General features: G+C 46.6%; 4 protein-coding genes across 4 annotated transcripts in view; 2 read left to right on the plus strand and 2 right to left on the minus strand.

Annotated features, from left to right (window-relative positions):
- Nucleotides 1–3990, plus strand: part of LOC103124872 (beta-1,3-galactosyltransferase 5-like) — a 23806-nt gene extending 19816 nt beyond the window's left edge. Inside the window, exon 2 of the mRNA XM_007535631.2 lies at nt 2815–3990. Within this exon, the coding sequence (XP_007535693.1) occupies nt 2815–3741 (927 nt within the window). The 3' untranslated portion in view covers nt 3742–3990. The remainder of the gene's footprint in view (nt 1–2814) is intronic.
- A 17069-nt stretch (nt 3991–21059) lies between these two features.
- LOC103124876 (beta-1,3-galactosyltransferase 5-like) lies at nt 21060–22037 on the plus strand. Its single transcript, XM_007535634.2, has one exon. The coding sequence runs from the start codon at nt 21066–21068 to the stop codon at nt 22035–22037; it is 972 nt and encodes a 323-aa protein (XP_007535696.1). The 5' UTR covers nt 21060–21065.
- An 18881-nt stretch (nt 22038–40918) lies between these two features.
- On the minus strand, nt 40919–43401 carry LOC103124877 (beta-1,3-galactosyltransferase 5-like). Its single transcript, XM_007535635.3, has one exon. The coding sequence runs from the start codon at nt 43399–43401 to the stop codon at nt 42466–42468; it is 936 nt and encodes a 311-aa protein (XP_007535697.2). The 3' UTR covers nt 40919–42465.
- Nucleotides 43402–49427: 6026 nt separating this feature from the next.
- On the minus strand, nt 49428–56464 carry LOC103124873 (beta-1,3-galactosyltransferase 5-like). The gene is made up of 2 exons (XM_007535632.3): nt 56285–56464; nt 49428–51326 (listed from the first exon to the last, which is right to left on the minus strand). Exon 2 carries the CDS (start codon nt 51324–51326, stop codon nt 50415–50417), a length of 912 nt encoding a protein of 303 aa, XP_007535694.1. The 5' UTR covers nt 56285–56464; the 3' UTR covers nt 49428–50414.
- Between the last annotated feature and the right edge of the window lie 14617 nt (nt 56465–71081).

Raw genomic sequence — 71081 nt, forward strand, 5'->3', positions numbered from 1 at the left:
CATGTAGCTGTGAATATCACTTCAGGTTTTGGCCATCTTTCCACCATCTTTGGAGAAGATATCAAGGTCTCTTGGCTTTTGGGAGATTGAAAATAAAAGTTAAAATTAGATAGAAATCAAAGCTACTAACTTTTTCCACTAGGAGAATATGGCTGAGAGATTTTTTTTTTTCCTGGAACTGAACTGAATATTCCTTTAACTCAGTTCCTCTCAGTTTTATAAAGAAAGGGTTCTTTTTTTTTTTGCTCTATAAATGTGTGTGTGTGTGTGTGTGTGGTGTGTTATACTCTGATTCATCTGCTTCTAAGTGAATTTTTTTTTTTGTGATCACTTCTAATAAATCCATTTTTCATGGTGAAATATCTGGTTGCCTTTTTGTTTGAGGTCACCATTCACAGAGAGTCTTTTTTCTTCTCTAAATCTTAGGGATACATCTTAAAATATACAATCTACAGTTCCCGAGAAAATATTCACTAGTATTTTTTATGTTTCTTGTGGGTCTTAGCTAAGAAATGGAGCTATGATATATAGTAATTTCCTCAACCAATTTCTAAATTCTCGAATTACAAGAAGACCTGAAGTCTGCTCTCTCTGGTTTTTGGCCTTAACTTATCCTGACTGATTTTCATTTTGTCCTAATCTCATAGGGGTTAGTGGCCTGATAGAGAAAAACATCACCTCCAGAGACCAGAGTGTCCCAAGAGCCAGCAGCCACTCATCTGAGAAAGAACCGCTGAAACTTTTAGTTCTATCAGAATTCCACAAACAATAATATAACACAGCTCTCTGCACAGCAGCCTGCTGACTGTTGACCTTACCAATCATGGTTCCAATTCTTTTATGGATTTACAATCCAGAGGTCACATGTTCTGCCCTGTTCTATATCTACGGATCAGCCTAGACTTCCAGCAACATGGCTGCTGACTTCCCACTCACCCTATTTTATATTTTATTTTATATTTATACATGACGTGACTTGTCAGTTGTGAGAGATCCCCTCATTTTCAGATACGTTTTTTTCCCATTAATGCCATCAGAATACAAATCTGGAATATATAATAACAATAGTGATAATAACAATATCATCACAATTATTATTTCGCCTTCAGTGTTATCACTGGAGCTGGGTGCCAGCACTACAAATCCACTGCTCTCAGAGGCCATTTTTCCTTTTCCCCCTATTTTATTGGACAAGACAGAGAGAAATTGAGAGGGGAGGGGAAGACAGAGAGGGAGAGAAAGAGAGACACCTACAGACCGGCTTCTTCGCTCATGAAACTTTCCCCCGCAGGTGGGTCCTCCTGGACGGTGATACATGGGCCTAACTAGGCGTGCCGCTAGTCCCAGAAAGCTGGGTTATTATGCCCAGTAACACTCAGATGTGCACTAGTAGCCCTCTTTGCTTTCCCAACTAGTAGATGTTTTCTATATGATTTGGGGTCACTTAGGCCACCACCCCACACTCTATTATCAGATGTGGGTCTCACAATGTAGCCTCCCAGCTGGGCTCCACTGTGGGCCAGAGGGCGGGGTGGAGTCACCGAGGAGACAGTGTCATCTCAGCTTTTCATTTTGTACTTTATTAGCTAATTTTTTTTTTAACGTTAGAGCTTTTTTGAGTAATGGTTTATATTATAGTCTTTTTTTTTGGTCACCACTCCCATCACCAAAGGCCTGTCCCCCCATCCACACACCCATAGGTAACCACTCTAGTTCTCCCGCAGTCTTAGCTACAGGCTCACGTTTTCCACGTTTGTATGTTCAGTTCTCTGTATTCCGTATGTGAGTGAAGCCACCCTGGAGTGTCCTTCCCCTCCTGACTGGCTTCACTGAGCATCATCTTCTCCAGTTCCATCCACCTTATCCCAAAGGACAAAAGATCACCTTTTTTATTGCTGAGTAATAGTCTGCTGAGTATATGTCCCATAGCCTTTTTATCCATTCATCAGTTCAAGGGCATTTTGGCTGTTTCCAAGCTTTTGCTGTTGTGAATAAAATTGCTATGAACATGGGGGTACATATGTCCATTCAGATCAGTGTGATTCTATCTTTTGGGTAAGTGCCTAGGAGTGGGATCGCTGGGTTTGTGTAAGGCTTCTCCACACTCTTGTCCAGTGTGGCTGCTCCGTTTTTCATTCCTATCAGCAGTGCAGTAGAGTTCCCTACCACAGCCCCCCCCCCCACATCCTCTCCAACACTGGTCTTCTCTTGTTTTATTGATGAAGCCCATTCTCACAGGTGTGAGGCAGAATCTCCATGTGGTTTTACTTTGAATTTCTCTGGTGATGAGTGAACTGGAGCATTTCCACATGTGTCTGTGGCCATGTGTATCTCTTCTTTAGCGAACCATCTATTCATATCTTCTGTCCACTTTTTTTTTTTATTGGGTTGTTCTTTTTCTTTTTGTGGAGCGGTAGGAGCTATTTATAAATGTTTGAGTCTCAAGTCTTTCTAAAGGAGGAAGTGGAGGCTCCCAGTGTACTGGTATTCTGATACTCAGTGACAATGTCAGCTACTGGGGCTAAGTAACTAGGGATTCATTATACAACTAGGGGTTTGTTGTCTCTCATGTTTCCTGTTACTGGGACTGGCTCCCCAGAAGCCAGGAGACTGCTTCCTGCCCTGTGACCTTGACCTTCCCCTGGAGCGGAAGGTCTTGGCATGCTTTATACCTCCCTGCTTAACACAGACCCCACTTCTCTGGTGTCAAGGGCTTCAGATCCAGGAGCCAGCAGCCTTAGTCTGTTCCCTGTCTCACCTTCCCGTGTAAAGTGCACCATGGCCTCAAGACCATCATGTTTTTATGTCTTTCAGATGATTTCTGTGAAGACAAGGTTGATGTTTGTTTCCCTGGTGGTCCTGGGAGCCCTTTATTTCTATTTCAGTGAAGATAAACTGAGTCCAATTAAATATAATCTCAACACCGAGAGGAGAGACTTCCTCCAGTTCCCCGAGCTCGACTGCGAGCAGAACCCCCCCTTCCTGCTCCTGCTGGTGACCTCGGCCCAGGACCAGGCGTTGGCTCGCTCTGTCATCAGGGGCACCTGGGGCAGAGAAAGGCTGGTGACAGGGAAACGCATCAAAACGCTCTTCCTCCTGGGGGCCGGCCCCAACAAGAACCTCTCAGGAGAGGTGTCCCAGGAGAGCCGGCAGCACCGAGATATCATCCAGAAGGACTTTGTGGACACGTATAATAACCTGACCCTGAAGACACTGATGGGCATGGAGTGGGTCCACCGCTTCTGTCCCCAGGCGGCTTTCGTGATGAAGACAGACACGGACACCTTTGTGAACGTCTATTACCTGACTGACCTGCTTCTGCAGAAGAACAGGACCGCCCGGTTCTTCACGGGCTTCTTAAAAATGAAGGAGTTTCCCATCAGGAACAAGAACAGCAAGTGGTTTGTGAGCACAGAGGAGTATCCGAGGGATAAATACCCTCCCTTCTGTTCGGGCTCTGGCTACGTCTTCTCCAGCGACATCGCAGGGCTGGTCTACAACGTGTCCCGAAGTGTCGCCTTCCTGAAGCTGGAGGACGTGTTCGTGGGGCTCTGCCTCGAACGGCTGAACATCACACCGCAGCCGCTGCACTCAAAGAACACTTTTTTCCCAGTCACAGTACCCTTCTCCATTTGCCGCTTCAAGAAAATTGTGACTTCCCATTATGTCAGACCTAAAGCCATGCTGCTCTATTGGGAGGCTCTGGAAAGATCTCTGGGAGAAGACTGCCCTGCTGTGTGAGTCACCATGCAATGAGGACATGCTTTGGATACCCACACAAGTATTTAGAGAGTAAATGTGTATTTCTGTCTTTTATATATATATTTTTGGCTGAGCTTGGGTTGTATGCATGCATGACTTCATTGCTCCAGGCCAAGTTTGTCCTTAAGACAGAGAGACAAAGATACCTCAGCACTGAAGCGTATTCGGTCGCCATAGTGCCTCTGTGGTGTCCCTGGGCTCCAGTCTGGCTTGAGTGCGTGGCCATGCATGTTCTCTGCCCGTTCAGCCATATTCTAGTCCAGTGACTGTTTGCAGTAAATGTGGAAAGCTAAATGGCTCTGTGTCAAGGACTCACAACCAGGAAGCGCATGTGTGCTAAGGGCAGAAAGGAATTCAGTAATTCTCTGTAACTAGTCCAAATTTCTATGCAGGTGACATCTTGGAGGAGAATATTCAATGTACTCTCTCTATTTCCCTACAGCGTATAACATACAGGGTCTGTGAACATTTTTTTATTTTCTTATTTTTTTAAATTTCTTTATTGGGCAATTAATGTTTTACATTCGATAGTAAATATGATAGTCAGTACATGCATAACATTTCTCAGTTTTTCATATAACAATACAACCCCCACTAGGTCCTCTGTCATCCTTCTTGGACCTGTATTCTCCCCTCCCCTGCACACCCCAGAGTCTTTTACTTTGGTGCAATACACCAATTCCAGTTCAGGTTCTACTTGTGTTTTCTCTTCTGATCTTGTTTTTCAATTTCTGCCTGAGTGTGAGATCATCCCATCTTCCTCCTTCTGTTTCTGACTGATTTCACTTCACATGAATTTTTCAAGGTCCATCCAAGATGGGCTGAAAACGGTGAAATCACCATGTGCACATTTTTGAGTAGACATGGAAGCTGGATCTAATTTTGAACATTCTTCTTATCCTGATTCAGAGTCCAGGACACATGAGGGGTGATGCTTTGACAGGGAGGAGGCTGCTGGGTAATTCCCACAATAATACTTGGCTCGCACTTTCCAGCAGACCATAAAGTGATGCCACCACAATCAAAGGATTTGCTGAGTATTTGGCACGTTATAACATCCATTTTGTTTATGCCAAATGATTTGAAAAACTGCTACATACACCTTTGAAGCCAAAGATAAAATATCAGAATCTCTGTAAACTGGAATTTCTGTAGAACTGCTATGGATATGAAGCAGTGTTTTGAAAATCATCATTAATATTCTCAGACATACCAGATGATAAAAAGGGGGTTATTAAAAAAGAAACCTTGAGGTTTAAGAAGGCGATTTGGAAATTAACAATATGACAAAATAGCAAGACTTGAAGTAGGTGATGGAAAGTAACCTTGAAGAAATACAGTAAATGGAGCAAAATGAATAGCTCGGGACAGTGAAGAAAACCATCATGAAGGCCAGAGAGACTGGTTTGTGTGCCTGAGGCCCCAGGTTCAGATCTCAGTCACACCATATGTCAGCGTCAGCGTCAAGCAGCGCCCTCATCCCTCTCTCGTGAAATCAGTAAACACATAAAAAAAAAAAATCACAAAAGATAATACAACTAGAAGTCAGTGCGAACCTAAAGTTGCAAGTCCAGAAAAACTGGGGGTGGAGAAGGCAGGGAGATTCCAGCACAGAAATACTTTCACTATGTTTTCTAGAAGGAATGCTACAAATTCCCCATTTTTTTTGGGGGGGATTTCAGGTGGAGAGAGCACCTCAAGTGAGGAAGGTTAACACCTTTCCCTGGACACAGGGAAGATCCTGAATGTTTGCAGGAAGCTTAACGCCCTTCACAGCTGCCTCCGATTTCTTAGCACCAGCAGCTGGGGAGAAATTTTCTCCCAGAAACTGTTATTCCTCACTGAGACTTTCAACTTCACTAAACTATCAAGTATTAAAAGAGGATGAAGCTGACCGTGTGATTTTTGGTCTTGCTTTTATTGATGTGATGAATCACATTGATTGATTTAAGCAGAATGAATCAGCCTTGTATTCCTGGGATAAATCCCACTTGGTCATGATTGACATATAAGGGTGAAATAAAATTGTATTCAAAAAAGAAAGTATTTTCTTTCAAAAACTGAGATTATGTGTTCTTTATACACTAAACAGGACATGTTAGTATACTATCTAATACATGCAATATATTTTTATATCATAGCTAATTCCAAGAATACTTTACTATATAGAAGAGATAAATCATTTTACCTACTACATATGACATACTAATATTGCATGGTGTATGTTTATATATACCATATATGGCATTATATGACATAAATCATGCAATTTTACACAACACATTACTATATAAACATAGATTACATTGATATAATGATCTGTAGTATATAATAGACAATACACTATAGGGTGTATTTTGTTTTACTTATGTTTTCCAGCCATCTTTTATTTGTGATTCATAGTGGTTTACAAGATTATAAGCTTACAGAGCATATGGCCACACCATAGCCACCACCCAAGTTCCGTGACCCCACCTCCCGGAGCTCATCTCCATAGTCCTTACAAAGCCTGAGAGACAGTTTGTTTGCTCTGTCTTCTAGCGGGAGAGAAACACTTAGCAGCTGAGCCAAGCTGAATGCACAGTAGTGCGGTTTCTGCTTGGCGAGCTGAGTCCGCAGAAGGTGAGGGAGACTTTTGACACTAAATGTTTTCAACTAGTGGATAAGCTGAATACTGAATATGCAACCAGATGCAGAATACACTGTGTATATTTTAAACCACAGGATAAGAGGGGTACAATTCCACACAGCTCCCACCACCGAAACTCCGTATCCCCTCCCCTGACAGCTTTCCTGTTCTTTATCCCTCTGGGAGTATGGACCCAGGGTCATTGTGGGGTGCAGAAGGTAGAAGGTCTGGCTTCTGTAATTGCTTCCCCTCTGAACATGGGTGTTGGCAGGTGGATCCATACTCCCAGCCTGTCTCTCTCTTTCCCTAGTGGGGCAGGGCTCTGGTGAAGCGGGGCTCCAGGACACATTGTGGGGGTCGTCTGTCCAGGGAAGTCTGGTTGGCATCCTGCTGGCATCTGGAACCTGGCGGCTGAAAAGAGAGTTAACATACAAAGCCAAACCAATTGTTGAGCAATCATGGACCTAAAGGCTGGAATAGTGCAGATGAAGTGTTGGGGGTCCTCCATTTTGTAGATAGCTAGCAGGCATGTTGTAGTTATATTTCAAAGGGCCTGTGGCTAGACTAGTTTTTTTCTTTTTCTTTTTTTTTTCCTCTGAGCCTGAAATCTGATATGCAGGTGGATCCAAGTTATTGTCTGGGGAGATGATGTCATGGCTAGAAAAGGGACAGAAAGCTGGATCAGGGAAGAGTGTAGCTCCCTAATATGGGGAAGGGGTATAAATATTGTTGACTGTAAACCCCATCGATTTGATGTGATCTGGGGCCCATATTCAGCTTAGGAGCCTGTGTGACCTCTGCATCCCTGTAGATCTGAGCTCACATTCTGTGGTCATGAGTAGGAACGTTCCAAGCTGCCCCAATATCAGGACCCATCTTCCTCAGGTGGAGCATAGAGTCTGTTGTCCAGCCTCCCTTTGGAGGATGGAACATTCTCTGCCGTTATTGATCCAAGTTGAGTGCAAACTTGCCCTTTTCTGACTCCTGATGCTAGCGAGCTGGGGAACATGTGAGCCTAGAGCCCAGTTGTAACGATGGGGAGTATAATGATGGGGCGACCACAGTGGTCCAGAATTATATAGATACCAAGGTAGGTGAGAAAGAGGGGAACACAAGTGGACATTCAAGGAATCTTAGAGGTAGTGAATATCTTCAGTAGCTGACCATATGCATTTTGAGACAGAAAAGCTGCCCAGACAGCGAGTGGTGACCTCAGACAAAGAAGCAACCAGTTGTTCTACAGAAGAAAATGCATTTATTCAGAAACAACCACAAGAAGTAACCTGGTCTATGCCTAACCAATGGTTAAACACACACATTTACAGAACAAATGAGAGAACCTCCTTTTACTGCGTTGCAAGGTCCTGCACCAAGTGAAAAGTCCACTGGAAGCTTAGCTTAGGCCAAGGAGTCATTCTCTCAACTCTGCTCACCACAAATAAAATCTGATGCTTGATGTCAGTCTCCTTTTTCCTTTTATTCTTCAGCCCCTCAAAAATTAGACCTCAAGATTTTCTTCAAAGAAGAGGCAGACTGGCACCTGAGAAAGATATTATTACTAAGAACTAGGGAAATGCAAAGAAAAAGAGATATATATATATATATATATATATATATGTATATATGTATATATATACCCACCTCTCGGTCATTAGAATGACTCATCTTAAAGATAAGAAACAATGAGTGTTTAAGAGGCTTTGTCACAGAGGAAATCCTTGTACATGGACGACTGCTATCCGGCTGCAGGTGTCCTTTGGTGACCGTGATTCTTCTAATCCTGTAGAGTGAGGGGAGGGAGCCTGCTGCCACAGACCTGGAGAAATTACACCTGGGCCCTGTGACTCCGGGAGCTCACCCCCACACCTGGGCTTGTGATTCTGCCATGGTGCCATCTGATGTCGGGACTTGGAACGGCTTATTATCCATTGTCGATGGAGAAGTTGGGTCTAATTTCAGAGTTCAGTTCAGAGGCGATTTCACAGGAAGGAAGCTGAGGCACAAATCCTGACAAGACCTGTGACTATGCTTCCCACAAGGCCATAAAATGCTACCACCCAGAATAAAACAATTAGTTGAGTGTTTAACACATTTTAGTTTATGATTAATGATTAGAAAAAAATGTTTAACCATTTTTTACCTTTCTGTAAAAAGAAAAAAGAAAAATTGTTTAACCACAAATAAATACCTTTGAAGCCAAAGATAAAATGTCTACATCTGTGTAGCTGAGATTTCTGGAGAGCTACGAGAGAGATATGGAGGTGAGGCTGTGCTTGGAAAGCAGCATTAATGTTCTCAGAGATACCAGAAGATAAAAAAAGAAACTATGAAAAAAGTAAACAGAGAATTAAGTAGGCATCTTGGAAATTAACAATCTGAAGGCAAAATAGTAAGACACTCATGTCGGAAGCTATGACCTCCCAGGTTCAATCCTCAGCACCACTTTCAGTGAGACCTGAGCAGGGCTCTGCTTTTTTTTCTTTTCTTTGTTTAAAATTTTTTTATTATATTTATTTATTTCCCCTTTTGTTGCCCTTGTTTTATTGCTATAGTTATTATTATTTGTTGTTGTCATTGTTGGGTAGGACAGAGAGAAATGGAGAGAGGAGGGGAAGACAGAGAGGGGGAGGGAAAGACAGACACCTGCAGACCTGCTTCACCGACTGTGAAGCGACTCCCCTGCAGGTGGGGAGCCGGGGGCTCGAACTGGGAACCTTATGCTGGTCCCTGAGCTTTGCGCCATGTGCTTAACCCCTGCGCTACCACCTGATTCCTTTTTTTCCCCTTTCTTTTCTATCTTTCTCTTTGTATCTCTCTCATTAAGATAAATAAAATATCTAAAAAAATAGAAATATATTAGGTACACCAGACTAACCAACTTGGAATAGTAAAAAATTGAAAGTTATGAGGGCTACAGAGGTTGTATAAAACCAGCACACCTGACTTGCAGGTTTGTGCCCCCATATCCCCACACACCACATGCCAGAGTTGAGCAGTACCCTAACACCACGCGAATGAAAGTAAACTGATCAACTAAGAAAAATAGAAAAGATCATAAAATCAGAAGGCAGTGCAATCCAACAGTTAAAGATCCAGAAAGACAGTGGGACATGGGAAGATAGGGAGACTCTTGTGATGTCTCCTAGAAGGAAATGTATAAAACCCCAAATTTCGTGGGAATTTCGGGTGCTCAGCACACTGGCGAGAGCACCTTGAGGGAGGAAGGTTAACAGCTTTCCCTGGGGCACAGGGAAGGTCCTGAACGTTTGGAGGAAGCTTAGCGCCCCTCACAGCTGCCTGTGAGTTCTCAGCACCAGCAGCTGGGTGAGAAATTGCAAGAACTTTAGCATCCTCAACTATCAAATGTAAAAGGAGAAAAGGAAGTGGGACTCTTAGTATTTAAAAACAGACCTTTCTTCGGGAGTCGGGCTGTAACACAGCGGGATAAGCACATGTGGCGCAAAGCACAAGGACCGGCATAAGGATCCCGGTTCGAGCCCCGGCTCCCCACCTGCAGGGGAGTCGCTTCACAGGCGGTGAAGCAGGTCTGCAGGTGTCTGTCTTTCTCTCCCCCTCTCTGTCTTCCCCTCCTCTCTCCATTTCTCTCTGTCCTAGCCAACAACGATGACATCAATAACAACAACAATAATGGGGTGGGGGTATAGCATAATGGTTATGCAAAGAGACTTTCATGCCTGAGGCTCTCAAGTCCCAGGTTCAGTCCCCCACAACACTATAAGCCAGAGCTGAGCAGTGCTCTGGTAAAAAAACAAAAACAAAACAAACAATAATAACTACAACAATAAAACAACAAGGATAACACAAGGGAATAAATAGATACTAAAAAAAAATCTTTCTTTCTTTCTTTTTTTCTTTCTTTCTTTCTTCCAGGGTTATCACTGGGGCTCGATGCCTGCACTCCAAATCCACTTATCCTGGCAGCCATATTTCCCCCCTTTTGTTATGCTCGTGGGGAGGGGCCGCAGGGGCCACGTGCAGGGTCTGTCCCGCGGGGAGGGGGCCGCAGGGCCACGTGCAGGGTCTGTCCCGCGGGGAGGGGGCCGCAGGGCCACGTGCAGGGTCTGTCCCGCGGGGAGGGGGGCCGCAGGGGTCACGTGCAGGGTCTGTCCCGCGGGGAGGGGGCCGCAGGGGTCACGTGCAGGGTCTGTCCCGCGGGGAGGGGGGCCGCAGGGTCACGTGCAGGGTCTGTCCCGCGGGGAGGGGGCCGCAGGGTCACGTGCAGGGTCTGTCCCGCGGGGAGGGGGCCGCAGGGGTCACGTGCAGGGCCTGTCCGCGGGGAGGGGACGCAGGTCACGTGCAGGGTCACGTGCAGGGCCTGTCCGCGGGGCCACCCCTGGGCCCATGACACCCCGACAGACGTGGTCCCGGCAGCCGATGGGTGTCACCTGCAAGGTCGGGGCCCCGGGACGCCCGCCGCGGCTTCTGCCTGTCGCTTGGCCCCCGGTGCTGAGGCCTCTGTAGCGGCTGCGCCTTGGCCTCCGCGGCCCACGTGCTCCCTGGGCGCCGCCATCTTGACTGAGAGACCCGGATGCAGCCAAGATGGCGCAAGAGGGTGGGAGGGCAGCGCAGTTGTTTCGAAAACCGAGACCTGGTCAGCCAGCACCCAGGGTCTGGGCGTCTGGTGTCGGAGCTGCGCAGACACAGGTAAAACACTCGGACGAATAAGCAACAGAAACTGTTTGGGGAGGGAAACAAAGATGGCGCCGCCCCTGCGGGAGCAGCCACGTGACTGGCACCAGCCAATGGGCTGTGGACTGCGTGTCAGCTGACCTGGGTGCACCTGCCGGGGCCCTGTGGGTGCCCGGGGCCCTCCCCTCTCTGCTGTGGCAGGGGCTCAGAGACCATACAGGGCCTCTCAGATCTATGGGCCAGCCTGTCTGTCTGCCTGTCTGTCTGTCTATCATCTATCATCTGTCTTCCTATCATGTATGTGTCTATCATCTGTCTATATCTTTCCTCCTTTCCTTCCCTCCTTGCTCTCTTCCTTTTCATTTTTCTCTTTTTCTCCTCCTTCTTCTGTGATTTCATATTGATTTACAGAATTGGAAGACAGTGGGTATAATTCCACACCCTTCCTACTACCCGAGTTCTGTGTCCCCATTCCTTCCATCACAAACTTAAGTACTTCTCTCAAGGTCACAGAAATAGGATGACTGTTCTCCCTTCCTTTCTTCCTCTCTTTCTTTCAAGATTAAAAAAAATTTTTGTTAATGAGAGAGAGAGAGAGAGAACAGAACCAGACATCACTCTGGTACATGTACTGCTGGGGATTGAACTCAAGACCTCATGCTTGAGAGTCAAATCCATTTTGTCATCTCCCCAATCACGACTGTTATTTCTTTTAAAAAAAATATTTATTTTATTTATTTATTCCCTTTTGTTGCCCTTGTTGTTTTTATTGTTGTAGTTATTATTGTTGTTATTGTTGGGTAGGACAGAGAGAAATGGAGAGAGGAGGGGAAGACAGAGAGGGGGAGAGAAAGACAGACACCTGCAGACCTGCTTCACCGCCTGTGAAGCGACTCCCCTGCAGGTGGGGAGCTGGGGGCTCGAACCCGGATCCTTACCCGGGTCCTTGTGCTTTGTGCCACGTGCGCTTAACCTGCTGCGCTACAGCCCGACTCCCTCCACTGTTATTTCTACGACTATCTATATTCACATATATATTTGGGCCCACAGATTTCTACCTGATACTAGCATCTGTGAGCTCATTCAGTATTTATTTTTTAAATTAATTTATTCGTTTTTTGGAAAGGGAGAAAGATGCCAGAGCACTACTCAGCTCTGGCCTGTGGTGACATGGGGATGGAGTCTGTGTTATTTGAGGTAGCCTGGCATGAAGCGGGGCTTGTGCTTCTGGTACAGAACCAGGATGATCATGATGAACAGGAGTGTGTGTTCAGCTGCATGATTTGTCTCTGTGGTTTGTCCCTGTATCTACACCAGCCCTCCTGCCGGTCTTCTTGCCATTAATGAAAACCTGGCGAAATGAACGGAGTCTAAGCAGCACTTGTGGCCTTCGAGGGCGATAGGGATGGGGTGTCATAGAAACAACAGTGGGTGAAGACAGGTCTGGTGTCCTTGGCGGTGCAGGTGACCTTTGTGCTGGACAAGGAAAATGGGGAAGTGCAGGCTCAGTGTGCTTTGGGGCTAAGGACACAGAAAGCTGTGACTGGAAACCCTGTGGCTGTGAGGTTCCAGGAATCTTTCCAGTCAATTTACGACTCTTAGGGCAAGGCACAGAAAGCACAGCATGTGATGAAGGAAGCTGACTTCCAGCTGTATGTGATGCGAGGACGATGCAGGTGTTTAGAGGCTGCTGTTTGGCAAAGAGTACACACCCTAGATCCTGCCTGAAAAATCATGTAACACCTTGACTTACTGTTCCCTGAAAGACGTACAAAGCATACTCTCCACCTGCACCTCACGGTGTTTCTAGGACTTGGGCAAGTGAGCTATCTTCTGACGGTGAGACTAGCCAATATTGACTTTTGGTTATTACTCACCCATTCCTGGTTGAGTAATGGGAAGTGTTCCTTCACACTGACACAGAGGTATTCCTTAAAGCTATTTTAAAAGGAGCCAGGCAGTAGCACATCCGGTTGAGCTCACATGTTGCCAAGGGAAAGAACCTGGTTCAAGCCCCCAGTCCCCAGCTTCAGTGGGGAAGTTTCATGAGTGGTGAAGCAGGGCTACAGGTGTCTCTTTCTCCCTACCTTTTCTTCTTTCAAGTTTTCTCTGTCCTATCAAATGAAGAAAAAAATAGATAAAAAGCTTTGTGATCTCAGGGCTGGGTGGTGGCTCACCTGGTTGTGCACACATGTTACAATGTGCAAGGACCCAGGTTCGAGCCCCTGGTCCCCACCTGCAGGGGGAAAGCTTTGCGAGTGGTGAAGCAGGGCTGCAGGTGTCTCTCTCCCTCTCTGTCACCCCCTTCCTCTTGATTTCTGACTGTCTCTATCCAATAAATAAATAAAGATAATAAAAAAAGAAAAAAAAGCTTTGTGATCTTTAGGTGCTGAGTCCAGGATCTATATGATGAAACAGTGCCCCAAACCACATGAGTTCCTGTACACATGACCTTGCCCACAGCTTCACGTGCCAGCAGGAGCAGATCACTGACAGGTTGGAGCATACCTTTCTTACAGACTTTTGCTCCTAAATGTAACACTGGAATCACTAACCCGCCTGATGCCACTCCTGAGAATACTCATCACTCCCTCAGCCACTTCCTTAGTTGCCATCTGCAGCACCCAAGCCACCTTCTTGCCACTCCCAGGAAAGCCTCATTCCTCTTATAACAGGAATATGCCTCCCATACCTACTCCCTTGCACAGTCTAGCTCTTCCCGTGGAATCATTATTGTTACACTAGTTTGCACACAACTTCGCCTCCTCAACAACAAAGAACAGTCTTACAGTTCCTGAGCATTTGGGTTGCTTACATATGTCCAGTATGAGGGATAATGTATTTAAATGTTTTCTATATTTTATTTATTTATTTTCCCTTTTGTTGCCCGTTTTTTAAAATTGTTGTTGTACTCATTGTTGTTATTGATGTTGTCGTTGTTAGGACAAAGAAATGGAGAGAGGAGGGGAAGACAGAGGGGGAGAGAAAGACAGACACCTGCAGACCTGCTTCACCGCTTGTGAAGCGACTCCCCTGTAGGTGGGGAGCCAGGGGCTCGAACCAGGATCCTTACGCTGGCTCCTGTGCTTGGCACCACCTGTGCTTAACCTGCTATGCTACCGCCCGATTCCCAGGGATAATGTATTATGAGCACTCTTGGTTATATCCTCCTGGTGCTCACAAAGAGTCTTTTCTTTGAAGTGTATATTCGTAGCTTGGAACTCCTGGCCATCTGGTAAATGTCTTATCAGCTTTAGAGAAGCTGTCAGATTGATTCCCACACGGGTTGTACTCACTTAATCTTACACATAGTCTGGTTGTTATCTTTGCTTTCAGTATTCTACAGAATGGGCACAGCCAAGCATTTCTAGTTCTGACCAACCTAGAGAATGTGTAATGTCATTTCCATATCATTTTAATTGCATTTACTCTAGTCAGAGTGAGACTAAGAGTGTGTGGCAGAGACCTTTCTTGCATTATATTGTATCCCCTTGGCTTGAATTTCTCTGCATTTTATTTGCTATTTTTTTTTTCCTGAGCCCCTATGATGCTTCCAACCTCAGAAACACTTGTGTTCTTTCTCCTGTTTTGCCGGGCTAGCTTCTGGGGCTTTTTTTCCCGGGCACGTGCTCTCTGGGTGAACTCGACTGGAGCCAACCTGGGCTGCTGCTTACTCAGCGATGCAGGAGAGAGACCAGGAACTCGTGGCGGAGCTGGAATGCAATGCAATGCCTTTATCAATCAGAGACAACGCATATATATCTCTTTAACCGGAAGTGGCAAGTGGGGAAAGGAAATGGCTAGGAGAGGGGGTGGAGAAAAGAAAAGAGAGGAAGGTAGAAAGCTGCCATAGCAGCTGTTGCGAAGGTTCTAACTAATGGGATTAACCAATGCCCTGCAGGCAGGGCGGGTCTCAGGCAAAACAACGATTATGTAAATAGACCACGGCATCAGAGCAGGGGGGCTGCCCAACACCATTTAGTAGACAGAGTGAAAACTTTCTCCCTAATCACGGCTTTAACTACACCTCATGAGTTTCTGCCATGCTGTATTGGCAAACATTGTCAGTTTAGACTGTGACAGGATGGATGTGTGCAGTGTATCCAGTAGTGCTGAAGGACTGCCTTTGCTGTGGAGACAATTTGTTTCCACAGATTTCGTTTGCTTCCTCTTCCACTTACTAACAGGTAACATTAGATTTCTCCAACCATGACGTGGAGAGGGAGACAGTGGGGTGTGAACCTTGCCTTGCCACAGGCCTCTCACGTGGTACCGTGTCAGCCGAGATCCCATGCTGTGATGTTTCTCACCTCCTGTTCCCCTATCTGAAGGAAAAAGTGAGTCAGAACTGTCCATCTGTGAGGCCCCCCGTCCATAAAAAAACTGTCACACTACTGGGTTTTGCCACATATGTTTTGAGGCCACGTTATTTGGTACGTATTATCAAGGAGAGTTGTTAAATCAGCCTTTCCTCTAGGGTTCCTGCTGATAGATCTGATGGGAGTGTGAACTGCCCTTAGAACAGGCCATGGCCGGTGCGCCGCTATGTTCCATCGCTGGGGGGCCAGAGACGACCCTAACTGCCCCTGCGGCTACAGACAGACTATGACCCACATAGTCAACGACTGCCACCTCTCCAGATGCAAAGGAGGTCTCGAAACTTGACATCAGGCTCAACCTGACGCTGTTGACTGGCTACGGAAGAAGGGCAAACGCTAGAAGAAGAAGACACTTTCTTTTTTTCCCCTAGTAACTTGCAGTTTTTTGTTTGTTCTGTTCCTTCTCCTTCTCTCCAAAACACTATTTATGCCCAGAAAAAAAGCTATTCTCTTGTCTTCCTCCTGTATTGATGTGGAGGAAAAAAAATTCAGAGAGAAAGCATTTTTTTTCCATTTTTATTCAACTGACACCAAAGTTTAACAAGGGAAAAGACATACTTTATGTCAACATATAGCGATCACTCTTACACATAAGGAGCCAAAGGACAGATTGTAAAATTGAGTTTATCTGCCATCTTCAACCATTTTATGAGACAGGGGCCTTGGGTTTCAACGTGTGGAGAGCAGATGTTTGATGAGAGATTTGTCCTGTTGCACAACTGGGTCATAGAACATTACCTCTCGTAATCTCTCTTAGTCTGTTTAAGTTCCTACTATAAATTCTTCTGGCAGGTAAAGGGAAGAGCTCAGTTTCCTTCATGTCACTATAATCCCCATGAGGAACAGACTGAGGCCTATTCAGAGTCATCCTTAACACAATACAGATTTTATAACACACCAACTTTGTTCTAGTCGTTTTTTTGAAGGGGGGGTATTCATGGGTTTAATTTTGACAGCTAGGTTTGATGACTTGTTTTACTTGATTTTGACACTAAATCCCCAAAGGGCTACCTGTGTTCTGACTGTTATGATCTTGTGAGGATTTCGAGGAAATGCCAGACTTCCCTCCAACAATCAGTATGTGAGTCTGAAGGGGCCAGCCAGTGGCACACCTGGGTAAGTGCATGTGTTATCATGTACACAGACCTGAGTTCAAGCCCCCAGTCCCCACCCATGGGGGGAACTTTCTGAGTGGTGAAGAGGTGCTGCAGCCTCTCTCATCTATCCTCTCTCCCTCTCAGTTTCTTGGTGTCCTACCAACTTCAATCAAGTTCAGGAATGTGAGTCTCAGAACAAAAGAGACAGCCCAGGAGACTCAGATAAGCATTCCAGTTTTCAAGGCCATCTTAGGGAGGGCTAGGTTCTTGCTGCAGGGGCGGGTGGTGGGAAAGTTCTGGTAAGTAGCCCCCTGCCTTCCACCTATGGTTGGAAAAAATTGGGAGGAAAGTTCAAAGATCTGTAAATTTTTGATCTTCGGTTTCTAGCGTGCCCTCATCTCCAGGAGTATAAAAATGACTACATCCCAGTACAAATAAAGCATTTTTTTCCTTTCTCAAAAGGTGAGTATGTAGAGTTTTGATATTTCTGCATCCCTTGGCAGAAGGACACTTTTTGACCAGTTTGATTTGATTAAATTTGTAGACTGATTTGCAAATTGGTTTGATGAAGTGATCACCAATCCCAGGTTGATCTGTGTGTGTTCAGAACAATGAGTTCCTTCTTTCTTATATTATGTTAATTTATTTGCTACAGAGAGATATTGAGCTGGGAGGAGGAGTTAGAGAGGGAAAGAAGCAGAGAGACACCTGTAGCCCTGCTTGACCACTCGTGAAGCTTCCCCCCTGCAGGTGGAGACCAGGGGCTTGAACCTGAGTCCTTGCGCAATGTGATGTGTGCGCTCAGCCAGGTGCACCACCACCCGGCCCCAGAAGATGAGTTATTTCTACTGTTAATTACCGGCCACAACATTTCCTTGCACTGGAGCGGATTAACAGGCTTCTACTATGGTGCTTGAGCAGTCAAAGGACTGTTCAGGAGTGCTGCCGGGCTGTGGAGAGAAAATACGGAAAGACACCCCATCGATGGAGGGAAGAACAAACACATTGTCATGAGCAAGGCAAAAAAAAAAATTTTTTTTTTTACTTATGTATGTAAGGGTGTAGGGGTCTAAGCCAGCAGGCACACTGAGGGCTGAGGACAATTGCCAGGGGGCTTTATACGTCACTAGGAGGTATCCTTTAGAAACCCTGACGGGGAGGGCTCTCCTGGATAGGCCCCACCCATGGGCCCAACCCATCCCTTAAACCCCCGTCTGTGGGAATATGCCTGATCTCTGGGAATAAGTTGGGGACACGCAGACAAGCTCAGCAACTGGGGTTCACTTACTCAGAGCTGATTATCTTTCTCTGTCTGACACATGCTGCTTGTCATGCTCAGCAAAATGTTTGCCAAGCAAATTAACACTGTGATAAGAATTTCAGGGAGACTCTTGAATGAGTAAGACAAAATTCAGTTATGATAGTAGAATATGACCCACTATTTAAATGAATCCACAGTGATAGTGAGTTTTCCTAGGAAGAAAATAATTTCTGAGGAAAAAAAAAATCTGTTTGGTTTCCTAGAAACCATAAAAGGTGGATTTTTTTTTTCTGCATTATTGTCTTACCCAGATTGATGTGACATTGCCCAAATTGGACAACCAGGAAGGAATACTGGGCATGCTTTGATAGATATTTATAGTAATACTAGCTATATCCTATAAAATTCATGTTATAAACAAGATACCAATATATATATTTTTTATAAATCCTTTTTACAAGTTGATTTTGCATAGACACAGAAAGAAATTGAGAGGGGAGGAGGAGAATAAGAAGGAGAGAGACAGACACCTGCAGCCCTGCTTCACCGCTCAGGAAGCTTCCCCTCTCTAGGTGGGGACCAGGGGCTCGAACCCAGCTCCTTGTTCACTGTAATGTGTGAATTCAACCAGGTGCACCACCACACTGCCCCCAAGTTACCAGGTGTTTAAATCTGACTTCCAAATCAAGTGTGATGAAGTCATTAAGAATTCAGTTTCTTGTAGAGGCAGTAATGCTAGGAGCCAAGCGCGCAGCAGTGTGTGATCTGGCCTCAGTACACACACCACAGAGTGATCAACACTGACGTCTACTTTCCTTCCCTGGGCTGGAATTCACCCCTTTCCCCTGCTTTGGCCACCTCTCAGCTCTGTTCCTGTTGGAAGCTCACATTCTGCCTTTTATAATCTACTCATCTGTTTTCACTTTTTCTTGTTTGTTCTTCATAGATTTCTTTTTTCATAGTGAGAAGCCCCGCAGTATTTGAACCTCTCCACCTGACTTAGTTCACAGACCACAAGCCCCTCAGTTTTCATCCACTGTCTAGTAAGTGGTCGTCATCATGCCTCAAAGAGCTGTCAGCAGCTGTGTAATCCTGTGAGAAGTACAGGACTGCACATTCTTTTTTGAAATAGGTCTTTGTATTCTGCGAATGTGCTGACGTCTTATAACCGGATCACATGGAGTTTCTAGTTTTAATATTTTGAGGACTCGTCATGTGGCTGTGTTTTGTTTTGCTGACCAGTGTGTATTTCCACCAACAGCACACGGGGTTTCCTTGATGTCGCAGCCTCTTGGGCCCTTGTCATTTCTTATCTTTATGATTATAGCTTTGTGACGGGTGTGCGGCCATATCACCTAGCACTTTTGATAAACCAGAGAGCAATGCTGTAACACAGCTGTGGGGCAGCCTGCTAACTGTTGGCCTTACTGCTCACTGCTCAGACTCTTCTATAATCAACAGCCCAGAGGCCACACACAAATGCAGTGATGTCTTCCTCTACACCAGCTCAGTCTTCCATTAACGTGACTGTTGACCCAAACACATCTTTTTAAAAATCTATTTATTTATAAAATAAAAACACTGACAAGACCATAGGATAGGAGGGGTACAACTCCACACAATTCCCACCACCAGAACTCCGTATCCCATCCCCTCCCCTGATAGCTTTCCTATTCTTTATCCCTCTGGGAGTATGGACCCAGGGTCATTGTGGGATGCAGAAGGTGGAAGGTCTGGCTTCTGTAACTGCTTCCCTGCTGAACATGGGCATTGGCAGGTGGATCCATACTCCCAGCCTGCCTCTCTCTTTCCCTAGTGAGGCAGGGATCTGAGGAAGCAGAGCTCCAGGACACGTTGGTGGGGTTATTTGTCCAGGGAAGTCTGGTTGGCATCATGGTAGCATCTGGAACCTGGTGGCTGAAAAAGAGTTAACATGTAAAGCCATACAAATTGTCGATTAATCTAGAACCTAAAGGCTGGAATATTGCAGATGAAGATTTGGGGTCTCTATTTTGGAAATAGCTAGTAGGTCTATTTCAGGTATATTCCAAAGGGCCCATGACTTTATTAGCTTTTTCCTGAGCCTGACATCTCATATTCAGGTGGACACAGGTTATATTGTCTGGGGAGACGATGTCATGGCTGGAAAAAGGGCTAGAAAGATGCATCAGGTAAACCAGTCACTCCCAAATGTGGGAAAAGTGTATAAACCCCATCAATTTGATCTGTTGACTGTAAACCCCATCAATTTGATCTGTTGACTGTAAACTCCATCAATTTGATCTGTTGACAGTAAACCCCATCAATTTGATCTGGAACAATATTGAGCAGAGGAGCCTGTGTGACCTCTGCATCCCTGTAGGTCCAAACTTGCATTCTGTGGTCAGCATTCTGAGTTAGGAACATTCCGAGTTGCACCAATTTCAGGACCCACCTTCTTCAAATGGTAGATAGAGTCTGTTACCCAACCCCACTTGGGAGGATGGAACATTCTCTACCATTGTTGATCCACATTGAGGGCAAGGTCCTATGGGGACCCCCAGAGGGGTCCATTATGTTGTTCCTGATGGAGATGACCAGTGATAATGGGGAGAGGGATCTATTCGAGGTCTAGGCTCATCGCCAAACACATTTCTAACCTGCATCCTAATTTTACCTGGTGCTAGAAATTCCCTCTGTTTCAGATTTACATTTTTGACTGATGCCATATAGACAAAAGTTTGCTTACTGTTGGCTGACACCAAGACTGTCTGAGTGTGTACTTGTGTTAGTCTCTTCTTTCTCACCATATACACGTCTTGCACATTATTTGGGATGACTTAGATCACTGCCCACATTGCCCGCTCTCCAGCAGCTCATGCTCTGTGGCTTTCCCAGATGGTCTTCACTGGGTTCGGAGGAGGACTGAGATGGCATTATGAGTTAAATATCAGGTCTCAGGTGCTTCTTGAAGAGGAATCAAAGACCCCCACTGGTCAAGGACCTGCTAGCCCAGGCGCTGGGCAGTGTCCATCCTTGGTGGTGTTGGCCTTCATCTGTTATGCCTCTATGTGAGCTACAAACTCCATACATGCGCTTCCAGGGTTTCAGATCCAGGAATCTTGAGCCATGGTGTCTTTTCTGTCTCACCTCCTTGGTGCAAGCTGAACATGCCCTCAGCCTTCCGAGATCATATCACTGCTCTACCTTTGGTGACTTGATAATGGTTGACAAGGTCACAAGATGACAGGGGTATAGTTCCACAAAGTGCTCACCACAAAAGCTATTACTGGGTTTGTTTCTTTCAGATGACTTTCCTGAAGATGAAATTGATATTCGTTTCCCTCCTGGTCCTGGGAGTTCTTTGTCTGTATTTCAGTATGTACAGCCTGACTTCAATTAGAAATATCTTCAACACTGAGAGGAGAGTCTTCCTCCAGCTCCCAGAGCTCAACTGTGAACAGAACCCTCCCTTCCTGATCCTGCTGGTGGCCTCGACCCAGGAGCAGGTGTTTGATCGCTCTGTCATCAGGGGCACCTGGGGCAGAGAAAGGCTGGTGAGAGGGAAACGCATCAACACCTTCTTCCTCTTGGGGGCAGCTCCCAAGAAGCACATCTCAGGAGAGGTGTCCCAGGAGAGCCAGCGTCACCGAGACATCATCCAGAAGGACTTTGTGGACACGTATAATAACCTGACCCTGAAGACGCTGATGGGCATGGAGTGGGTCCACCGCTTCTGTCCCCAGGCGGCTTTCGTGATGAAGACAGACACGGACACCTTTGTGAACATCTATTACCTGACTGACCTGCTTCTGCAGAAGAACAGGACCGCCCGGTTCTTCACAGGCGCCATATTTATCAACGTCTCCACCGTTAGAGATGAGAACAACAAGTGGTTTGTGAGCACAGAGGAGTATCCGAGGGACAAGTACCCTCCCTTCTGCTCGGGCTCTGGCTACGTCTTCTCCAGCGACATGGCAGGGCTGGTCTACAGCGTGTCCCAAAGTGTCCCCTTCCTGAAGCTGGAGGACGTGTTCGTGGGGCTCTGCCTCGAACGACTGAACATCACACCAGAGCCTCTGCACTCAGAAGACACTTTCTTCCCTAACTGGCTGCCGTTCAGCACCTGTCTCTTTAAGAAAATCGTGACCTCACATCCCATCGAGATTGGATTTGCTTTCTTGTATTGGAACAGTCTGGAAAATTCTCTGGAAGAAGAGTGTCCATCTGCTTCTGGGAGTCCAGCTGCACAAGTGACATCCAGTAGTGACATTGTCTGAAAAGTCTGTGCATTGCCTCTTGAATTGCTGAGAGCCAGCAGGGGACAGGGATGGATGAGAGAGGGAGGAGCAGGATGATGGCCTGGAGGGCTCCGGGTATAAAGGAGATGTGACTGGCAGTGAAATTGACAAAGGGGACATAGGCCAGCCAGGAGACCTGACCCAGGGACCATGGCAAGCATCAGTGAGCATGTGATACCTAGTTCCCCCCCCACCCCCCAGGTGGATCCCAGTAAAGATGTGAAATCAGACCGCAGTGAGTTTCTGCACTTTTGGTGCCTCACTGCCTCCTCTTTTGGTCAGGCAGCTGTAGCAACATAGATCACAAGGGGCCCAGGAGCTTGGTAGGAAGCCATTTGTCCTCTCCTTTAATCAATGTGAACACAATTTCTACTGTGTCTTTTTTCTAATCTAACAGGAGATTTTTTTTTGTGACTCTCCCACTATTTTTTTTTGAGTCCAGTCCTCTATCCCCAAGTCCCTCAAGATATTCCACTTTTGACTTTGACTTTCTTTTTTTGAGGTCCTCCAGTAGGGTTTGAAATAGGATTATGTGGAGAAATCTAGCTCTTCACTAGAAAGTGCCATCACTTACACATGTACCCTGACATCAGCAAGTCCAGCAGTGAGCACCTCACAGAACTCTACTGCATCCTGTCTCTTCCTCTCAAACTCTCCTGTACACCCATCCCTCATTCTTATTTCGATCCCCTTCTTGACCTTTTGTTCAGACAATTTCAGATTTAACACACCAACTGTTCTTCCAGGGAGGCCTCTCAAGTCAAATGCCTCTTCCATGGATAACTCCTTTTCCTTAAGTTTTAGTTTTATGTGTGGTGAACAGTAGAACTCACTTGTGTAACCAACATACCAATACATTCACAGTCAGTGACCCAAGCCAGAATTCGTAGCACTTCTATAGTCCTGTGGTGTTGCACTGAGTGATATATACTTGCATTCTCAGCTTTCAAGGTTCTGTTCCCTGGGGCATAGAGGCTGCTCTGGTCCCCATTCATACTAGCAATGTAGTCAGAATTCCAGGGAAAATGCTCGGGATTAAGTTCCAAAGGGAAATTACCACGGAGCATTGTTAACTCATTGAACAGATAGGACATTGCCTTCTCTAGAAAAATTGTCAATTTTCTTGAGAGTCAGAACTCCTAAGAGAGAGACACATTTATACTTTATTCTACTGTGCAGATTGCTATGAATTCATCTTAAAGAGTGTGAGAGAACTTTGAGTGCACCCAGAATATTTACATAAACACTATGTGAATTATGTGGGGGATATTACTTTAGCCTTAGACTTAGGATAATCCCTCTCTCTGATCCCACAGAAGTGTGGCTCACTTGATAAACAATCCCTTCTGCTCTTCCATTTTCATAAATTTAAGATTATTGTTGTATCCCAAATATTGAATGTGAGTGTTCATGGCCGTTTTTGTTTACTGTAGCCCAAGTTAGAAATGATCAAATGTACATCAATAGGAAAATGAATGAATACTTTACTCAAATGCTCTTCAATTTTCTGAAGCAGATTGTCATGGAGACCTGAGCACATTCCACTGATCACAGCTCTGGCTGGACAGAAAAGAACAAACAGCTTATCAGTGAAACTCAAAATGAAATAACAGAAAGAATCATAGACTATCCTGAATCTGTGAGTAAGAAAAGTGAGACCAGAAAGTCTATATGACATTCTGAAAGGTCACAAGAGGTCAAGTAAGTTCCATATTTTACTGTATTTGGCATCTGAAACTATAGGGAAAGAATCTCTCCTGACTCTTTTCCTGCTCCCTCAAGTTCACTTCCAAGTAAGAATGGGCTTACTGCAATTAGTTCTGATAGTGAATACTTTATCCATACCTCCCATGACTAAGACCAAAGAATGATAACGGAAGAGATGGGAAATGTTCTGTGACAATGTTCTCCATTGCATCTTGTCGGGCAGCCCCCCTGCTCCATCCTCCACAGTGCTGACACTGTGGCCTATTTACATAATCATTGTTTTGCTTGATCTATCTCCTTTCTTCCTCGAGACCCACCCTGCCTGCAGGGTACATTATTCCTGCCAGCTAAAACCATAGCAATGGTAGCTAAGGAAGTTCCCAGCGTGCCTTTTTCTTTTTTCCACCCCCTTTCCTAGCCATCTCCATTCCCGACTTGCCACTTCTGGTTTAATCCCATAAAACCCACTTGTGTTCCTGGTTTCACTCTCTTCTCTTCCTCTCTTTCTCTCCCACGTCCCAACCTGGGGAAATGCTGGTGTGCAGAGTGGAGGTGGCCATTGCAGTTTGGCACCATGTGGCTTAACCTGCTGTGCTCACACCCAACTCTGGGGCTCCTGCATGAATAAAGATTTGTGTTGCTACTGCCATGAGCTTGGTTCCTGGATCCATCTCTCCTGCCTATGAAGCTAGTTGTCGTCAGAGTTCAGGGCGCCAGTATGCCGGGCTAGCTTCGCGGTGGTAGACATGTGACCACGGGGACACACGGCTGAGCAGAGAATGCAGTTTAATCTTTATTCATGAGCGGGTAAACAGTCCAATACCTAATCACCACACAATGTGCTCCTCCATCTTTCTCCTCCGGCGGCAGCAAGGAACTCAAGAAGTACGTAGGGTCAGGGATGGGAGAAGGGAGAAGTGCGAAAAGGCAAAGACTAAACCACAATCTCCCCGAGGTGGGGGAGGAGTGAGACCAAACAAATATGAAGCATACCAACAATTCCCCCTTTTCTTTTTAACTAATTGACCATAGTATCAGGAGTGTGGGGTGAACAGAAACCTATATCATACAGGTGTTGTTTTCGATGGGTTATGTTGTTTTCACTGGGCTGGCTTCATGGGTGGGTAACAGACGACCAGGGACTCATGGTTGAGCTGTAGGCAGTATCTCTTTATTCATGCAGGACGCAGCACAATCTAAGAAGAGCTAAGCTAAACTCAAGTTCCCTAAAACTCACAATGCTGTCTTTATATATACTTGCCAAGTAGGGTGGAAACAGGATGTAACATAGAGAGGGTGGAGAGAACAGTGACTGGTGAAAATCAGAGTGTGACAAGGAGGGGGCAGAGCAGGCGAGAATCCTATGACTGAACCACCAATGCCCTGGAGTGCTTTATGTAAATGTAAAAGTGATTTATGTAAATAGACCAAAGCTTTGAATGGGATTAAATCTATCCCTATATAGGCATATGGTTAAGCAGAAGCCAGGGGGAGCTGGCATACTATCCAATATACAGGCATTTTTAAAAAAGAAACTGGCACAAACATGGAGGAACAAGTAATCGAGCAAAAAGAACCAGTGTGCTGCCAAGGGAAGGTCTGAGGGGAACGTTTCTTGCCTCTGTGGGCAAGGCTTTATCAAGCTAAAGGACCTTTCTTACCTCTGTGGGCTTTTTTTTTTTTTGCCTCGACAGGACTTTCTTGCCTCTGTGGGCATTACCTAGTAAGAAGGGATGGGGGTATGGCCTATAGAGTTCTAAGACAGCTGGCTGCAGTCAGTCTTTGAGAAACTCAGCAGCATAAAGGGAAGCTGCTAGTTTTGTGCAAAGTGTCCAAGAGGTGTACCAGTGAGTCCGATAGAAGTGCCAGTCCAAAGCAGATGTCCACGGAAGAATGCCAGGGGGTGGAACATTGTATGAGGAAGGTCAGCTGCTGGAATTCCGCTTTCCTGTAGAGAACTTGACAGCTGCAATTCACTTACTTATGAAACAAAACTTGTAGCAGGTTAGAAGTTTACCACAACAGATAACTCGATGATTATAATTGGTTTAAGTATCTTTATAAATTTGGAAGGTTTTTTCGTTTCATTTTAAGGCTCCTAACCAATCTAAGCATAATAAAATGTGGTAAGTCAAAGAACCACTGCTAGAACCTCAGGCATGAGAATCATTAGCATAACCATTGTTCAATCCACCATTTCTAATTGAGACAGTATTTGAGAGCTTTACATATCAATACTGTCTTATTTAACCTTTAGTTACACCCATTCAAGATGGAGACACACCCTAGGTGTGCACAGGTTTTTTAGACCAAGTTAGTTAAAATATATTGATTTTTAACTAATTTTTACCTCAGACTTTAAATGTAAGTTAATTTTACCTTTATGAAAATTATGTTGAAAACCGTTTTCATTTAACTTTCTCTGGTAAGAATGTAGCCTTAAAGTTGTTTCTAGCCTTAAAGTTAATGTTTACCAAACTTCAAACACACACATAAACGTGGTCTTCAATACACAAAGAGAAAAACTTTTGTTATGAAGACATGTCATTTTAAACACGAATTTAGATCCATACTGTCCTAGTTGTTCGGGGTGTGTGTTGTCCGGCGGTGGTTTCCTGCCCATCTTCAGCTCCAGGAATTGTAGGTTGCCATCACTGTATGTATGTCTGTGTATTCTAGCTCCTCTGCCATTAGAACAGAACTGGGGATCTCGGCCGGGGTGCCCAGTCCCGGCAGAGAGCCTGCGGTCTCCAGGTGGTCCAGGATCTGCCCAGACTTCATAGCAGAAGGGCGGGCAGGCCGGCAATGCAGAAGGTGTGGGCTGAGGTGCCTCAGGGTGGCGGCCAGGATAGGCTGCAGCCCTGTCCGCCATGTCTGCTGCCCTGTTCCTGGCGGCCGAGCAGTGTGGAGGGAGCCCACGCCGAATGCCCCGTGCCACTCGGCAGTGAGCTGGCTCCTGCAGTGGGCGGCAGGCGGAAACCAGAGTATGGTCCAGAGAGAAGTGTTCCAGACACAGAGAAACAGTCTCATGAAGAAAGGGCAGAGTCCTTTGGAAACCTCTTCACAAGCAGAAAAGCAGCCCATAGTGGATAGTTAGCCAAACTGTCTTCCCTTATCTGGGGGATGCGCAGGTCAGGTCCCACGTTGTAGCACCATATGTCGTCAGAGTTCAGGGCGCCGGTATGCCGGGCTAGCTTCGCAGTGGTAGACATGTGACCACGGGGACACACGGCTGAGCAGAGAATGCAGTTTAATCTTTATTCACGAGCGGGTAAACAGTCCAATACCTAATCACCACACAATGTGCTCCTCCATCTTTCTCCTCTGGCGGCAGCAAGGAACTCAGGAAGTATGTAGGGTCGGGGTTGGGGAGAAGGGAGAAGTGCGAAAAGGCAAAGACTAAACCACAATCTCCTGGAGGCGAGGGGGGAGTGAGACCAAACCAAAATGAAGCATACCAACAGCTAGTCCAGCATCATCTAACCATTATGTTCAGAAAACCTCACTAGTGACAAGAGGGCAAGGTAAAGATGGTTCTCCATTCTTATTAAAATAGCCACAGTGTACATTTCAATGCATTACAACACACATATACACTTATTTAGTCATCTGTGGTCTAGGACTAAATCCCCCCCAATATATCTCCATCCTAGTTTCTAGAACCTGTCATGTGTTATCTTATATGGGACTTAGAGGTAGACCAGATGACTCTCCCAAGATAGAGAATGGGACCTGAACATTTTGTTCATGAGGCTTAATAACCAAGCCGAATTTGTCCTGCTAGATTTAAAACTTACTTGGAACTACAGATTCCTTCATTTCTCGAGTCTCTCCCTCTTTTTAATAATAATAATAATGTGTTGGAACTGCTGTCCTACCCCTGCCTACAGTGTATTTGGAGTTGAAGAGCTTTCTCATTCAACATGTTTATAGAAGGAGAAGGAGAATGCATCAGGATACTCAGAGCTATCATGCATGACTGAATTCTGGGGTGCACATCAGATTTGCACATGATCTGATGAGAGTTAATGGAGATTTTTTACTTGAGGTGATGATGTCATAATGATAGAAGAACTGAAAGAGTTTCAGACAAGTGGGCCTATTTAGAGTAGGGGACAGATATGACTCTTTGGGAGAATGAAGGCAGACTATGGTAAGCTGATGAGTTTTCCACCACAGGAGACCAAAAGCCTTGCCACCCAAGGAACCAATCACTTGCAGAATCCATATTATTAGGATCATGCAATATGTGCATGTGTGTGTGCATGTGTGTGTGTGTGAGTGTGTGTGTGAATGTGTGTGTGCATGTGTGTGAGTGTATGTGTGAGTGTGTGTGAGTGTGTGTGTGCGTGTGTGTGAGTGTGTGTGAGTGTGCGTGTGTGTGAGTGTATGTGTGTGTGAGTGTGTGTGTGCATGTGTGTGTGTGTGCGTGTAAGTGAGTGTGAGTGTGTGCTGTGTGTGTAAATCTCCTTCCACTCAGCATCTACTTTTAGAGATTTATCAATGTTTTATCAATCATTATTTTGTCATTTTTTATTGTTGAAATGTGTTACATTGGATAATAAACTGTTTCACCACTTGTGAAACTTCCCCCCTACAGGTGGGGACCAGGGGCTTGAACACAGTAGGGCAGGGTTCTGGAGACCAGAAAGTCTATGACATTCTGAAAGGTCACAATTGAATCAAAATTCTGGATGATTCTGTAACTTAATCATTTGAAATGTTATGCTCATCGGACTAACACCAGTTTGTAAATATTAGTGATTAACTGTAACGTCCAGCATTACCTTTCCTCATCCATTATTCCTTTTTAAGACTTCAGGAGGGTCCAGTGACAACCACTAGCATGTTATAAATGCCAAGCTTAGCATTCACAGGAAAGTCTTAAGTTACATGGAGGCAATTATACCAAATGTTCCTCACTTAAAAAAAAGGGGGGTGGCCATCTTCCATTGAAGCAGTGATGGCGGTGATCATTCTTACTTGACAGCACTTGAAACAGCTTCTGGACAGCCTCTAAGACATCGGGGCTGTAAACTTAAGGAATACCAGGAGTCAAAGCCCAGACATGGTTTGTAGAGACCTGCTGCGCTACGTCTCCATCTCTCATCTTCACACGGAGCCCACAGAAGAGGTTCTGCAGAGAGTAGCTTGCAGTGGAGACCGGAATCGTCTCACTCTAAGTGCAGACTTCCTCCACAGTCATCTTGGAGCGTAAAGACTGCTTCCATCAGCAGTTCCACTCAACATAATCCCAGCTGACCACTGGCATTCTGAGTTGCACCCTCCATCTCCTTATGGTTCTCACACATCACTGGTTCATCTCTGCAGGCTTTCCTGTGATGTCAAAGTGTTTCTTTATAATTCTGTATCTCCACTTTCCTTGGCAACACACACACACTTGTCACCTGTAGAAATTCAAATGGTGGTGGAATTCTATGGTTGAAAATATTTCTTTTTATCACCTCCCCAGAGCCCCGTCCTACCAGGGAAAGACAGAAACAGGCTGGGGGTGTGAAGCCACCTGCCAACACCCATGTCCAGTGGAGAAGCCATGACAGAAGCCAGAACTCCCACCTTCTGCTCCCCATAAAGAATTTTGGCCCAGACTCCCAGAGGGATAAAGAATAGAGAAGCTTCCAGTGGAGGGGATGGGACAGGGAATTCTGGTAGTGGGAACTTTGTAGAACTGTACCCCCATTATCATATAATCTTGATCATTATTCGATCACTAATAACAAAAAATGCTTCTTTTGTTTTGCTGATAGAAAAGAATTGAGATGTGATATATGTGTGTGCGCATATATGTAGTTTGCTAATAGAACTGAAAAACGATTTGATATTTTGTTAAGTCCACTGGCCTAGAGAAATATTTTGCTCTTTGACCAGTTTATTTACTTTTTATTTTACTTGATGCATTCTGTATCCTGGAGACAAGGTCTTTTATTTTCCTAGAAGGCACTTTTACTTTTTCTCTTCTAGAATGAACAACAAAACCCTTTATTTTAGGGGCCAGGTGGTGACACACCTGTAGGGCACTTGCACCACCATGTGGATGGATCTGAGTTCAAGCCCTCAGTTCCTGCCTCATGGTGTGTGTGTGTGTGTGTGAGTGTGTGTGTGAGTGTGTGTAAGTTTGTGTGAGTGTGTGTGTGTGAGAGTGTGTGTGTGAGTGTGAGTGTGTGAGTCTGTGTGTGAGTGTGTGTGTGAGTGAGTTTGTGTGAGTGTGTGTGAGTGTGAGCATGTGAGTGTGTGTGAGTGTGTGTGTGTGTGAGTGTGTGTGTGAGTGTGAGTGTGTGTGAGTGTGTGAGTGTGTGTGAGTGTGAGTGTGTGTGTGAGTGTGTGTGAGTGTGTGTGTGAGTGTGTGTGAGTGTGTGTGAGTGTGTGTGTGTGTGTGAGTGTGTGTGAGAGTGTGTGTGAGTGTGAGTGTGAGTCTGTGTGTGAGTGTGTGTGTGTGAGTTTGTGTGAGTGTGTGTGAGTGTGAGCGTGTGAGTGTGTGTGAGTGTGTGTGTGAGTGTGTGTGAGTGTGTGTGTGAGTGAGTGTGAGTGAGTGTGAGTGAGTGTGTGTGTGAGTGTGTGTGTGAGAGTGTGTGTGTGTGAGTGTGTGTGTGTGTGAGTGTGTGTGTGAGTGTGTGTGTGTGAGTGTGTGTGAGTGTGTGTGTGTGAGTGTGTGTGAGTGTGTGTGTGTGAGTGTGTGTGTGTGTGAGTGTGAGTGTGTGACTGTGTGAGTGTGTGTGTGTGTGAGTGTGTGAGTGTGTGTGTGAGTGTGTGTGTGTGAGTGTGTGTGTGAGTGTGTGTGAGTGTGTGTGTGTGTGTGTGAGTGTGTGTGTGAGTGTGTGTGTGTGAGTGTGTGTGTGAGTGTGTGAGTGTGTGTGAGTGGTGTGTGTGTGAGTGTGTGTGTGAGTGTGTGTGTGTGAGTGTGTGTGAGTGTGAGTTTGTGAGTGTGTGAGTGTGTGAGTGTGTGTGAATGTGAGTGTGTGTGAGTGTGAGTGTGTGTGTGAGTGTGTGTGTGAGTGTGTGAGTGTGTGTGAGTGTGTGAGTGTGTGTGAGTGTGTGTGTGAGTGTGTGTGTGAGTGTGTGAGTGTGTGTGTGTGAGTGTGAGTGTGGGGGAGTGTGGGGGAGTGGGGGCCTCATGGTTGGTGAATGTGCTGCAGGTGTTTTTCCTTCTTTTTATTGCTGTCTCTCTCTCTCTCTCTCTCTCTCTCTCTCTCTCTCTTTTTTTCCAAGCCCTCCTCTTTCTTCTTACTCTCTCACCCACTATTAAAGAACAAGGAGAAAATGGCTGCTAGGAGTGGTGGTGGGGTTGTGCAGATGCTAAGCCCTCTAGCAGTAGCCCAGGTGGCAAAACCAAAAACGTACCAAACAAAACTCTTATGTTAGTAGTCAAAGGAAGGATAAACAAAAATGGAGATAGTGAAAAAAAATTAACTTAAAAATTCTTTTCTTAAAAAATTTATTCATGAGAAAGATAGGAAGAGAGAGAGAGAGAGAGAGAGAGAGAGAGAGAGAGAGAAAGAGCCAGACATCACTCTGGTACGTGTGCTGCCAGGGATTGAACTCAGGACCTCATGCTTGCTGAGTTCAACACTCTATGCACTGCACCACCTCCTGGACCACCTTAAAAATTCTTTATTGGGGGTTTACAGTCAACAGTAAAATACAGTAGTTTGTACATGCGTAACATTTCTCAGTTTTCCACGTAACGATACAGCCCCCACTAGGTCCTCCTCCACCATCGTGTTCCAGGACCTGAACCTCCCCCCACCCCCAGAGTCCTTTACTTTGGTGCAAGACACCAAACCCAGTCCAGGTTCTGCTTTGTGTTTTCATGTCTGAAAATCAGCCTTTTATCCTCTAATAGTTGACTCATACAACAACAGTATTGGAGCTTCTCTTTTCAGACCTACAGATAATGGGGCCAGGAGCAAGTTCACCAGACAGAGAGCACACTTTACCATGTGAAAACCTGTAAGGACCTGGGATCTGGTTCCTGAATGGGAGCCCTGGACATGATGGATCGGAGTTGCCTGCTTCTCCTTCCTCTCTGTTTGACTCTGAAACTGAAAGGAAGAGAGGTACACAGACTATATAGCTCTTTGCATAGTTAGACTATTATTATTTTTTTTAGGATTTATTTATTCCCTTTTGTTGCCCTTGTTGTTTTATTGTTGTAGTTATTATTGTTGTTGTCGGTGATGTTGTCATTGTTGGATAGGACAGAGAGAAATGGAGAGAGGAGGGGAAGACAGAGAGGGGGAGAGAAAGACAGACACCTGCAGACCTGCTTCACCGCCTGTGAAGCGACTCCCCTGCAGGTGGGGAGCCGGGGGCTCAAACTGGGATCCTTATGCTGGTCCTTGCACTTTGTGCCACGTGTGCTTAACCCGCTGCGCTACCTCCCGACTCCCTGTTAGACCATTTTCTAAATGTGTAAAATTGTGACTGTGGCTTCAACTGCACTGTTATTGCAGCTTCCAGAAGTCTCTAGCCCGGCTACGGAGGAGACCCACAAAGTGAAGGCAAGCTAGCATTCATTAGTCATTCTTTTTTTTTTTTTTTAATTTCTTTATTGGGGAATTAAAGTTTTACATTTGACAGTAAATACAATAGTTTCTACATGCACAACATTTGCCAGTTTTCCATATAACAATACAACCCCCACTAGGTCCTCTGTCATCCTTTTTTGGACCTTCCACCAGTCATCCTTTTGTTCCCTTCTTAACACCCATTAGAGACCCTTCAGCTCTAAAGACACCCTGTAAGTAGATGCGGAAATAGAAACTCTGCTTTTGTAGAGCACAAAGGATGTACTAACTGCAACTCGAATCAGGAAAGCAGCAATGTACTTTTTTTTTTTCATTCAAGAGGAAAATATGCATTTCATGATTAATGGTTTTAATCTTTCTTGTTTACTATGTTTTAATATAAGGATGAACATTCACAGAGTGTCACCTGACCTCACAGAGTAAAATGAAAGTGTGTGTGTGTGTGTGTGTGTGTGTGTGCGTGCGTGCAATTCCACAGTTCTGTCTGCTCCTTTTCATTCACCCTGTTACTGCCATCTGGTGGTTGAAACGAAAGAACACATTTCAGCCTACGCTGATATTTGACCTCTACACTTTGACCTCTGCACTCATGATGTGCACACAACTTGTGATCCAAACTGGGATGGTCTGGACAGTAAAAAAGAGAAACTGCTAGTGATTTCCCAGGGACAACAGGTATAAAGCAAGATTGCTAGTATTTATAACTTAAGTTTTTATTATATTTATTTATTTATTTATTGGGTAAATAAATAAAGATAATAATAATCTCTCCCCCAAGGATAAGCACCAGAGTTTTCTCTAAGTCATAGCAGCAATTTGCAGTTTCTCCTGCCTCTTTGTGTTAAGTTGATGTGCTGCCTTGCCAACCCAGTGCTTTGTCTACTCTGTGTCTTTATTATATTATTGGGGAGAGACAGAAATCCAGAGAGAAGGAGGGATGGAGAGGGTCAGAAACAGAGACAGAGAGACACCTGCAGTCCCGCTTCACCACTCGCAAAGCTTTCCCGTGTAGGTGGGGGCTGGGGGATCAAACCTGGGTCCTTGTGCGCTGTGACATGTGCGCTCAACCAGGTGCGTCACCACCCAGCCCCGAGATTGTTATTTGTTAAAATTTTTTTTTTTTTTTGGATAGGGAAATATTGAGAGGGAAGGGGGATATAGGGAGAGAGAGAAAGAGAGACACCTGCAGCATTGCTTCACCACTTGTGAATTTTCCTCTCCACAGGTGGGGACTGAGGGCTTGAACCTGGGTCCTTGTGCAAGATGATGTGTGTGCTGGGTAATGGTTTACGAGACGGTAAGATTACAGGCGTATATTTCCAGCACCACCGTCCCACACTCCCACCCCCCCCCCCCATGGCTCTCCCTCTCTCCGCCAAGGATGAGTGCCAGAGTTTTCTCTAAGTCATAGCAACAATTTGCCATCTCCCCCGCCTGCCTCTTTGTATCAAGTTGATGTGCTGCCTTGCCAATCCAGGGCTTTGCCTACTTTGATGCCTTTCCGTCTGTCTGGGCGGATGCTGAGAATAGCTGTGTCCTCTGCGTTCTATGCCCGGAGCACAGCTAATGTCCTATCACTGATTTTTTTCTAAGTCTGTTGTTTCACACAGCCATTTGGCTGTCCCTGTCCTTGTCTGTGACCCATTCGTAGATTGGTGACTTGACTTTTCACTTGTTCACTCTGAGCCTGTTTTTGTCCTGGTGAATTATGTGCTGTTCTTACAGGAAGCATATAACCACGTGCTGTATTTTCTGATCTATTCTCCTACTCTGTGTCTTTATTATATACATACATGTGTGTATATATATATATATATATATCTTATTTACTTATCGGTTGGTTCTGGTTAGAGAGAGAGAAAAATTAAAAAGGAAGGGGAGATAGAGGGAAAGAGAGACACTTTACAATACTGCTTCACCACTTGTGAATCTTCCTTGCTGCAGGGACAGGGGCTTGAACCCAGGACCTTGTGAGCTGTAGTGTACATGCTCAAGTAGGTGCGCCACAGCCTGGTGGTGTTCAATTCCTTCAACTGCTCCTTTTCTGAGAAGGTCTTGCCCTCTGTCCAGGCTGAAGGAAGGTCAGGTGGGGACAGTGTCCTTGGCCAGAGGCCCCCCTCCCTCTCTCTCCCTCTCTCTCCCCTCTCTCCTCTCTCTCCCTCTCTCTCCCCTCTCTCCTCTCTCTCCCTCTCTCTCCCCTCTCTCTCCTCTCTCTCCCCTCTCTCCCCTCTCTCTTCCTCTCTCTCCCCTCTCTCCTCTCTCTCTCCTCTCTCTCCCTCTCTCTCCCCTCTCTCCCCTCTCTCTCCCCTCTCTCCCCTCTCTCTTCCTCTCTCTCCCCTCTCTCCTCTCTCTCTCCTCTCTCTCCCCTCTCTCTCCTCTCTCTCTCCTCTCTCTCCCCTCTCTCTCCTCTCTCTCTCCTCTCTCTCCTCTCTCTCTCCTCTCTCTCCTCTCTCTCTCCTCTCTCTCCCCTCTCTCCTCTCTCTCTTCCTCTCTCTCCCCTCTCTCCTCTCTCTCTCCCCTCTCTCTCCTCTCTCTCTCCCTCTCTCTCCCCTCTCTCCTCTCTCTCCCTCTCTCTCCCCTCTCTCCTCTCTCTCTTCCTCTCTCTCCCCCCTCTCTCCTCTCTCTCTTCCTCTCTCTCCCCTCTCTCCTCTCTCTCTCCCCTCTCTCTCCTCTCTCTCTCCCTCTCTCTCCCCTCTCTCCTCTCTCTCCTCTCTCTCCCCTCTCTCCTCTCTCTCTCCCTCTCTCTCCCCTCTCTTCCTCTCTCTCTTCCTCTCTCTCCCCTCTCTCCTCTCTCTCTCCTCTCTCTCCCTCTCTCTCTCCCTCTCTCTCTCCCTCTCTCTCCCCTCTCTCCCTCTCTCTCCCCTCTCTCCTCTCTCTCCCTCTCTCTCCCCTCTCTCCTCTCTCTCTCCCTCTCTCTCCCCTCTCTCCTCTCTCTCTCCCTCTCTCTCCCCTCTCTTCTCTCTCTCTCCTCTCTCTCTCCCTCTCTCTCCCCTCTCTCCTCTCTCTCTCCCTCTCTCTCCCCTCTCTCCTCTCTCTCCCCTCTCTCTCTCCCCTCTCTCCTCTCTCTCTCCTCTCTCTCTCCCCTCTCTCCTCTCTCTCTCCCTCTCTCTCCCCTCTCTCCTCTCTCTCTCCTCTCTCTCTCCCCTCTCTCCTCTCTCTCTCCCCTCTCTCCTCTCTCTCCTCTCTCTCCCCCCTCTCTCCTCTCTCTCTCCTCTCTCTCCCCTCTCTCCTCTCTCTCTCCCTCTCTCTCCCCTCTCTCCTCTCTCTCTCCCCTCTCTCCTCTCTCTCTCCTCTCTCTCTCCCCTCTCTCCTCTCTCTCTCCTCTCTCTCCCCTCTCTCTCCTCTCTCTCCCCTCTCTCCTCTCTCTCTCCCTCTCTCTCCCTCTCTCTCCCTCTCTCTCCTCTCTCTCTCCCTCTCTCTCCCTCTCTCTCCCCTCTCTCCTCTCTCTCTCCCCTCTCTCCTCTCTCTCTCCCTCTCTCTCCCCTCTCTCCTCTCTCTCTCCCTCTCTCTCCCCTCTCTCCTCTCTCTCTCCCTCTCTCTCCCCTCTCTCCTCTCTCTCTCCCTCTCTCTCCCCTCTCTCCTCTCTCTCTCCTCTCTCTCTCCCTCTCTTCCTCTCACTCTCCCTTCTCTCTTCTCTCTCTCCCTCTCTCTCCCCTCTCTCCTCTCTCTCTTCCTCTCTCTCCCCTCTCTCCTCTCTCTCTCCCTCTCTCTCCCTCCCTCTCTCTCCCCTCTCTCCCTCTTTCTGTCTTCCTCTCTCTCTCCCCTCTGTCCTCTCTCTTTTCCTTTCTCTCCTCTTCCTCTCTTTCTCCTCTCTTCCTCTCTCTCTTCTCTCTTCTTCTCTCTCCTCTCTCCCTCCTCTCTCTCCCCCTCTCTTTCCTTCTCTTTCCTTCTCTCTCTCCCCCCATCTCTTCCTCACTCTCTTCCTCTCTTTCTCTGTCTTGCCATTCCTGGGGTCCGGGCAAAGGTGGAGACACTGAGTGTGTCTGGAAGTTCTACGTCACACTCAGTGTGGGGGCTTTTGCAGGAAGCATACTGTTGTGCTGTGTCTCTCATCTGTTCTCCTACCCTGTGTCTTTAATATATCCGCCCATGTGTATACATGGAGTCCTGCCAGCTGGGGAAAGGAGAGGAGTGCCAGAAACCTCGGGAGAGCCTGTCTCTCGGAGCCAGAAGCTGGCCTCAAGCCTGGCTGTGGGAGGTGACCTGTGGGCTGCTGGGCCCGGCCACGGGGGGCCTGTGTCCCCCCTGCACAGCCAGAGGCAGGTGTCCCGAGGGCCAGCAGAGGGTGGGCTAGAGCAGGGCAGAGCTGGTCAGGGGAAGCGGCCCTCACCTGAGGCTCCTGACCGCCAGGGAAACCAGAGACCACGCGGAGCCTCTAGGGACTGGAGCCATAGCTGCAGGGTGTTGGCCCCCAGAGGCTGAGGGCTCTTCTGCAGGCCAGAGTCAAAGTTTGCCTTATGACAGGAGATTTCTCTGTGCTGATTTTTTTTTAAAAAGATCGACGTATTGTAAATCTTAAAATGGAATTTTCAAAGGAAACCAAGCTTCCAAGTAACTTGGTTATAATAATTATCACTTTCCTTCTTAAACTCTAAGACTACCAGGAGCCTTCCCCGTCCTCTTTAAAATCTATTATTTCTCCCAGCTCTGGAACCTCTGAGACTTTGCTAGTATTTCTGGATGCCTCTCCGCTCGATCCCCTGCCCTGTGATGCTGTCTCTGCGTCCCACAACTAGACCAATGCCAGCAGTGCCACCAGGCCAGGTTATGCCACCACTACCTTTTTGCTTTGAATTGTCTCCAGAGATGCCAGGTCTGAGATGCCATCCTTCCAGTTTCAGTGATCAGCCACCAAGTGGCAGATGCTACTATTTAAAAAAATGTTTTATTAGTGATTTAATAATGACTGACAAGCTTGTGGGATAAGAGGGGTACAATTCCATGCCTTTCCTACCACCAGAGCTCCACATCCCATCTCCTCCATTGGAAGGTTCTCTATTTTTTTTTTTTTTCATCTCTCTGGGAGTAAGGACCAAAGATCTTTATGGGGAGCAGAAGGTGGGAATTCTGGCTTCTGTCATTGCTTCTCCGCTGGACATGGGTGTTGGCAGGTGGATCCCCACCCCCAGCCTGTGTCTGTCTGTCCCTAGTGGGTCAGGGCTCTGGGGAGGGGAGGTTCCAGGACACATGGGTGAGGTTGTCTTCCCAGGGATGTCAGGTTGGCATCATGGTAGCATCTGCAACTTGGAGGCTGAAAAACATTAAAAATAAAGCAGAACAAATTGTTTAATAATCAGGAACCTAAAGGCAAGAATAGAGCAGATGATATTTGGAGGCAGATGCTACTATGGTTCCATCCTGAATTGTTTGGGATGACAACCTCATCAATGTGTCTTTGCGCTTCACCTCTCCAGATCCCTACCCCACTAGGGAAAGATAGGAACAGGCTGGGGGGATGTGATCCACCTGTCAATGCCCACTGCCAGCAGAGAAGCAGTGACAGAAGCCAAAACACCCACCTTCGGCTCCCCATAAAGAATTTTGGCCCTTACTCCCAGAGAGGGAGAAATGTTAGGGAAGATGACTAGGGGGCTCTGAACCCCGACTCCATCTGGACCCGGAGAGAAAAAGGGGGAGGAAAAGAAGGAGGAAGAGGAGGAGGAGGAGGAAAGAACACTTGAAAGTAGTAGGTGTGACTTAGAAAGGAAGAGAAGGTAGGATCATAGGGAAATGCGCAAGAATGTGTAAATATAGACGGGCAGTAATAGAAATAGTAGTCGACCCACGGCTGTGACCTTGGGGGAACCACTGCAGTTTCCAATGGAGGGAAGGGGGACACAGAACTCTGGTGGTTGGGACAGTGTGGGATTGTACCCTTGTTATCGTATAATTTTGTAAATTAGTATTAAATTACTAATAAAGCAATTTAAGAGAAGAACACTGTATTGGTTAAATACAGTGTTAAACTCACCTGCATCATGGAGACTGATCGTTTTGACCTTTATGTATCTCACCAATTCTTGTCATACCAGCCCCCTACCACAGGGGCAAGCCGACCTTTAAGAAACCTGTAATTTCTGACATATGTGAAAAATGTTCTTTGTTTAACTCATAAAATTACTGCTGAAGATAGTTTCCGTAGAGGCCCACATGACCCATTGGGACATCTTCCACTTTCTACCACCAGGGGGTGGTATGACCTTTGGGCCATGGCTCTCAGAAGAAAGGCTGGCGGTACAAGTATCTGGGGAACTCTCTCTCTCTCTCTCTCTCTCTCTCTCTCTGTCTTTTAATTTTAGTAGGACGTTAATGATTTACAATACAGTTGTTGACACATGGGAAAAATTTCTTATCTCACCATGATAAATCCTGCAGAGAAGGAAGAGGAGAAGCAGAGGACAGGCCCTTTTAGTTTTTCACTTCATTTTATTTATTTATTTTTTTTGCCAATCAACTCTTGTCTTCTTTAAATCAAAAAAATTTTTTTCTTCCTCCAGGGTTATTGCTGGGGCTTGGTGCCTGCTCTATGAATCCACTGCTCCTGGAGGCCACCCCCCCCCCCATTTTGTTGCCCTTGTTGTTGTTGGATAGGACAGAGAGAAATAGAGAGAGGAGGGGAAGACAGAGAAGGGGGAGAGAAAGACAGACACCTGCAGACCTGCTTCACCGCCTGTGAAGCGACTCCCCTGCAGGTGGGGAGACGGGGCTCCAACCAGGATCCTTATGCCGGTCCCTGAGCTTCTCTCTTTCTATTCTTTGATTCCCAGTCTCATGTCTTTCCTGCTGGTCACAGAAAACTGTTGGGTGTTGAGGTCAGGGAGGTGGGTCAACAGCTAGAGCCTGGATTTGCAAGTATGAGTCTAGAGTTCAGTCCCTGGCATTGGATTCTTTCTCTCTCCCTCCCTCTCTCTCTGCCTCTCTCTGCCTCTCTCTCCCTCTCTCTCTCTCTCTTCTCCCTCTATTATTCTTCTCTATCCTTCTCCCTGCCCCTCTTCTCTCTCCCTCTCTGTCTGTAAGTAAACAAAGAAGGGCAGTTTGAGTGTTGGTCCAACATGGCTTTGAATAGAATGAACCCAGCCCTTCCACAGCCGAGGCTGAGAGAGAATGACCCCAGGGTCAGGAGCCCGCTCACTGCAGAGACACAAGGCCTGGGGTCAGGCCTGGCACCTCTTGGGGCCCCTGGAGGTCACCGGGGACATTGGGGTGGGGTCCTTGTTTGTCCCCAGCGAGGCCCAGTGTGAACTCCTGCCTGCTGCTGCTCTGGGCTCCCTGGAGGAAGCAGACAGGGCTGCAGGCACAGCCACCCAGAGTGCCCTAGGCAGCTTGGCCTTCCCAGAGGGCAGCCGGCCTTGTGCCCGGAACAGCCACCAGTCCCTGAGTGTCCCGTCCATCACTGCTGGACAGATGCCCTGCGCCCTGAGAGTCTCCAGGGACAAACAGCCCCGGCAGCAGGCAGGGAGGAGAGGCGGAGGCAGCAGGACAAAGAGGAAATATTCTCAGGCCAAGTGCTCCCTTGGCGTTTGTACCTGAGAGTGGGAGGTATATCTCACAGTGCAGAGAACTTTCACAAGAATGTTTCTGAGTACTCATTCACACACAGCTTTTCCCCACTAAGAAATAATCTGTAGCTTGGAGTATGGACCGACCTGCAGAGAAGCCATTACCATGACCAGCCCATGTCCAGCAGAAAAGCAGTGACAGAAGCCAGAACTCCCACCTTCTGCACCCCATAAAGAATTTGGGTCCAGACATTCAGAGGGAGAGAAATGTCAGGGGAAGATGCCCAGAGGGCTCTGAATCTCCAACTCCATCAGGACCCAGAGAGAAGAGGAAAGACATTCAGAAGTAGTTACAGGTGTAGTTGTGACTTCGAAAGGAAGAGAAGATAGAGCCATGAGAAAAAGTTGGCAAATACAGAGAAATCTAGAGAGTTATAGAAATAATAGCCAAGCTTTGGCCAGGTGGTGGCACACTTTGTTAAGCGCACACACCACAGTGCGCAAAGACCTGAGTTCAAGGCTTCACAAATGGTGAAGCAGCGCTGCAGGGGTCTCTCTGCCTCTCCCCCTCTATCTTCCCAGTCCCTTTCAATTTCTCTTTGTTTCTATCAAATAAATAAATATTTAAAAAAAGGTTGCGTTAAAAAAAGAAAGAATTGGAGTTGGTGTATTGCACCAAAGTAAAAGACTCTGGGGTGGGTGGGTGGAGAGAATACAGATTCAAGAAGGATGACAGAGGACCTAGTGGGGGTTGTATTGTTATATGGAAAACTGAAAAACGTTATGCATGTACAAACTATTGTATTTACTGTCAAATGTAAAACATTAATTCCCCAATAAAGAAATTAAAAAAAAATTTCAACTCATAACTGTGGCCTTGGGAGAACCACTGCAGTTTTCAATGGAGGGAATAGGGACACAGAACGCTGGTGGTGGGAACTGTGTGGAATCAGGCCCCTATTACCTCACAATTTTGTAAATCTATATTCAATCATTAGTGAAATAAAATCAACAATCTGCTGGTTTATTTGTGAGAAACAGAGAGCGAACCACAGCATCACTCTGATTTTTTTCTTTATTATTATTACCACCACGGTCACCACTGGGATTCGTGCCAACACTATGAATCTACTGCTCCTGGTGGTCATGTTTTCTTTCTTTCTTCTCTTCTCTTGTACCCATGTGCCAACCACTATCCTGTAAACCGTTACCCTTCCAATAATAAAATAAAAGAATGTTGATTTTGAACTTGAAGCTAATGTACATTTAACACTACATCTGATATGAACATTGTTAAAAATTTTTAACACACGTTACTATTCTCTAGGGTCTGAGTTCAAACCTCTGATATCAACATTGTTAAAAAAAATAGGTAAACGCACAGGCAACAGCACAGGTGAGCTCTCCCTCCCGGGTGTGGAGGAGGGAGGGAGGGAGGGGCTGGGGAGACATCTCGCTGGGGAGCGCCCCTGCCTTGCCCTGCCCTTAACCTGAGGTGAGCCTGCACAGCCCTCCCTGCTAATGGAAGAAGCTGCAGTGCAGTGCTATCTCCCCCTCCTGTTTCTCTGTCTCTGTCTCTTTCTATCAGAAATGATCCACCCAGAAGAACAAGGCTGCAGAGGCAACAACAACCAGAAAGTAGTGGAAGGGGTTCAGATCTCTCAGGCCTGGGGTGGTGGTGGTGGTCGCACACCTGGTTAAGCACACATATTACCGTTCTCTAGGATCTGAGTTCAAACCTCTGCTCACCACCTGCAGTGGGGATGCTTCCTGAGCAGTGGAGGAGGTGTTCAGTTGTCTATTTGTCACTCTCTCACTCCCCTCCCTTCTCAAGTTTTTCTGTCCTATCCAATTAAAAAAACAGAATTAAAAAAAAAGAAGGAAAAAGTGAACAGTGGATTTGTAGTGAAAAGTGGCTTTGTCCTGAAAGACACTGACAGTGAAAAGGAAAGAGGCAGGTGAGGGTTACCTGGTACTGCTCACAGGTTGCCTCACCCAGGGACCTGAGTTCAAGCCCTCAGTCCCCACATGCAGGGGCGAGCTTCACAAGAGGTAGAGCGGTGCTACAGGGGTATCTCCTTCTCCTCTTTCCTCTCTCTTTATCTATCTCCCACTCTCTAAGAGTTGGCCCTCAGGGACTGAGTGGTGGTGCACCTGGTTGAGCACACACATTACAAGTATAAGGACCCGGGTTCGAGTCCCTGGCTCCCACCAGGGGAAGCATCACAACTGATTATGCAGGGCTGTAGGTGTCTCTCTGTCTCTCTCCCTCTCTATTTCACCCTTTCCTCTCAATTCCTCTCTGTCTCTATCCAATAATATAAATAAAAAGATTTTTTAAAAAGATATTAAAGGAAAAAAAGTGGGCATTGAGCATGGTGGAGTCATTCAGGGACTGAGCCCAGTTGTAACCCTGATGGCAGAGAAAGTACAAGAGAGAGAGAGAGAGATTGCAGGTGTGGGTGAGGCACAGACACCCAGGAGACGGCCCCCAGTGGGCATGAAGCCCCCACTCTCCCTGGGTCTCCCACTCGGCTCAGATCTGGATCCCACGGGAGAGCAGCCTCCTTGCCCCTCCCTCCTGCCCGTCCCCCGTGGGTGCCAGGGACCACCGCACATGCTGCAGAAGCCACCTTGGGGTGCGTCTGGGTGCCTTCAGGCCCCAGGGCAGGCGTCTCCCAGGGAGCGCTCCAGAGCATGCCAGTAGCTCAACAGGTCCTGCGGCCTGACGAAGTGACAGGCCACCACCTTCCTGAAGCGGCACGGGGAGAAAGACAGCCCCTCGGGGAAGAAGGTCTGCTCCGTGTGCAGGGGCTGCGGCCGGACCCCCAGCCGGGCCAGGCAGAGCCCCACGAAGACATCCTCCAGCTTCAGGAAGGGGACGCTCTCGGACACGTTGTAGACCAGCCTGGCGATGTCGCTGGAGAAGACGTAGCCGGTGCCCGAGCAGAAGGGGGGGTACTTGTCCCACGGGTACTCGAACTTGCTCACGAACCACTTGTTGTATTTCTTCCTGATGGGGAATTCGTTCATCTTTAAGAAGCCCGTGAAGAACTGGGCGGCCCTGTTCTTCTGCAGAAGCAGGTCGGTCAGGTAATAGACGTTCACAAACATGTCCGTGTCTGTCTTCATCACGAAAGCCGCCTGGGGACAGAAGCGATGGACCCACTCCATGCCCATCAGCGTCTTCAGGGTCAGGTTGTAGTACGTGTCCACAAAGTCCTTCTGGATGATGTCTCGGTGAAGATGGCCTTCCTGGGACACCTCTCCTGCTATGTGCTTCTTGGGGCCGGCCCCCAGGAGGAAGAGGGTGTTGATGCGTTTCCCTCTCACCAGCCTTTCTCTGCCCCAGGTGTTCCTGATGACAGAGCGAGCCAACACCTGGTCCTGGGCCGAGGCCACCAGCAGGACCAAGAAGGGGGGATTTTGCTTACAGTTTATCTCTGGGAGCTGGAGAAACTTCCCATCTCCTTTCTTGAATACATATGGCTTTTCTTTACTTGAGGTGAGTTTGGATATGATGAAATACAGACACAGGGCTCCCAAGAGCACCAGGGATAGATATGTCACTTTCATCTTCAGAGATGTCATCTAAAATATGCAAAAGTCAATAGTTAGTCCTCAGAATCATAAGGGAAGGTCAGATAAACCTGGAGAAATGTAAAGGGAAAATGACTCATTGTTGGTATGCATGAGACCCCTTCTGTTTCATTTGGTTTAAATCCCCCCTGCTTAACACTATTCTATTTACATAACCACTTCATTCTATTTATATAACCGCTGTTAACAAGCACCTCCCTCCAGGGCATTGGTTCAATCCCCACTGTTTCATGATATGTTTTTGCTCCACCCCCTCTCCTTGTCACACCCTGATCCTCTCCTTGTCACACTCTGATTGTCACCAGTCACTTTTCTCTCCACCCTCTCTATGTCACATCCTGTTTCCACCCTACTTGGCAAGTATATACAAAGACAGCATTGTGAGTTTTACAGTATCTTGAGTTTAGCTTAGCTCGTCTTAGATTGCGCTGTGTCCTGCATGAATAAAGAGATACTGCGTACAACCCAGCCATGAGTCCCGGGTCATCTGTTACCCGCCCGTGAAGCCAGCCCAGCGAAAACAACATAACCCGTCGAAAACAACTCATTGCTCATGGTTCCTGGATCAACACCTTGAAACCTCACTGTCCAGGGAAGTGGGGCTTGGTCCTACAGAATCATGAAGGATCCCCATGGCTTTCACTGTAGATGACACTGGAGACCACAGGCCTGGTCCTGATTCTTGGCTTAGCCAGCCTGTAACCACTGGGAGACTCAGGTTCCTCACTGATAACTTGGGATCAGCTGTAGCACTTGGACCTTTCTGATTCACCCTTCTCTGCCTCTTGGCAAAGTTCAGCTGGGATACACAAAAAAAATGGAAGCCACCATTGGGTTCTAGTTGTGAGTGTGCAAACCATTCACATCCTTCCTCCATCAAATTAGACACTCCTTTTTTCTTCTCTCTTTCTCTATCTCAGAGAAAATGTAACAATAGATTTCTGATGTGCATGACTTCCTCGGAAATCCTGCTCATGTGATCAGGAATTTAATCTCCTGTCTGATTCTCCTATCTCCTGCTCTCAAATCTTGCTCACTCCCAATATATCCAGGATGCTCACTTAAGAGAACACTCACTTTTTTTCCTTCATAAGGTGATTTCTTGGTTTGAAAGCTAAGCCCTAGAATAGATTTAAAGAGGAAACAGGATCCCAAATGTTGTCAGTGCATGATGTAAGCTTTAAGTTTCTGGGCTTGGGTGTTAACCAAATCGGATGATACTCTTTCTCAGAACTTTCTGTAAAGAAATGAAAAAGGAACAGTATCATTCAGATAATTAGAGATTTTGAAAGGGATAATGTGAATGGATTATAGTTTTGGTTCTTTTTCTCATGTTCATGATTTACCTTCTTGATATCAGAGTCTGTGACAGATGCTGAAAGAATATAACACAAGAAAGAGGTAAGCCAATTAAAAAACCAGTACCTATGTCTTCAAGAAGTGGGTTAAGCACACATATGAAATGAGACTTAGTGAGAGACAGAGGAGAAAAGAAAATGTCAGCTTGGTGATATGATGCCAAGAAAAAACATCAGGCATCACAATGCTACAAAAGTTCTCCCCTTCCCACAATTTGTATACAAAATATAAGCCCAGCACAACCTGCTTGCCACCAACAAAAACCAAGATATTTGGTCAAAACTAGGAAAATTCCAATTACAGACAAACAACACATTACGCACATACATAATAGTGTAGAGTGAGAGAAGATACCAGAGAAAGAATTTAGGAAATGCATTGTCAGGAAATTTGAAAAAAAAAAGCTAACAAACTGTGAACATAGTATGGGTAAATGAATGAAAAAAGAAATCTAATACCTTGAAGATTCACTGACTAGGAATATGGAAAGCATAAAAACAGAGCTACATGCTGTGAAGGACAGTTTAAATATGTATTTCAACCTTAAGTGGCAAGTCAGAGAATTAGGATGACCCATGTACAAGAGAAAATGCCAGCAATAGAGAGCAAAATGGCCACATTCTTTGATTTAAAGGGGAAGGAGAAAAAAATGAAACAAGTCTTTGAGAGACTAAAGACGTCATTAGAAAGCCAAACACCAGAGTCATAGGGAAACCAGAAAGATTATATATATGGAGAGGGGCAGCAAGTGCACATGTAAGAGAGAAGGCAATAGAGACCATATTAAATGACAGCAGAAAGTTTTGGGCAGGATGCGGATATTCATGAAGCAGAGAGAACATCTAAACATCAACAAAACAGGAAATGACAAGTGTTGGCAAGGTTGTAGAACAAAAGGGACTCTGGTACACTGCTGGTGGGAATGCACACTGGTGTAGCCTCTGTGGAAAAGGGTATGGAGAATCCTCAAACAATAAAATGGAAATACCCATTAATCCAGCATTACAACACTTAGCCACATATCCAAAGGAAGTAAAAACACTAATTCAAAATGACTCCTGTACTGCTGGTGGGAATGTCAGTGGGTCCAGCCCCTGTGGAGAGCAGTCTGGAGAGCTCTCACAAGGCTAGAAGTGGACCTGCCCTATGACCCTGCAATTCCTCTCCTGGGGATATATCCTAAGGAACCCAACACACCCATCCAGAAAGATCTGTGTGTACACATATGTTCTTAGCAGCACAATGTGTAACAGCCAAAACCTGGAAGCCACCCAGGTGTCCCAACAACAGATGAGTGGCTGAGCAAGTTGTGGTCTAGATACACAATGGGATACTACTCAGCTGTTAAAAATGGCGATGTCGCCATTTTCAATCCATCTTGGATGGAGCTTGAAGAAATCATGATAAGTGAAATAAGTCAGAAAGAGAAGGATGAATATGGGGTGATTTCACTCATAGGCTTGTTGTTGTTGTTCACTCATCTTGTTGAAAAAACAAGATGAGATGAGAAAACATGAAGCAGAACTTGGACTGGAGCTGGGGTCTTGCACCAAAGTCAAAGACTCGTGTGGGGGGGTGTTATTTAAGTCCTGGAACAGGGTGGCAGAGGACTTGGTAGAGGTTGTATTATTATGCGAAAAACTGAGAAATGTTATGCATGTATAAACTATTGTATTTACTGTTGACTGTAAAACATTAATCTCTCAATAAAGATATACAATAAGCAAAATATCAGAAAAAAAAGTCACATACACACTCCTTTGCCATAACTAAGGCTTTTACAATAACAAAAGAGGAGAAGCAGCCCAAATTCTCACCAATAGACAGTTGGGAGTAGCTGTTATATGGGCTGAGGCTGGCAAAATATTTGAATGTAATGTTTTCTTTTGCTTTATTCTTTTTTTTTTTTTTTGCCTCCACAGTTATTTGCTGGGGCTTGGTGCCTGCACTAAAAATCCACTGCTACTGGTGGCTATTTTTTCCATTTTATTGGATAGGACATAGAGAAATTGAGAGGGAAGGAGAAGATAGATAGATAGATAGATAGATCGATCGATTGATCGATATAGAGAGACCTGCAGATCTACTTGTGAAGTGACCTCCCTATAGGTGGGAAGCCAGGATTCTTGTGTGTGGGTCCTTATGCTTCATTCTATGTGTGCCCAACCCAGTATACCAGCCCCGGGCCTCTGAATGCCTCTTAAATGTTTTTCATTTAAGATATATAGATGGCCCACAGACATATGAAAACAAAAAGCCCACTGCACTCATCATTGGAGAAATGTACATGAAACCATATTCAGATAATGGCTCACACTGATGAGAATGGCTTCATCAATAAAACAGGAAATGACAAGTGTTGGTGAGGTGGTGGAGAAAAGGGGACTCTGTTGCATTGTTGCTGGGAATGCAAACTGGGCCAGCACCTTTGGGAGACTGGAGAGTCCTTAAAAAATATAAATGGAACCACCTTACAGTGCCATCCCTCTTAGGCAGACATCCAATGGACAGGAAAACATCAACTCAAAGGGGCATGCACACCCCTCTGTTCATAGCTGCTTTACTCACAACTACTAAGAGGTAGAAGGAGCCTAAGGCCCATTGACAGATGACTGGATCAAGAGGTTGGGGAACAGATGTTCAATGGATCTCATTCTGCAGTTTAAGAAAAGCTGACATTGTGTCACTCGTGACAAAATGGATGGAATTGGATGTGATTATTGCTTAGTGAAGCAAGGATGTAAAAGATACCCAGTAGGTAGTTTTGTTCATATTTGCAATACAGAGAAATGAAAGTCCTGAATTAGCAAACAAACAAGCCAGTGGCAAACTTTCTCTAAGACCTTGTGAGAACCGTGGTGCTGTTGTTGGACTGGGGGTGGGTGGGCACAGACATCGGTGGTGAGTGTGGTGGGAGCTGTATCCCTGTAGCCTTAGAATCTTGTAAATAATTATTAAATCACTCATAAAAATCTTCAAAAAGTTAAAAAAAATAATAAACTTATCCCCTAGCTGACAGAACTATTGTATCTCACTAGCCGCCTGGTCAAGGAGCTCTGTGCTAAATACCACGCGATACAGGGTGCATCTGGGAGTTGCTTCAGTTTCCATATTTGTGTCTGCTTCAGATGATTAAGAAAAATCAAGTAGTACTCCAAGTACTGTAGAAACAAAGGAAGACTTTTCCACCCTCATAGCCATATTGTTTGGGCTGGACAAGCTCTTGATTGCTCCTTTAGAGATGACTGGAAAAGAGATTGCTTTCAACTGCAGGCAAATTCAACACGACCATCAGCGGAAATGTGGAATGTTCACACGCAGAGGTAATACACAAGGAAGCCCCCAAGGTACAGAATATTTACCTTTCAGATGACACTGGGTGTGCTCAGGGTGGCATGGCCCTAGACGTCTACTTACTTTTCATGCAGTCTTTCTCCAGAACCTAGAAGGGTTTGGTCCACCAAAACACGATGGTAAACCAAGTCAAAGGAAGAGTTGAATCAGAGACGCCAGCTGTGCCACAAGCCTGGGAGGGAGACTGGACCAGACCCTGTCAGCACACGAGGAATACACCAGAGTATGCTCCAGGGAAAGTCAACATCAAAATAATAAACCACTACCTTTGGACTGGCAGCAGAATAAGGAAGGAGCAAGTATTGTTGGCTACATACATCAACCAAGCAAATAAAAAATAATGATTAACTACAGTGGAATAGGAGGAGCTTCCAGAGGAAAAAGGTAACAACACCACACAACTTCTCCTTATTTCAGTGAAATAATTGTGAGGGCTGGGGAAACAGCTTACTTGGATAGGCACTTCTTTGCCGTGTGTGTGAAGCAGGCTCGAGGGTGACACCCATCATATTGAAGGAGGCTTTGGACCTGTGGTCTCTCTCCCTTTCAGCCCCTATCTATCTATATCTATCTGTCTATCTATCTATCTATCTATCTATCTATCTATCTATCTATCTATCTATGGAATACTACTCAGCTGTTAAGAGTAATGAAGTCACCTTTGTCACGTCATCGTGGATGGAAATCATGTGAGGTGAGATCAGCAGGAAAGAGAAGGATGAGGATGACATGATCTCACTCATGGACAGAGGTAGAGAAATCAGAACAGAAGGGGAGACACAAAGCAGAACTCGGACTGGGTTTGGTCCAGAATAAAGGATTCTAGGGCAAGGGGAGCTTTTATGTCCTGGAGCACAATGGTGGAGAAGGACCTAGGCTGAGGATGAGAAGGTTTTTCAGAAAACTGAGAAATTTTACATATGTCCAACAATCATATCTACTATAAGCCATTAACCCCTCCATAAAAAAAAAGAAAATGTCACAATACCAGACAAACATCTTGGTTTACTGCATTTTGCATCTGAATCCATGGGAGAGAATCTTTCCAAAGGTGTCCACTGGCTTCCAATAAAACTCTTGCTTTGCAAAGTCCACTTCAAATAAGAATACTCTTACTCTAGCGAAGTAAACTCTGATAATGGTTGAAGTGCTGCGCCTGTAGGTTTCATGAGAGTGTTATGGAAGGTGGAGTGGGGGGAGGGGAGGAAGAGAAGGTGGGAGGAGGACAAGACAGAGGAAAAGAAAGAGGGAGGCGGGGGGAAGAGGATGAAGAGGGAGGAGAGGGAAAAGAAGGAAGTTCCCTGACATATGTCCCCCTCTGTGGTATTCAACTCATCCAACTCTGATAGCATTATTGGTGACACTGTGGCCGCACTTTTTTTTCCCAAAGTTATATTTATGGGGAGATAACTGACATACAAAATGCTCCCAATTAAAACATAAACCCCAGTGTATCTCAACAGATAGGCCTGCTCGTGCAGCCACCTCACGTGGACTAGATAATGAATCCCTCAAGTATGTCCACATGCGAACCCCTAGCACCCAACATACATCTTCTTTTCTGTCCGACTTGGAAGTAGACCAGAGTGTTTTCCAAAGATGTAGAGTAAAGTTTCAGACCACGGGATGTAATTCTCAGCTCAGATCTGCATCCCTACAGTATAACAGATAATCTTGCCCTGATGAGGGAATAAACCCTGATTGCTTCTAGGCATAGTCAGTTCCTCCTTGTTTTCTGCAGTACATCATTTGCCGGGCTATCCTGAGGGTGCTTCTTCCTGGGAGTGTGCTCTCTGGGTTGGAGAGAACTCGACCGGAGCCAACCTAGGCTGCTGCGCGGGAGAGGGATCAGGAACTCGTGCCGGGCTAGCATCGCAGGAGAGAGAGACTCTGGGACGCGGAGTGGGAACTCAATGCAATGCTGGCTTTATTCATCTGCATTTATATCTTCCAAGGCAGAAGTGGCAAGCCGGAAAATGGAACTGGGTAGGAGAGTGGGAGGAGAGAAGGAAAAAGCTTGAATTCCATCTAACCAGTGGGGATTAAACCAATGCCCTGCAGGCAGGGCGGGTCTCAGACAAAACAGTGATTATGTAAATAGACCACAGCCTTAAGCAATTATTGTTGGTAATAACCAACAATCGTTCTTCTTCTTCCTGACCCCCTCTGCCCTGAGGAATCTCAGTGACACCAGAGTGCATGCAAGGTCTTTAGAAAATGTCGCTATGTGAGAGTATGGGGTTCCCTGTGCTGCTGGGCTGTCCTCAGCAGGTGAACAGTCACACCGCAAATCATTTCAGAGCATGCCAATAGGACAGCATAACCGAGGGCTTAATAGGATGGCAGGTCACAATCTTCTTGAAGCGGGACACAGAAAAAAGTAAAGTATATGGGAAAAAAGTCTCTTCTGTGTGCAGAGGCTCTGGTCTGATGTTCAGTTTTTCAAGGCAGAGACCCACAAAAATATCCTCCAGCTTAAACAAGGGGACACTTTGGGACACGTTGTAGACCAGCCCTGCGATGTCGCTGGAGAAGACGTAGCCAGAGCCTGAGCAGAAGGGAGGGTACTTGTCCCTCGGATACTCCTCTGTGCTCACAAACCACTTGCTGTCCTTGTTCCTGATGGGAGAAGTGTTGATAAATATGGAGCCCGTGAAGAACCGGGAGGTCCTGTTCTTCTGCAGAAGCAGGTCGGTCAGGTAATAGACATTCACAAAGGTGTCCGTGTCTGTCTTCATCACGAAAGCCGCCTGGGGACAGAAGCGGTGGACCCACTCCATGCCCATCAGCGTCTTCAGGGTCAGGTTATTATATGTGTCCACAAAGTCCTTCTGGATGATGTCTCGGTGCTGCTGGCTCTCCTGGGACATTTTCCTCAGGAGGTTCTTGTTGGGGCCGGCCCCCAGGAGGAAGAGCATTTTGATGCGTTTCCCTCTCAACAGCCTTTCTCTGCCCCAGGTGCCCCTGATGACAGAGCGAGCCAACACCTGGTCCTGGGACGAGGCCACCAGTAGGACTAGGAAAGGGGGATTCTGCTCGCAGTTGAGCTCGGGGAGCTGGAGGAAGTCTCTCCTATTTCCTTTGTTGAAGCCATGTTGAACCTCTTCTTTCACTGAGGTCAGTTTGACAATCTTGAAATACAAAGGCCAGACTCCCAGGACCACCAGGGAGATAAACACCAGTCTCAACTTCACATTAGACATCTGCAAAGAACCAAGCGGTGTAGTCAGACCTTGGAAGTCTGAGGGTATGTGAGGGAAGGTGAGGTGGGGAAGAGGCCAGCATTGATGGTTGCTGCCTCAGAAACCACTTACTCCCACTGCTCATGCGGTCCGCGGTTCAGCAGGCAGGCACAGAAGTCACTGGCATCTCATGACATTCATCCGCCAAGGCCACAGAGGTTGGGCCCTGGTCCTGACTCTGAAGTGAGTCAACCTGTAGCAAGCCCTGATGCAAGCCTCAGGTTCTTCATGTAAAGTAGCTTTGAGGCAGTTGTCTCACTAGCATTTACAGCCCCACCTTCCTCTTCTTCCTCCTCCCTCCCTCCCTCCCTTCCTTCCTTCCTTCCTTCCTTCCTTCCTTCCTTCCTTCCTTCCTTCATTTCTTCCTTTCTTCCCCTACAGGGTCATCACTGGGCTCAGTGCCAGCACCATGAACCCACTGCTCCTAGCAGCCATTTTTTCCATTTTATTGGACAGGACAGAGAGAAATTGAGAGAGGAGGGGGAGAAAAAGAGGGAGAGAGACAGACACTTGCAGACCTGCTTCACTGCTTATGAAGTGACCCCCCCACCCCGCAGGTGGGGAGCTGGGGGTTGGAACTTGGATCCTTGCATGGGTCCTAGAGCTTTGTACTACGTGTACTTAATCAGATGCACCACCGCCCAACCCCACTGATTTCTTTTAAAACGTATTTTATGTATTTATTTATTTATTGAATAGAGACAGAAATTGAGAGGCTGGGAGTCGGGCTGTAGCGCAGCAGGTTAAGCACAGGTGGCGCAAAGCACAAGGACCGGCATAAGGATCCCGGTTCGAACCCCGGCTCCCCACCTGCAGGGGAGTCGCTTCCCAGGCGGTGAAGCAGGTCTGCAGGTGTCTGTCTTTCTCTCCTCCTCTCTGTCTTCCCCTCCTCTCTCCATTTCTCTCTGTCCTATCCAACAACGACAACAACAATAATAACTACAACAATAAAAAAAAAAGAAATTGAGAGGCTTAGGGGAGATAGAGAGGAAGAGACAGAGAGACACCTGCAGCCCTGCTTCACCACTCACAAAGCCTTCCCCCTGCAGGTGGGGACCAGGGGCTAGAACCTGGGTCCTTGTGCATGGTAACACGTTTGGGCTATTGGATTTGCCTCTGCCCGGTCCTGCTCTCTCTATTTACAAATCCCAACTGGAGAACCTGCACACTGGGTACCCTGTGTGGTGGCACAGAGGTGGAGCTGAGGGCCCCCGTATATTACAGGAAACACATTTTCAGTAGAAAGAAGAAAGGATATAACTGCAGATTCAAGGAGTCTTTGAGATAAGTCAACATACAGATTTTATTTTTAAGTTTATTCAGTATTACTTGAGAAAATAGATTTGAGGGGCCAGGTGTAGGCACATCTGGTTAAGTGCACATGTTACAATGTGCAAGGACCAGGGTTTGAGTCCCTGAGTCCCACCTTCAGTGGGAAAGCTTTGTGAGTGGCTAAGCAGTGTTGCAGGTGTCTCTCTTCCTCTCTCTCACCACCTTTCCTCTTGAATTTTGGCTATGTCTATCCAATGAATAAGTAAAGATAATTGAAAAAATAAAAAATGAGGGTACACACACACACACACATCAGAGAGGAGGACCTAGTGGGGGTTGAATTGTGTGAAATGAGAAATATTACACATGCACAAACTACTGTATTTTACTGTCAACTGTAAACCATTAATCCCCCAGTAAAGAAATAAATAAAGACAAGAAAACAGATTTGAAGTTGAGGAATTTCTAACTCCATGTGATTTTAATGTGCGCTAGAAAGATGTCCATGTTATAGGAGTGACAACATTGCTGTTGGAGTTCTGAACTAAGAAGGATATTTAGTGTTGGGGGGCCCAACATGGGCACGCCCAGTTAAGCGCGAGGACCTAGGTTTGAGCTCCCATTCTCTACCAGTGGGTGGTCCGCTTCATGAGTGGTGAAGCAAGTCTGCAGGTGTCTACCTTTCTTTCTATCTCTATCTCCCTCTCACCTCTCAATTTCTCTCTGTCTGATAAAGAAGAAAAATATAAAGAAATGGCTGCCAGGAGCAGTAGATTAGTAGTGCCAGCATTGAGCCCCAGTAATAACCCTGGTGGCAATTAAAAGAAAAAGAGACAGAGAAATTACAGTGTCTGCAAATGCCATCTGGACTGTCAATTAATTAATGGGTGCAGACTATGATCAATAAGATCAACTATCACCAGTATTGTAAGCAGGTGCGATCGACAACTGTTCTCTGTGTTTGGCTGGAAATTGAAATAGAAATTGAAAGTCCATGTCAGCTACCTGGCTGGTGGAACAATCTGAGTCCAGGAGGTGATGGACCCTCTGTTCAGCCTCAGCTCTTATGAAGCCGGGGTGGGGGTAAGATGAACACACAGCAGGACAAGTTAAGCCTCATAGTCCTAAGGAGACAAGACTTTAGGTCTCATTGTCTGATAAAAACTTAGGAGTAGGTATTTGAGAGAGCTATTCTGTATCACAACTTCATGTTTAACCTGGGCCCCACTTGGCTGGTTCAAGTCCTAGAGAATGCTTTATTTTTAAAAAATATTTTGTTTATTTATTTATGGAGACAGACAGAAATCAAGAGGGAAGTGGGAGATAGTTCAGGTCCTGGAACATGATGGTGGAGGAGACCTAGGTGGGGGGTTAGAGTGTCCTGTGGAAAACTGAGAAATATTACACATGTATCAACTACTGTATTTTACTGTCAACAATTAACCATTAATCCCCCAATAAAGAAAAGTAGAAAAAATCCCATTGACCTATTACTTCATGCCTGTCAGAAAGATTACTACCACAAAATGAGAAATGCCAGGTGTTGGGGAGGATGTGCCATGAAGGGTCCTTCACACACTGGGGACGTACACTCCTAGCGAGACTGCTGTGAGACCACTTTGAGAGTCCTCAAGCCAATACAAATGGAAACCCTGTGTGATCCACCTGCCTGTTTACCGAGAAAATAGAAAATCACCAACTGAAAACAAACAACAACAACAAGTGCTTATTGTAGGAGTACTTGGACCACAGTTCAGATCTGGAAACAATATATTGAGACTTGTCCACTGGCGCTCGACAGCATACAGGAAGCTGGTCTGTATACTCTATGGAATGCTACTGTTAATAAAAATTAAAGATAAACTTCTTCACTTGCTACCATATGGAGGAAACTTGAGCAGATTATGCGAAGTAAAACGACCAGATGGGGAATCCAAGGATTCTCTGACTAGGGCCCCAAGTGATGGGGTGGCCTGGCAGTGACCAAGAAGACCGCCATTACGTGAGCCAGTGTCTTGCCCTTCTCCAGCTACTGCGGTCCCTTGTCATGGGGCTCAATGTCCAACATTACTATACTTGCTGATTTTAGGGTTAATTTAAATTTCTCTATTTAAATACATTAAGTTTAACTTAATTTTTTCCTGATGTCTTTTAGAATAGTGTCTACAGATGGTTTTTAAAAAGGCTTTATATGTCAACTCTCTTTTCAGCCACCAGGTTCCGGATGCTACCATGATGCCAACCAGACTTCCCTGGACAGACAACCCCACCAGTGTGTCCTGGAGCCCCACATTCCCAGAGCCCTGCCCCACTAGGGAACGAGAGAGACAGGCTGGGAGTATGGATCCACCTGGCAACGCCCATGTTCAGCGGGGAAGCAATGACAGAAGCCAGACCTTCCACCTTCTGCACCCCACAATGCCCCTGGGTCCATGCTCCCAGAGGGATAGAGAATAGGAAAGCTGTCGGGGGAGGGGAGGGGATACGGAGTTCTGGTGGTGGGAATTGTGTGGAGTTGTGCCCCTCTCATCCTATGGTTTTCCCAGTGTTTCCTTTTTATAAATAAAATAAAAAAGTCAAACAGTATAAAAGATCATGTAGTTAAAAAATATAAAAAAGAATGCTCTTTCCACACCCCCCAACCCTCATGTTTTTCTACAAAGACAACCACTTTTTTTTTTTTTTTTGCACCTCCAGGGTTACTGCTGGGGTTTGGTGCCTGGACTACGAATCCACTGCTCCTGGAGGCTATTTTTTCCCTTTTGTTGCCCTTGTTGTTTGTCTCTGTTGTAGTTATTACTATTGTTGTTGTTGTTATTGTCATTATTGGATAGGACAGAGAGAAATGGAGAGAGGAGGGGAAGACAGAGAGGGGGAGAGAAAGACAGACACCTGCAGACCTGCTTCACCGCCTGTGAAGTGACTCCCCTGCAGGTGGGGAGCCAGGGCTCGAACTGGGATCCTTCCGCCGGTCCTTGCGCTTCGTGCCACGTGTGCTTAACCCGCTGCACTATCTCCCGGCCCCCCAGGACAACCACTTTTAACTATTCCCAGGCCGTGCCTCCAAAGATGGAAAAGAGGTTACTTTTAATTCAATTTCTAAATGTGATCCGGCCATCAAAAGCAGGATGGGCAGACTGAAATGTGCACAAGCAGAGGGAATCCGTAGGCAAGCTGTGAAGGCACATGCAAGGAATCAGCCTTCTCTGACCGCTCGCCTTCTGCACCCCATAAAGATGTTTGGTCCAGACTCCCAGAGGGATAAGGAATAGGGGAGCTTCCGTTGCAGGGGATGGGATATGGCACGCTGGTGGTGGGAACTGTATGAACTGTACCCCTCTTATCCCACAATATCGTTGGTCATTAAAGCACTAATAATAATAAAAAAAAAGAAGTTGAAAAAATAAGAAAACACAAAGCAGAACTTGGACTGGGGTTGGTGTGTCGCACCAAGGTGAAAGACTCTGGGGTGGGGGGAGGGTTCAGGTCCTGGGACGTGTGGTGGAGGAGGGTCTAGCGTGGGCTGTATTGTTCTGTGGAAAACTGGGAAACGTTACACATATACTGGCTACTGTATTTTACTGTTGACTGTAAACCACTAACCCCCCAATAAAGAAATAATAAAAAAAAGGAATTAACCTCCTTACCTTTCACGTTTCCTCCGGACTTGCCAAAGGGTCTGTCCTACCGATAAAGAATGATTAACCAGCCTGAAGGAAGACATGGGTCCCAGAGGTGCCTGATGTGCTGCAAGCCTGGAGGAGAGACCAGATTCCCCAGCACACCAGGAACGCACCAGAGAGGGGCCAGGCAGCAGGCAGGCGACACCAGGAAATGACCCACTCACTACCTTTGGACCGGCAGCAGAATGAGGAAGGGACAATTATTGTTCGTTATATACATAAGAGAAATAAAAAGGAATCATTAACTCCAATGGGATGGGAGAAACTTGTATGGAACAACCAGCCACAGGACATGACTTTCCCCAGTAGCAGTGAGATGGACTTGGTGGAAGTCAGAAGCAGTGAGTGTGGATTTAACCCAAAGCTAAGGTGTGAGGAGATGGCGGAGGTGGGATGGTGGTGTGAGGAGCAAGCTAATTGCTCATCTTGGGTGAAAGAGAGTCAATGGGAAATGAATCAAGGACATCACAAGGCAGGGCGGGACAAGCATATGATCTAGAAATGAAGATAGAGAGAGGTAGCACAGCGGGTTAAGCGCAGGTGGCGCAAAGCGCAAGGACCGGCGTAAGGATCCCAGTTCGAGCCCCCGGCTCCCCACCTGCAGGGGGGTCGCTTCACAGGCGGTGAAGCAGGTCTGCAGGTGTCTGTCTTTCTCTCCCCCTCTCTGTCTTCCCCTCCTCTCTCCATTTCTCTCTGTCCTATCCAACAACGATGACATCAATGACAACAACAATAACTACAATAAAACAACAAGGGCAACAAAAGGGAATAAGTAAATGAAATAAATATTGAAGTAATTAAAAAAAGAAATGAAGATATAAATATACACAGAAGAAATAACAGAAGGTGGAGTTGGGTGATGGTGTACTTGGTAGAGTGCACATGTTACCATGCGCAAGGACCCAGGTTCAAAGCCGAGAGCCCCACCTGCAGGGGGGAGTTTCATGAGCTGTGGAGCAGTGCTGCTGGTGTCTCTCTTCCTTTTGTTTATTTATTTTTTTACTTTTTATCTTCTTAAACTTTAGAGCTTTATCGAGTGATGGTTTACAGTCTTTTTTTCCCTAGCACTCCTGTGACCAGAGGTCTGTGTCCCCACCCCACCCCCTGCAGATAACCACTATCATCCCCCACAGTCTTAGACATTGGTTGACATTTTTTCCACATTCATATGCTCAGTTCTCTGTATTCTGCATATGAGTGAAACCACCCTGTAGTGTCCTTCACCTCTTTACTTGCTTCACTGAACATCATCTTCTCCAGTTCCATCCACTTGATCCCAAAGGACACAATATCACCTTTTTTTTTTTTTTTAACTGCTATGCCTGCACCTATTACTTCTTCCAAGTGTCCTTCCTTATTGCTGCTTCTCTCTCAGGTAAGAGAAACACTGCCTGATTTCCTCTGTTGTTTCTTAGATTTGCTTCACTTTCAGTGATGCTATTTTTCCTGGTGAAAAATGCTTTGGGTCTGGGTGGAATTGGGGTTCAGACCCTCTGGAAGTATGGACCGAAATTCTTTCTTTCTTTCTTTCTTTCTTTCTTTCTTTCTTTCTTTCTTTCTTTCTTTCTTTCTTTCTTTCATCCTTTCTTTCTTTCTTCCTTCCTTCCTTCCTTCCTTCCTTTCTTTCTTTCTTTCTTTCCTTTTAATTTTATTTATAAAAAGGAAACACTGACAAAACCATAGGATAAGAGGGGTACAACTCCACACATTTCTCACCACCAGAACTCTGTATCCCATCCCCTCCCCCTGATAGCTTTCCTATTCTTTATCCAGAAGCAGTGGATGGGACCCAGAGAGAGGAGGACGAGAGACACAGAGCCTTTGGCTGTGGACAAAGGGAATGTCAGGATCACCACATTGAGTGGCTTTGGAAGCCATGCCTTTGCTTCTGGAAAGAAAACAGATAAAGCGTATCTTTTAGGTAGTGTGTGCAATTGGGTAGGGCAGCATGATGGTTATGCAAGTGACTCCCATGCCTAAGGCACCAAAGGTCCTGGGTGAATGCCCACACCATCATGAACCAGAGCCGAGCAGGGCTCTGTTAAAAATGATGGAAAAATCCTGACCTTTCAAAGGGCTAGGTGACAAATTTCACTGAGGAGAAATAAGAGTTTACATCTAAAAAGGGCAGGACACCTTCTTGTCCCAAATGAGCTGTTTTAGCAGCCCCTGACTTGTAGCATATGAAGAGTTTATCCTGGTTTACGACCTCACCCATGTGTCCTGGAACCTCCCCTCCCCAGAGCCCTGCCCCACTAGGGAAAGACAGAGACAGGCTGGGGGTGTGGATCCACCTGCCAACACCCATGTCCAGTGGAGAAACAATTACAGAAGCCAGACCTCCCACCTTCTGCTCCCCATAAAGAATTCTGGTCCAAACTCCCAGAGGGATAAAGAATAGGGAAGCTTCCAGTGGAGGTGAGGGGATATGTAACTCTGGGGGTTGGAATTGTGTGGAATTATACCCCTCTTATTCCACAATCTGTCATCATTATTAAATCACTAATAAAATTTTTTTAAAAAGGAGGTCTGGCGGTAGTGCAGCGGGTTAAGCTCACGTGGCACAAAGCACAAAGTCCAGCCTAAGGATCCCAGTTCGAGCCCCCGGCTCCCCACCTGCAGGGGAGTCATTTCACAGGCGGTGAAGCAGGTCTGCAGGTGTCTGTCTTTCTCTCCCCCTCTTTGTCTCTCCTCCTCTCTCGATATCTTTCTGTCCTATCCAACAACAACAACATCAATGGCAACAATAACAATAATAATGAGAACAAGGACAACAAAACGGGGAAAAAAATAGCCTCCAGGAGCAGGGGTTTTGTAGTGCAGGCACGGAGCCCCAGCAATGACCCTGGAGGCACACACACACAAAAAAGATAAGAAATGAAAAATGAAAAATAAAAATTACCAGAATTTTTGGAGGTAGATAGCATAATAGCCTCAGGTTCAACCCTCCAGGACACCATAAACCAGAGCTGAGATGTGCTCTGGTAAAAAAGAAAAAAATAAATAAAAATCTAAACAAAACCGAAGCAGGCAAACTACAAGCCTTGTGAGAACTCTGGTGGTTCTCTCTGAGAGGTGGGAGAGTGGGGACACAGAGCTGTGGTGGGGGTGGGGGTTGGAACCAGACATTGCAATCTTACAATCTTGTAACCCACTATTAATAACAAATAGAATTCTTTTTTTTTTTTTTTTAAACAGCATGGAGCTGATAGCAAAAAAGTTACAAAATGAGGAGAAAGATTTGTTAGAGTAACATTTTCTATTTCCAGGGGCAGGTGGTGGTCCAGCAGGTTAAGCAAAGTCTCCCTCAAGGATCCAGGTTCGAGTCCTGCCAGGCTAGCTTCACGGGCAGGAGAGAGACGACCAGGGACTCATGGCTGAGCTGGGAAGCAGTGAAATGCCATGCTGGCTTTATTCATCTGCATTTATACTCTCCAGGAAGGAAGTGGTAGGGTGTAAAAACAGGGTGTGACTAGGAGAGAGGGCGGAGCGGAAAGAGTGTGAACCAGTGGGATTAAACCAGTGCCCTGCAGGCAGGGCAGGTCTCAGGTAAAACAGTAATTATGTAAATAGACCACAGTGTTAAGCAGGGGGGAGCTGGCGTACTGCCCAACAGAGTCCCTGGCTCCCCACCTGCAAGAGAGTCACCTCACAAGTGGTGAAGCAGGTCTTCAGGTGTCTGTTTTTCTTTCCCCCTCTCTATCTTCCCCTCCCCTCTCAATTTCTCTCTGTCCTATCCAATAAAATGAAAAAGAAATACATTTTTCATTTTCATAACAGGCAGACTATCTTCTGGAACTTTTCAAGGGACTGTAAAAGAGTCACAGCTTAACAGCTGCAAAGGTAGCTGAATGGGTGGCCATGGAGCAGAAGGACAAAGAAACAGAATTTAAGAAGTTTACCAGTAGCAGCAGCAGCAGCAAGATGCCAATTGACTGTATCACACAAACCTGATGCCCCCTTCTCATAAAAGTTGTTAATAATAATAATGATGATGATAATAGTAATAATAATGATCCTCAACTTAGGTTTGGATTTTGACAGACATGCCTCCCTCTTTAGAGTCTATGGGTTTGGGTTGGAGAGATTTAGAAATTCAGACAAGAGACAGTGGGTGGGGCCGTCTAGTGGAAGCCGGGAGAAGGACAACAAGCAGAAGCTGCAGAGCTGGGCCCCTGTCCGGTCAGACTTAGGCTGGAGCTGTCAGGAAGCAAAGAATGATATGCTTATCTAGGGAAGCTTCTGGGCTTTGCTTTTTGCTTTTTTTAAATTGGATAGATGTTGGAGGATGGGGCCCACTGTCCCAGAAAGTCCAGGCCGTTGTTTCCATGAGGTTCAAGTGGGTTGACCCCCAACTCTCCCTTTGGGTTGAGACAAAGGCAGGTTCCCCCGACCTGCTGAACTAATGATGGATGGTTTCTCCGGAATGGGGGCTACCTTCCTGCACATGCCCCTTCTCTCCCCTTAAAACAAAGGCCATGAATTACTGTACATTGTATTTGGCCAAACTTGAAAACCCCCTGCAAACTCCTGTTACTCACTCCTCCTCCTCCTCCCCTTGCCCTGATGTGCCTGTAATCTACTCCCTGCCCCCCGGGAAATATGCATTGTGCAGCTTGTGGTCAAACCTTGTGTGGTAACTCTTCACTCGTGGTCGTGTTGCTGTGTTTGGGTTAATGATGACCTTGACCTTCTCCCTGGGCAATGGGTATATGCAATAGCTTTCTCTTTCAATAAACGAGTTGCCCCATTGGGGCTCTCCCAGGGCTGACTGAGCACTTTGCCCTTGACATGCAGAGCCACGCCAGAACTCCGAGGGGGCCTCTCTGACCCTCGCCTCCTCTGGCCAGGGGGATGGGGGACCCGGAGCAGCCAAACTGCAGATAGAGACAGAGAATTTGAGAGGACAGGGGCAGAAAGAGGGAGGGAAAGAGACAGAGAGACACCTGCAGCCCTGTTTCACCACTTGTGAAACTCCTCCCCTGCTGGTGGGGACCAGGGGCTTGAACCCGGGCCCTTGTGCACTGCGGTGTGTGCGCTTAACCAGTGCACCACCACCTGGTCCCAGTACTACTGCTTTTATTTATTTTAATGCTCTCTGGCTAGCTGAGAGATTTCTTTAATACTTCACATACAGAACTTGGTGTTTTCATTTAAAAAAAATGAGAAGAAGCAGTTATGGGACAGAATAGAAAAGTGATCATCTGTCTAGTCCTGAGCTTTAATAAACATTGAATCATGCTATTGTTACTTTTGTGTTCTTCTCTTTCTGGGCACAATCACCTATTCACTGAAATAAGGAATGAAATGGGGGGGGGGATTTGAGTATATCAGGCCCCTCTCCCAGGCTTAGCTGTGTAGACGAACTTCCCTCTCTCTGGGGCCTGATGGAATTGGGACACAGAGCCCTTTGGCTATCTTCCCCCGACATTTCTCCCCTTCTGGGAGTATGAACCACAATTCTTTACTGGGAGCAGAAGGTGGGAGTTCTGCCTTCTGTAACTGCTTCTCCGCTGAACATGGGCGTTGGCAGGTGGATCCACACCCCTGTGTTTAGTGCAGACAGACAGTCTTTGTGCAGAGCAAGAGCAGTATATTTACACTGGCTGCACAACCCAGGAAAGCAGGTGTCAGGTTCTCTACTCACCCACACTGGTTTTGCATCCTTGGGCCTGACTGGAAGACGGGCCACAGAGCAGGTGCTGCCTCTGGGTGAGTCTGTCCTTCTAACCTGCTCCCCCCCTCCCCCCAACTAGGACACACTGATGTCCTGGAGGCCGCACGGCTGCTTAATCTTGCTCCAGCCTTTCCTGAGAGTCTCTAACTCCTTCTCGCTCTGTTATGGGGCTGTACAGGGTTGAACTGATGCTCTGACCGTGTGAGAAGAGACTTGATGGGGCCGGGGGGTGGTGCACCTGACTGAGCACACACGTCACCATGCACAAGGACCTGGGTTCGAATCCCCACTCCCCACCTGCAGGGGGGAAGTTTCTTGAGTCATGAAACAGTGCTGCAGGTGGGACTTGAACCCAGGACTGCATGGATGGGTTCCTTTCTCTCTTTTATTATTTATTTATTTATTACCAGAGCCCTGTTCAGTTCTGGCTTAAGGTGGTGCTGGACATTCGAACTTGGGCCTTTGGTGCCTCAGGCAGGAGAAGCTTTTTTCAGGACCATCATGCTGTCTCTCCAGTCCCATTTCTTTCCCCCTCCCTCCTTCCTGTCTTTTTCCCTGTCTCCCTTCCTTTTCCCCTCCCTTTCTTTCTTTCTTTCTTTCTTTCTTTCTTTCTTTCTTTCTTTCTTTTTTTCTTCCTTCCTTTCTTTCTTAGTTTCTCTCTTTCTTCTTAGATACGAAAGAGAGAAATTGAAATTGAGAAGGGAGGTGGAGAGGGAGAGAGGAGAGACACCTGCAGCCCTGCTTCACTACCCACGAAGCCCCCCCCCACCCCTTTTCAATGAAATTTGATATTCCTGGTGGTCTAGCTGCCCGCCACGTAGCCTCCCGTGTGAGCTGCTCTTTGCGTCTGACTGCTACACAGACCACTGCTATGGTGGCTTCAGGGAGGCAGGAACTGGTTTCTCTTGACCAGAGCTCACAGGTGGGGAGTCCCTCTTCCCTAGGCCCTCTCTCGGGAGCTCAGATTCCTGGGGTCCTCTCTCTGTGTCTGCTGGCTGTTGTCTGTGGTATCTTATCTCCTCCCATTTGATTCTGGCTTTCAATAAGGTCTGACAAGGCAGACGTTACCCCTGACATTCCTTATTTGGGAGACAACATCCCAAGCCCACAACCCCTTCCCAGGTGAACTCTCCTATCTGTCTGAAGTCAAAGCTAACCGAACTCTCCTCCTTCAAAAGCAGGACAAATCGCACCAGCAGAGCCCACACACAGAGCCCTCCAGAGAGAGTGGTTTTATTTGATCCCCCGTCACTTCTCAAGCAAAACGGGAGCTCCAGAGCCAGCAGTCGCAGTCAGACGAGGGCAGGGCTCCACCTCCAGCCGCCACACCTGCGATCTGTCAGCCCTTCTGACAAACCCACGAGACTCCGCCAGCAAAAATAGAACAACGGAGGGTCGACGCTGATGTTCTGAAGGTGACAGCACCTTTTGTACGCTTCAAGATACAGTTCCCACCTCCCCCTACCCCCCAAAAAAAATCATTTCACTTGCCTTTGGAAATCTGAGTTCATTTTCAAGTTCACTTGAGTTGGCCTTTGTTCCAGGCTTCAGTGTGCGTCTTCTCTGATGCAAGGGAAGGAAGCGGACAGCCCCTGGCTTAGGGTAGGGCCACCGAGAGAAATCCTCACAGAAGATGGTTTGCTTTTATTTATTAATTTATATTTATTTATTTTGCTTCCAGGGCTATCACTGGAGTTTGGTGCTGGCACTATGAATCCACTGCTCCTGGCCACCATTTTCTCATTTTTTATTGGCCAGGACAGATCATCGGGTGCATCACCACTTGACCTGGCCCCCCCAATGGTTGCTGTTAAAAGGGTAGTTTCTTTTTTTGGGGGGGGTGAAACAGTAGAACATGGGGCTTGAAGGTGTGAGTTCCTGGGCTGATTTCCAGTACAATGTCTCTCTCCCTCTCCCTCTCCCTCTCTCTCTCTCTCTCTCTCTCTCACACACACACACACACACACTAATAAGGCTTTAAAAAACTAATAAATCTTTAAAAAACGATTTCTACATTTAAAAAATATTTTTCAATTTATTTTTTATTATCTTTATTTACTGGAAAGAGACAAAAGGACACCCGCAGTTCTGCTTCACCACTTGTGAAGCTTCCCTTCTGCAGGCTGGAACCTGGGACCCGAACCCTGGTCCCTGAGCACTATAATGTGTGTGCTCAGCCAGGTGCGCCCCCCCCCCCCCCCGCTCTGAATTTCCATATTTTAAAACCTCTCCGACATCTGCAAATACAACTCTTTGTCCGTGGACAAGACCGCATCGTCTTCAAGATGCCCCCCTGACACTTGGAAGGTAGCCGACAGGATGGCTGAAGGGAAAGCCGATGTCTGGGCAGGCAGCCCGCTGGATCAGACGGTGAGCCACCACATTCAGTCAGCACCACTGACAGTCAGAGCTGAGTGGGCGCTGGCCAAAACAAAACGCAGAATAAAAAGTCAGTCTCTCGATGAGAGAGACAGTGTGATGGATCTGCAGAGGACTCTCCTGCCTGAGGCCCTGAGCTCCTGGGTTCAGTCAGCAACACCATCAGCCAGGGCTCAGCAGGACTCTGGTCTGTCTCTCTCTCTCTTGCTGGATTTCACATTCAAATATATATATTTAAATATCTTATATATCTTTATAACAGTGCTCTGGTCCCCATATCTCACATTCACATATACACATATGAAGGGTGAAAGACACACACACACACACACACACACACACACACACACACACACGCACACACACACCTGAGGCTCTGAGGTCCCAGGTTCAATCCCCAGCACCACCATCAGTCAGAGCTGAGCAGGGCTCTTCTGGTGTCGCTTTCTTTCTGTCTTGTTCTGTATCTCTCTCATTAAAAATGAAACAGTGGAAGAACCAGTCTGATGACTGTCCTTTTTGTTTCAGGTTCTGTCTCCCCTCTGGACTATATATGCCACCCCCTGCTCACCTCACCCCTGCAGCCGGCTCCAGAAGCCCCCACAGCTCACTCAGGTGTCTTAGTCACCTGAGTGAGTAGTGAGCCCCACCCCCACATCGCTCAGAAGACCCCGAGACTCATTGTCCCCCTCTGTCCCAGGTCCTCACACCTCACGCTTCCTTCCCCATGTGACCCCGAGCCCCCTCCCTCTGCAGCCCCCTCACCCATCAGAACCTCCCCACATCACTCTCTGCCCTTTGAAGCACTCTGCACACTCATGTTATGTAAATCTGAACTCTGCGATTTTTCAAATGGCAGAGGCTAAAAATATGAGTAAAACTTCTCTTTATGCTCAAACTTTGAAATCATGCAAATTTCCCAGATTGAAAAAAAAAAGCCCTGCCCCTTTCCAGAGCCATATTTCTATTCTTGTTGGGGTGACCTCTTGAGGACAGGTGGGCAGGAGAAGGCCCACCTTAGGGCTGGGGGGCAGCTTAGGGAGCAGCACCCTTCCCTTGCACCCTGCACCCTCCCCTGCCCCCTGCACCCTCTCCTGCACCCTCTCCCCTGCCCCCTGCAGCAGCCAGGAGCAGGCCCAGGTCAGGCCCAGAAGCCCAGTGTGTCTGCACGTCCTGCCCCAGGCTCCCTCCCTCCCTGATGGCAAATGCCACAACCTGCAGATGGAGGCAGAGGGGACCCTGGAGACAGAGGCTGAAGCTCATCCCTGAGGGTCCTGCCTTCCCCAGAAGGGACCAGAAAGCTGGGGGACCAGGGGCTGGGGTCTCTCTCTCTCTCTCTCTCTCCATCCCCTGAGGGTCGTGCCTTCCCCAGAAGGGACCAGAGAGATGGGGGACCACAGGGCTGGGGTCTCTCTCTCTCTCTTTCTCTCTTACTCATTTTCTCTCTCCACCCCCTGAGGGTCCCGCCTTCCCCAGGAGAGACTAGAAAGCTGGGGGACCAGAAGTCTGGGCCTCCCCCTCACCCCCACATGGCTTGTCCTTTCTCCTCCTCCTCTGTCCTCACTTTCTCCCAGTCAGTGCTCCTCTTCTCCCTGAAACATGACTGTCTCTCTCTGAGATCCTTCATGCAGGAGTCAGTCTAGAGCCTCCAAAGGGGACTGGGGAGTGGCCCCAGGGAGCTGCTCCCTCCCCCTCAGCACTCAGGACCATTGGAAGTTGGGGGGTGGGGGGGTCAGCTTGGGGGGGCTCTTCTGTAAATGGCCACTGTGACTGTAAAGACACTGATGTCCCAGAACTTGCAGGAGGCCAAGCCTGCCAACCCCCCCCCCCCGCCCCCAGCCACTTTGCTGGAAGGTTGCTCTAAGCTGCAGAGACCTGAGAGAAGGTCCCTCCTCCTCCTCTGGGCCAGAAAGAGGAAAAGGTCTGGGGGCTGGGTGGTGGTGCGCCTGGTCAGGAGCACACGGGACTAATTGCAAGCACTCAAACAGGGAACTGGGTTCCAGCCCCTGCTCCCCACCTGCTGTGGGAGGAAGGCTTCAAAAGCCTTGAAGGAGGTCTGCAGGTGTCTGTTGGTCTCACTTTCCATCTCCCCCCTCTCAATTTCTCTCTGTCCTATCCAATAAATAAAGAATAATAAATATTTTCGGGAGTTGGTGCTAAGTACAAGCACTGGTGTAAGAATCCTGGTTCGAGTCCCCGGCTCCCCACCTGCAGGGGAGTCGCTTCACAGGCGGTGAAGCAGGTCTGCAGGTGTCTGTTTTTCTCTCCCCCTCTCTGTCTTCCCCTCCTCTCTCCATTTCTCTCTGTCCTATCCAACAACAATGACATCAACAACAACAATTACTACAACAACAATAAAACAACAAGGGCAACAAAAGGGAAAACAAAAATAAAACAAAAAAGAATAATAAATATTTAAAAAAGAGAGAGAGATCCTGGTCTCCACCTGCAGGGGGTCACTTCTTTTTAAAAAATTTATTTATTTATTTATTTATTTATTTATAAAAGGAAACATTAACAAAACCATAGGACAAGAGGGGTACAACTCCACACAATTCCCACCACCAGATCTCCGTATCCCCTCCCGTCCCCTGATAGGGGGTCACTTCTTAAGGGACAAATCAGGTCTGCAGGTGTCTGTCTTTCTCTCTCCCTCTCTGTCTCCCCCTCCTCTCTCCATTTCTCTCTGTCCTGTCCAATAAAATGGATAAAATAGCCGCCAAGAGCCGTGGGTTCTGGTGCCGGCACTGAGCCCTAGAGATAACAGCCTGCACAATGCATCCATGTATCACCGTCGCCTTTTCTGCTTTTGAATAGATAGGCCAGAGAGAGAGACTGAGAGGGGAGAGAGGTGAAGAGAGACAGAGAGATACCTGCAGCCCTGCTTCACCACATGTGAAGCTTCTCCCTTCGGCTCCCCCCAACCCCCCACAGGTGGGGCTGGGGGCTTGAACCCGGGTCCTCGTGCTCTGTAACACATGCGCTCAGCCCAGGGCACCACTGACTGGCCCTGCCGTGACTTTCTGAGTGTTTCCACTTGACTGAGGCGAGGCAGGTCCTAGAGGGAAAGTCAGAGGAGGGTGCTTCTGACACCCGCTGCTTCCCAGGGTCTAAGGACACGGACTGAAGCCTCAGAAACAGAAAAGCCCGTGCAGGCTCCTCATTCCTGAGCTCCACCATCTGCAGTCGCTGCTTTGCCAATTCTGCCAAACCCTCGGGGCCACAGCTCATGGCAGGGAGGCTCTGGCCCTGTTCTCACGTGTTCACATGTGTTCACACGTGTTCATACGTGTAGGTGTCTTTCCCTATCTGACTTGCTCACCAATTTTCTCTTTTTTGCTAGTGATATAATGTTGATTTACAACACTGTAAGATAATAGGGATATAATCCCATACAGTTCCACCAGCAGAGTTCTGTGTCTCATACTCTCCACTGGAAACTGCAGTGGTTCACCCAGGGTCATGGATAAGAGCTGATACAATATCTATCTATTCCTATCTCTATCTATCTATCTATCTATCTATCTATCTATCATCTCTCTCTATACCTATCTATCTATCTATCTATCGATCTATCCATTTCCCCTCATTTATTTTTTAACACTTATGCCTTTACTTCCTTCCTAGCTCACTCTTATGTCCTGTGTGAGCATCTTACTTGTTTCTCTTCTCTCTCAGATAAGGGAAGCAGTGCCTGGCTTCCTCTGGTGTGTTCCAGATTCGCTTCCCTTTCTGTGGTGGTACAAACACTAGATTCCTGATGACAAACACTTTGGGTCCTGATGGAGTTGGGGTTCAGAGCCCTCTGGGCATCTTCCCCTGACATCTCTCCCCCTCTGGGAGTCTGGACCCAAATTCTCTATGGGGAGCAGAAGGTGGGAGTTCTGGCTTCTGTAATTGCTTCTCCGCTGGACACGGTGTTCGCAGGTGGACCCACACCCCCAGCCTGTGTCTGTCTGTCCCTAGTGGGGCAGGGCTCTGGGGAGGGGAGGCTCCCGGACACATTGCTGACCACTTTTTCTTCACTAATGAATTCATTTTGGTTGAGGAATGGTGTTCTCCAAGACGGCTGGGCTGCTGTCTCTGAGGTGTGATTTCCCATTCTCCCCATTAGGTGCCGGTCCACCTCCCCCTCAAAAGAGCCACCCGCTTCAAGTCCCTTCCCTTCCCCTCAGTGTCCTCGAGCTGCTGAGAATGAGTCCAGAATGTCCTCTGCCTTCGTTTCCTCAGGTCCTTACCTGTGAGTCATCATCCATCTGTGTGCTTTTCTGTCTATCTACCCATCTGCCTCTCACCTAATAGGCATGTGTTATACATATTTAAAATTTAAATAATATTTATTTAATATTTAAATTTAATAAAAATTAAAGTATTTGAATAAAAGAAAAATATTTAAAAAATAAAGTTAGCTTGGGACAGTGATATCACACATACATGAGGACCCAGCTACACACACACACACTCACACACACACTCACACACACACACTCACACACACACTCACACACACTCGCACACACACTCACACACACTCACACACACACTCACACACACACACACACACACACACACACTCACACACACACACACTCACACACACTCACACACACATTCACACTCACTCACACACACACTCACACAAACACTCACACACACATACTCACACACACTCACACACACATACTCACACACACACTCAAACACACACTCACTCACACACACACTCACACACACACTCACTCACACACACACAAAAACATACACACTCACACACACTCATACACACACACATACTCTCTCTCACACACTCACAGACAGACAGACAGACAGACAGACACACACTCACACTTCAGCAATTCTTGCAAGGCCTCCAGAAGAACTTATTCCCAGGCCTAAGAGCGCAGAGTTCCTGAAGACTGTGCTGTCAGCAGTATATGTATTGGGCTGTCAAATAAAGTCATGATGGAGTTTTGCACAGAAAAATAGGTCCTGACTTTTCCAGTCCCCCCAAATATGTATACTTATATATCTATATATCCATGTACATTCATATCTATATTTTATACTCATATATTTATATACATTATATATCTTTATATACATTTATATTATATTATTTTTAAAATAAAAGTTCCCTAATTTTTTTTTTGTTTTGTGATTCACAATGGTTTACTAGTTGTAAGAGTACAATGTGTAAATTCCATACCACACTCACAGTTCTGTGTTCCTGTCCTCCCTCTTCCCAAAGATGACAAGCACCATACTTTTCACAGTCTTGGAAAATTTTCTTTCTGTATTTTGCTTGTATCATTTCTCTGGATTTCACATGAGTGAGACCACCCAGTGGCTGTCATCCTCTAAAATTCAAAAGATAATTTCTTAAAATATTTTTTATTTATTATTGGACAGATAGAGAGAGAACTTGAGAGAGGAGGGGAGATAGAGAGGGAGAGAGACAGAGAGACACCTGCAACCTTGCTGCTGGGTCCTTGCACACTGTGATGTGAGTGCTTAACTCGGTGTACCACTGCCTGGCCCGGTAATCTTCTCTCATCTCTTTACTTTAAATAACAACAACTATTCTAAAAGTAATCATCGCTCATCTCTTTAAGTACCAACAAGAATTCTAAAAGGGAAAAAAAAGCTATCTCTGACCACATCTTGCAGAGATTCAAGCAAGACTCCACTTTAAATTTACAAGCATGGGGCCACGCTGTGGTGCACTTGGTTAAGTGCTCCCACTGCAGTGCACAAGGACCAGGGTTCAAGCCCCTGGTCCCCACCTGCAAGGAAGAAGCTTCAGGAGTGGTGAAGCAGTGCTGTAGGTGTCTCTCTGTCTTTCTCTATATATATCTCCCCCTCCTCTCTCAATTTTTCTCTGTCTCCATCCAATAATACAATTTAAAAGAATAAAAAAATTAGGCTTAAAAACGTTTACAAGCATGAGCATCGGTGCCTCTGTTCACTCCTCCTTCGTGTTCCAGCAGGTTCTGACAGGACAGAATTTCCTCAGGCCCCCAGGGCCTTACACCTAGCCTCTGTCTGCATGAATCTTGCCAGGCAGGCAGAAACCCACCTCCCCTTCCTCTGCTTCTTCCTTTTATTTATTTCTTTTTCTCTCTCTTTCTTTCTTTTTTTTTAACTTATTTATAAAATGGAAACACTGATAAGACCATAGGATAAGAGGGGTACAACTCCACACAATTCCCACCACCAGAACTCCGTATCCCATCCCCTCCCCTGATAGCTTCCCTATTCTTTATCCCTCTGGGAGTATGGACCCAGGGTCATTGTGGGATGCAGAAGGTGGAAGGTCTGGCTTCTGAAATTGCTTCCCCGCTGAACATGGGCATTGACAGGTGGATCCATACTCCCAACCTGTCTCTCTCTTTCCCTAGTGGGGCAGGAGCTCTGGGGAAGCAGAGCTCCAGGACACATTGGTGGGGTTGTCTGCTCAGGGAAGTCTGTCTGGCATCATGGTAGCCTCTGGAACCTGGTGGCTGAAAAGAGTTAAGATACAAAGCTGAGCAAATGGTCGACTAATCATGAACCTAAAGGCTGGAGTAGTGCAGATGAAGATTTGGGGGTCTCCATTTTGGTAAAAAGCTGGTAGGTCTATTTTCGGAATATTCCAAGGGGCCTCCAACATTAGTAGCTTTGCAAACTTCTTTAACTGCTGCGTGCAGTCAAGGAAAGCCACCGAGG

The sequence above is a fragment of the Erinaceus europaeus genome, unplaced genomic scaffold (genome assembly GCF_950295315.1).
Source record: "Erinaceus europaeus unplaced genomic scaffold, mEriEur2.1 scaffold_310, whole genome shotgun sequence".
Lineage (NCBI taxonomy): Eukaryota > Metazoa > Chordata > Mammalia > Eulipotyphla > Erinaceidae > Erinaceus > Erinaceus europaeus.

Bases quoted from the DNA above. Each gene is read 5' to 3' on its own strand.
- LOC103124876 (XM_007535634.2), top strand. From the start codon at position 21,066: ATGACTTTCCTGAAGATGAAATTGATATTCGTTTCCCTCCTGGTCCTG.
- LOC103124877 (XM_007535635.3), bottom strand. From the start codon at position 43,401: ATGACATCTCTGAAGATGAAAGTGACATATCTATCCCTGGTGCTCTTG.
- LOC103124873 (XM_007535632.3), bottom strand. From the start codon at position 51,326: ATGTCTAATGTGAAGTTGAGACTGGTGTTTATCTCCCTGGTGGTCCTG.